Source organism: Lathyrus oleraceus, chromosome 1, assembly GCF_024323335.1.
Source record: "Lathyrus oleraceus cultivar Zhongwan6 chromosome 1, CAAS_Psat_ZW6_1.0, whole genome shotgun sequence".
Lineage (NCBI taxonomy): Eukaryota > Viridiplantae > Streptophyta > Magnoliopsida > Fabales > Fabaceae > Lathyrus > Lathyrus oleraceus.
This window is the reverse complement of record NC_066579.1, coordinates 254,055,684-254,127,772: the sequence shown is the minus strand read 5'-3', so window position 1 is coordinate 254,127,772 and position 72,089 is coordinate 254,055,684.

The following is a 72,089-nucleotide window of genomic DNA, read 5'->3' as shown; positions in this document are numbered from 1 at the left end:
AGATGACCGGTAGTCCTAAAGTTTTGCTTGAACGCTGAAAACATCCAAATGACTGCCCTATTTGGTATAGTATCCCGATATTATCCAGCAGGTAGATGAATCCCTGACAGCAGTGTTAACACTTGGACTGCATAATATCATTAACCTTTTGACAATCAATGACGAGTCAGAGTTCCCTCCATAATAAAGAACCATATCCCCCACAAACGACATACGCCTAACCCATCAAACAGGCACGCATCATGAAAATAAAGCATACATCATGCAACACGCATATCATACTCTACCATGACACCCCCACATAAATATCAAAAACCCGTGTCAATAGTGTGACCATCCATTCAAGCAAATTTTTGGATACGTTGATATTTAATCCTCTTCCACCTCGAATACCTGAAAAGCTACCGCAATTCCTGTATTCAGGTTCAAGAAGATTAAATAGTGACAGTTGTTGTACCCCAAAATTTTCCCTCCCTTTTTCATATCTCCATCTGTTGGTTCTAGGTGTTGGCAGCAATTTTGGTAAAACCAAGAGTGTTCACAAGATGTCACATGTGATGTCTTAACATAAGATATCTTGTACTTGCTGGAAGTTTAAAATATAATTATGCAGGATTTTTCCAGGATGTCAGACCCGATGTCATGACATCTGTATACAAAACATTCAGTCTGAATGTTATGTATTATGTGATTGCGTTTTTAAAGGCAATATGTGTATGATTGATGAGCTAATTGAACATGTTATTAATCAGTAATTACAACGTGATTAACTTATTTTCCAAAGAGATCTAATCAACTGTCATGAGAAGATATGAATGGAAAATAGTTTTAGGGTTTTATGATGTCCAAGCCCAGCCAAATGCTTCTATAAAAAGGACATGGAAAACCTGATTTGATACACAAGAAATAACAAACGAAATATTGAGAGAGAATAAGGGTTTTAGTCTTGTGTGGTCGTGTGACTTGTAAGCCATTCAATTCATCCATAGATGATTAAATTGGTCTGTTTTTTGAGTTATAATTTGTCACTCAAAGCTTTTAAGCATGAGTGTGTGTCTACTTGATTGAAGCTGCTAAGTAAGATCAAGTGTGTGTCTTTGAAGAGTGTCTTCTTTTCAGTGTAATTCTTGTTTAATATCACTGGTGTGATTGAGGGGGAGTGAGTGGGATCTCATATCTAAGAGTTCTTAGGTAGAAGTCACACGGGTAGAGATTAGGTGAAAAAGACTGTAACTTATGTTGTTTACTGAGAGTCTTTGAACTGATTCCATTTTAGTGGATTTCCTTCCTGGCTTGGTAGCCCTCAGACGTAGGTGAGTTTGCACCGAACTGGGTTAACAATTGCTTGTGTCTCTTGCATTACAGTTCTTTATCTCTTATCCTGTTTGTATTGTTCAGATATTAGTGTCGTGACATTACCTTCGACGTCTCATATCTGATACCAGAATTTCAATTGGTATCAGAGCAGGCATCCTATTATGGTTTTAGGTGAGATCTAGGGACGATACTTTCTGGTACTATAGAGAGAGATGGAGGATCTGTTCACAGGCCACCTATTTTGGATGGATCCAACTATGACTACTGGAAACCTCAAATGGTAGCCTTCCTAAAATCTTTGGGTAATAAGGCTTGGAAGATTGTGTTAACAGGCTGGGAACATGCAGTAGTCACTAAGGAAGGAGAAGCTACAACTGATAAGAAGCCTGAAGAACAATGAACCAAGGAGGAGGATGATCTAGCCCTTGGAAATTCTAAAGCATTGAATGCTATATTCAATGGAGTAGACAAGAATATCTTCAAATTAGTAAACAATTGTGAGGTGGCTAAAAATGCTTGGGACATTCTCAAAACCACTCATGAAGGCACCTCTAGAGTGAAGATGCCTAGACTGCAACCGCTCACTACCAAGTTTGAAAATTTAAGGATGAAAGAAGATGAAAATATTCATGAATTTCATATGAATATCCTTGAAATTGCTAATGCCTTAGGAGCCCTAGGAGAGAAGATGTCAGATGAAAGGTTAGTAAGGAAAACACTCAGGTCACTCTCTAAGAGATTTGCTATGAAGGTGACAACCATATAAGAGTCTCAAGACATATCCAACATGAGAGTTGATGAGCTAATTGGATCCCTCCAAACATTTGAGATGGGAATGTGTGATGGATCTGAAAAGAAAGCCAAAAGCATAGCCTTCATGTCAAACACTGAGGAGGAAGAGGAGGAAGGTGGTCAAGATATTGATGAAAATCTGGAAAATGATGTAGCAATGCTGGGAAGACAGTTCAACAAACTTCTGAAAAAGATGGATGTAAGATCTAAGGCTAATGTCAAGAACATCTCATCTGACATCAGCAAATCCAACAATGCTGGAAGAAGAACAAGGTCAGATGAAAGGCCCAAAGAGGGAAAAGGAGTTCAGTGCCATGAATGTGATGGGTATGGACACATTAGAAATGAGTGTGGAACCTACCTCAAGAAACAGAAGAGGAGTCTTGCTGCCACTTGGTCTGATGAAAGTGAAACAGAAGAGTCTGCAAATCTTGTGGCTGCCATGACTGGAAGATTGGGTTCTGATGAAGACTCAAGTGATGATGAAGTAACCTTTGAAGAGTTGGACACTACCTACAGAAAGTTGTATCACAGAAGTGCAAAAGTGTGTCAACAAGTTGAAAGCCAGAAGAAAGTGATAGCACAGCTAGAGAATGAGAAGGCAGAACATGTGGAAACCATCTCCAAGTTGAAGACTGAAGTTGTATTCTTGAATTCTAAACTGGATGAGATGACCAAGTATGTAAGGATGCTAAATAATGGATGTTACACTTTAGACAAAATTCTCCAGACTGGACAAATAACAGGAGACAAATCTGGCATTGGGTTCAATGAATCTAAGCCTGAGTGCAGTTACGCTGGTGGCAAACCCAAATCCAAACCTAAGTGCAGCCATATTGACAGCAAACCTGCGATGTCACGTCATATGGCACAACATCATAAAGGAAGACAGCAGAAAGGGAAACACCAAAAATAGAGATGTCATTATTGTGGAAAGTTTGGCCACATAAAACCTTTCTGCTATAAGCTGTATGGTTACCCTCGTCCTGCTCATTATCAACCTAAACCCAAACATAATAGACCTGTCAATAAAAAGCAATGGGTTCCTAGGACTAATGGTACAAGTTTGATAGCTCACACTTCCTTCAGAGTTTCAGCCAAAGAAGATTGGTATTTTGACAGTGGGTGCTCTAGACACATGACTGGAAACAAAAACCTGCTAACTGGCCTTCATCCTCATGCCACAAGCTATGTAACCTTTGGTGATGCAGCAAAGGGTGAAATCAAGGGGATTGGTAAGCTTGATTGCCCTGGAGTTCCTGACCTTGACAATGTCCTACTTGTTAAGGGATTGACTACAAATCTAATAAGCATCAGTCAACTGTGTGACCAAGGTCTAAATGTAAACTTCATTAGAACTGAATGTCTGATTACTAACAAAGAAAATGAAGTGATCATGAAAGGAGTTAGGTCTAAAGATAACTGCTACATGTGGAGTTCTCAAGAAACTGGTTATTCTTTAATGTGTACTTTGGCCAAAGAAGAAGAAGTGAAGATATGGCATCAAAGATTGGGCCATCTGCATCTTAAAGGTATGAAGAGGATTATATTTGTTGAAGCTGTTAGAGGAATTCCCAACTTGAAAATTGATGAAGGAAAAGTCTGTGGAGAATGTCAGATTGGAAAACAGACAAGGATGTCACACCAGAAGCTCAGACATGACACCACTTCCAAAGTTTTGGAACTCCTCCATATGGATTTGATGGGACCCATGTAGGTGGAAAGTCTTGGTGGGAAGAAGTATGCACATGTAGTGGTGGATGACTTCTCCAGATACACCTGGATCAATTTTATAAGAGAAAAATCTGATGTTTTTGAAGTCTTCAAGGATCTTTGTCTAAAACTTCAAAGAGAAAAGGAAAGTCCAATTATCAAAATTAGAAGTGATCATGGGAAGGAATTTGAGAACAACAAATTTGCTGAATTTTGTTCTTCAGAAGGAATTCATCATGAGTTCTCATCTCCCATTACTCCCCAGCAGAATGGTGTGGTGGAAAGAAAAAATAGAACCCTTCAAGAATCCGTCAGAGCTATGATTCATGCTAAGAATTTGCCCTACCATTTTTGGGCTGAAGCCATGAACACAGCCTACTATGTTCACAACAGAGTGACATTGAAGAAAGGGACTCCTACAACTTTATATGAAGTCTGGAAAGGAAGAAGACCTACAGTCAAATACTTCCATGTATTTGGTAGTAAATGCTATATCTTGACTGATCGTGAACAAAGAAGGTAGATGGATCCCAAAAGTGATAAGGGAATATTTCTGGGCTACTCAACAAACAACAGAGCATACAGAGTCTTTAATTCCAGAACTAAATTAATGATGGAATCTATCAATGTTGTGGTTGATAACCAACAGACTGATGTCACCGACGATGTTGAGACATCTCAAAATGATCCCCCAGCTGATTTCTCAGACAAAAATAAGGAGAGTGAACCTCCCAAAGCTGAACCTGAAGATGACAAAAGCAACAAGGGACCCACCATCAGAATTCAGAAGGATCATCCCAAAGATCTCATTATAGGAGATCCAAATAAAGGGGTCACAACTAGATCAAGGGAAGTGATCTCACATGGCTGCTTTATGTCCAAGATTGAGCCTAGGAATGTCAAGGAAGCCTTGACTGATGAGTTCTGGATCAATGCCATGCAGGAGGAGTTAGGTCAAATCAAGAGGAATGAAGTATGGGAACTGGTTCCTAGACCTGAAGGAATAAATGTCATAGGTACAAAGTGGGTGTATAAGAATAAATCTGATGAACAAGGGGTTGTTACTAAGAACAAAGCAAGATTAGTAGCACAAGGATATACTCAAGTTGAATGAGTGGATTTTGATGAGACATTTTCTCCTGTAGCTCGTCTTGAGTCCATTAGACTATTGGTTGGAGTGGCATGTATTCTAAAGTTCAAATTGTTCTAAATGGATGTAAAAAGTGCCTTTTTGAATGGCTATTTAAATGAGGAAGTATATGTTGAACAACCTAAAGGATTCACAGATCCAAATCTTTCAAAGCATGTGTACAGATTAAAGAAAGCCCTCTATGGGTTGAAGCAAGCTCCTAGGGCTTGGTATGAGAGACTCACAGTGTTCCTCACTAACAATGGATACAGGAAAGGAGGTATTGACAAGACCCTATTTGTGAAGAATGAAGGAGGAAAACTCATGGTGGCACAAATATATGTAGATGATATTGTGTTTGGTGGGATGTCAGAGCAGATGGTCGAACATCTTGTTAGTCAAATGCAGTCTGAGTTTGAGATGAGCCTTGTTGGAGAGCTGACCTACTTTCTTGGGCTACAAGTCAAGCAGATGGAAGATTCTATCTTTCTATCTCAAAGCAAATATGCCAAGAACATTGTTAAGAAGTTTGGCATGGAGAATGCAAGTCATAAAAGGAACCTGCTCCTACACATTTGAAAGTCTCCAAAGATGAAAGTGGTGTTAGTGTAGATCAAAGTCTATACAGAAGCATGATAGGAATTCTGCTATATCTCACAGCAAGCAGACCTGACATTGCATTTGTTGTAGGTGTTTGTGCTAGATATCAAGCTGAACCAAAAGTCAGTCACATAAACCAAGTGAAGAGGATACTGAAATATGTCAATGGCACCAGTGACTATGGAATGTTATATACTCATGGTTCTGGATCCATGCTGACTGGTTACTGTGATGCTGACTGGGCTGGAAGTACTGATGATAGGAAAAGCACATCAGGAGGATGTTTCTTCTCGGGGAACAATTTGATATCGTGGTTTAGAAAGAAACAAAATTGTGTATCCATATCCACTGCTGAAGCTGAATACATAGCAGCTGGGAGTAGTTGTTCTCAATTGGTTTGGATGAAACAAATATTGACTGAATACAATGTCACACAAGATGTCATGACATTATACTGTGACAACCTGAGTGCTATAAATATTTCCAAAAATCCTATTCAGCACAGCAGGACAAAGCACATTGATATTCGCCATCACTTTATTAGAGAACTTGTGGAAGAGAAAATCATAGCACTGAAGCATGTTACTACTGAAATGCAATTAGCTGACATATTTACAAAGGCTTTGGATGCTAATCAGTTTGAATATTTAAGAGGGAAATTGGGGATTTGTATTCATGAGAATTTATAGCAATTAAAGTGGAGTGGAAAAGGTAATAAAAATATTGTCTGCCCACTTAAAAGAAAGTTCCCCATTTGTGGTAAATCATTACCTAGTATTGGAACTACCATCTATACCGTTTTCACACGCTACCTTAACACAACCACTTCCATCTTCATCAAACTGTATCGTTCATCTCTGCTAGGGCAATAAATTTTTTCTCAAAAGTTCAACAAAATGTCACAACATCCCTCTTCTTCTGGTTCAAAACCCACTCACAAAGCAAGGACTCCCTCCATGGAGTTTCTGGATGAATACGTTTTGGAAGTCATTCCTCTTGCTATAATCCCAGGCGACGCCCCTGGTCCTTCTTCCAAGGCAGCAAACAATCAAGGTAACAACTATGAAAACCCTTCACCTAAGGATGACATGCACTATACAGATCATGTCATTAGGAACCTGGTAACTAGGATCCTAAATGAAGGACACTCAGTCAAGGGAGTTTCGACTCCTCTGTCTAGAAGGGACCCCTCACCTGAGGTGGAACCTCAAACTGAGAAAGATGATGATTCATCTAGGTCAGAGAAAGACGTTGCTGCTGAGGGACTATGTTCTCTAGGTAAAACCTTGCCTAATAAGAAACTTGTAAATGCTTCTCAATCTAAGAAGCATGAAACTGCTGAGAAGGTTATTGATTTGGAGGAAGAAAGCTCAGATGAGGAAGATGACACCTTGGTTCATCACTTGAAACCAAGTGTTGCAAATAAAATGAAGACCAAGAAAGGCAAGTCTGTGGCTGAGATGTTGACAGCCAGAACTAGTAAGAAGGCTGCTGTTGTAGGTCCTTCTAAATCATGGAGTAAAGTAGAGGTCAAGAAGAGAAAGGTCAGAGAAAGCTCTGATTCTGAAGATGATGTCGAAGACGATGTCCTAGACATCTCTCCTGCCAAAAGGAAAACTGTTAGAAAGTCTCCAGCTAAGGTTACAACTGTGCATTTTCTAAGACCCCAATTTTGACCCTAAGATCCCTCATGGCATCATAACATTGTATTTGCATCTTGCCTCAAGGATCATAGCATCTTGGCCCTTAACCTTTGGGTGGGAACTCTTGAGAATTGGTTTGAGATCACCAAGCATGCTTGAATTGTATATTATTGCTTTTCCCATTTTATTTACTAACCAAAAGCACAAAAATATGTCACTAACATCTCTTGTTTGTAGCTTGAGCAGTCACAAGATCCAAAGCTTCTAGGAGATCCTATGTGCATTGATATGGCCAAGAGAAGATGAAAGCAAGCATGGAAATGGTTCCCAAAGCTCTCATCCATCAAATATGCCTCCCAATTATCTCAATTCATCATTTTGATCAAAGCAAATCAAAGGGTTTGAGGTTTGTTTCCCAAGGAAACCCTAATTCATCTGTTCATCAACTGTGCCTTGCTCATGAAGCAACCTTAACCCATGATCAAATACAATCAAGGGAAGTTCTTTAATTAATCATTTCATGCATATTTGAACTTATTTTAGCATCCTCAATCATCAATTCATCAGGATATGAGGTTTGGACTTGAGAAGTTGATCAGTCAACTCATCTGACTATTTTGAAATACACTGAGACCTAACTTTTGATGTGTTTGTCAAATGAAGATGACCCAAAAAGAAAAAATGTTCTTAAGAACCATATGAACAACTTTCATGTTCATAAAAAATTGATTTTAATATTTGAAGGTCATCATCCATTTCAAAACATTATGGGTCATTTTGACTGAAACCCTAATAGTGGGTCAACTTCCCAAGGACATAACTCATTCATTTTTCATAATTTTGAGGTGGGATCAAATGAATTGGAAAGCTTAATATGCCTGATTCATATGTTATGTTGAGCAAAATTTCAAAATTCTAAAAGAAATACATGTGATAATGCAATGCATTATAGGTCACTTTGGACCAAAAACATTGAAATGTGAAAAAGTCCAACTTCAAGTGCCCATAACTTCTTCATCAAAACTCTAAATGATGCAAAAATTAATTCCAAATTGATTGTCTTGAAAAGATATACAACTTTGATGTTGAATATTTTGTCATTTGGAGCTTGCATCATTGAAACAGAAGAGCTTGAACTTTGGCCATTTTTGAAATCCTCACATGTACATGTTTTGCACCCTACACTTCATGACCACTTTTCATCAATTTCCAAGTTTCAAATGAAGTTTTGATCAACATAACAAATGATCTCATGCAAAAAGCTTTCCAACCATTACTCATAAGGTTGTGTTTCAAGTGTGGACATGGCATTTTCGAAGACATGAACATATTGGTACATTTCTGAAAATCATTTAAATTTGCATTGCATGAGATGATTATGCACAATCTGCACGACCAATTTGATTCCAATTAGCATCAACTGCCAAATCCAAGTGGAATTGGGCCCTCCATGCGCCTGTACAGGCCCATACATGGAGGCCATTTCCATTCATGCAATGAAATGTTCATGCATATCAGATGCTTTCTTCTATAAATACAATGCTCACGCCTCTCATTTCAGCAACCTAAAGACGCCCTAAATGCTGCACGACTAATCCCTCAACCACACTCAAAAGGAACTCACCATTTTCATTCATAATTTTCAGATCTAAAATTCAATTTCATCAATTGATTTTCAGATCTAAAGTTCCTTAGCCTTCTTCATTTTGATCCAAAGAACAAACTGCAAGCATCCACATCAAGAAATTGTGCTCTCAAACTCTGCAAATCAGAGGTTTACTTCAGTTTTTATTTTCTTCGAATCAACTCATATTTTGCTTGTTTCTTGCTGTTGTTGTGTGATCTGAAGTCCTCTCCATAGAGGCAGTTGATTTGAGCCTTTAATTTTCAAAATCCAATAAGTTCAGTTAAACACCACAGAAATTCAACCTCTGATTTCTCTTAATGTAGAAACCTAGAGTGGATTGGTTGGCACAGGGGTGATGTACATCACCCCAACTTTCGATTGGTACCTAGATCGTGGCATTTAGTGAACATTTATTTCTCTACAAATTTGAGCTTCGCCGGAAGCTGGCCGGAGAAGACGGTGGCGCAGGTCACCGTCCAATCTCCAGATTCAATCTGGACCGTGCGTGTGTGTTTCCAGATCAGATCCCATCCACTCATTGTAATGACTTTTCCATAGGCCATGTGTTATTCAGTTGACTAGTGTGTATGGTGAGCGCGCGCTTCCTGGCCACATGTTGATCCACGTCAACTAATGAGATCACATCAGACGTTTCACATTTTTTCAGCATTTTAATTTCTGATTTTAATTTTCTTTTATTTCTTTTAATTCCATTTCATTTTAAAAATTCATACCCCCTTCATTATTGGTCCAAAAAATGTGAGACCAATTTCATTTTTCTTCTTTTAATTTCTAGTTTCTAAAAATGATTTTTAATATTTTTTATTTTGTCATTTGATATTTTTTAGGAATTTTCTCTTTTATGGTTATTTTTAATTCATTTAAAATAGTTTTTGATATTCAAAAAAATACAAAAATATTTTTCCAACCTCTTCGAATGATGATAGATCTATGAAAAATATTCTCATCAATTTATTAATTGATTTGAGATTTATTTGATATTTTAATTCAATTAGGTTATTTTTATGCATTTTTAATTGATAAAAAATAGTTTCTGACTTCTAAAAATGCTAAAAAAAATTGTCAAACATTGTTTGACCTTGTTGAACTTAGGATAATTCACTTGGACTTTTCAAAGTTGATTTGAAGTGAGTTTGAAGTTTGACCTTTCTTTATTATTTTAATTCAAGTACTATTTTAATTTTAAAAAATACCAAAAATATTTTATTTGTTTCTTGACTTCTAATCTTCATTTTGCTTCTGTTTACCATTGTTTGACCTTGATCTTCTCTATCTTTGGTCAATGCTTGTTGATTATTTCATTCCATTTCCATTAATGTGCTTTAATATTCATCGTCGTCTTCTTCTTCTTCTTTTTCTTTTTCTTTTTCTTTTTTGATCAATAAGTTAAAGATTGGTGGTTAGCCTTGATACATAGGAGGTTTAACCTTCCTTGATTCAAATCTAATTCAGCTTGATCATGGATCAAGTGAATGGCTTTGCATTAAGGATAGGTTGCTTTATAATCAAGCAAAGAACCTAAATCAATACAAGATTATTTCTCATCTTCTTTTTGGCATGGCAAGTTGTAGGAGCTTGATTCACTAATCAAGATCTCTAACTTGTGTTGTTGCCTACATTATTATTGACCGGCCTCAGATAGTTGTGACTTCTACATAAGTCAAATTACGATTGCTTAACATAACGCTAAATTGCCTTATGGCACACTAACTCTAACACTAACCAGTAACCATTAACATTTAATTCTTGCACTTTACATTTATGCAATTTACTATTCTTGTACATATTATTCATTTGCTTTTGCCCTTTGCTCATTTGAGCACATGTTTATGTTAATGCAATTTGCCTTTTGCTCACTTGAGCACATAATTGTGTATATATTATTGTGCTTGTGTTTTGTTTTGATTGTTATGGACCAAATGCAAAAAATGGACAAATGGACTTAGATTCTAGGACATTCCCTATGCAAAAATGGAGTAAAAATGCCTCAATGTTGAAGATGGATTAGAAGGACCAAATCTCTAAACTCACTCTTGTCCATTCTTGATTTACTTCATGGAACTCTTTGATGTGTGTGTTTTTGTGCTAGGGAATCATATTTGAGCCAAATTGAAGAACCATGGCCATATGCTTCAAAAGTGAGAGATCCAAGAGCCATTGGAAGATTCCTAAGAGCTTTGTTTACTTGATTGATTGCTTGAGTATATACTTACGCTTGCTTATTCCAAAGGATGGGAGCTACTTGAATCATCAATATGATCTCAAGAGAGGAACTCCATTTGTGGTCTTGTTTCTTATCCTTCATCTCTTGTATGATTAGGACTTTAGCCATTCTTCTTCTTCCCTCCACTCTAACCCAAGCCAAAACTTTTGTGCAAACATTAACACTTGTTTTCGAACATTAGAAACCTAAGCATTATGCTTTTGATTTTCAAAATTTCTTTTCATAACACTTATTTTGAATTGGATCTTTAAGTCAACTTTGGGAAGATGGTGCAGCCAAGTGGAAATTTTTTATACAGAGGAGAGTTGTTGTTGAGAGGGAACTAGGGAAAGATGTTGTGGAAGTGAAGGAGGTTATGGAGTTGATCAAGTCTGAAGGTTTATTAAAGACAGTTAGTGCATTACCCCAATGCTTTGAAGGTCTGGTGAAGGAGTTTGTGGTTAATATCCCTGAGGATATTTCTGACAAGAATAATAAAGAATTTTACAAGGTATTTGTGAGAGGAAGGTGTGTAAGGTTCTCCCCAACTATAATCAATAAGTTCATAGGAAGAGGAACAAAATGAGTTGTTGAGTTAGAAGCCATAGACAATGAAGTCTGTAGGAAAATCACTGCTGGTCAAGTCAAGGAATGGCCAAGCAAAAAGCATCTCTCGACTGGCAAATTAACTGTAAAATATGCTATCTTGCATAAGATAGGATCATCCAACTGGGTGCCAACAAACCATATCTCAAAAATCTCTAATGTTCTTGGAAGGATAATCTATGCTATTGGAACCAGGCTCAACTTTGATTATGGAAGGTTCATGTTTGAACAAATTGTTAGACATGCTTCCACTAATGCAGTAAAGCTGCCAATTGCCTTTCCCTCAATCATTTGTGGAATAATCTTAAGCCAGCAACCTGGTATTCTAAACACAAGTGATATCCCCAGTAGAAGGAAGTCTCCATTGTCTATTCACTACAAGTTATTTGAAGGCAGTCATGTCAATGACATTGTCATGACATCTACAATGAAGAAGCCAACCTCTCAAGATGGCCTGATTGATCAATTGAAAGAAACCTGTAAGGAGTTGGAAACTGGGATTAGGGTGGCTAAGGCTAGGAAAGAAGCTTTAGAGGTTTTCATTAGTAGCTTGGAGCAAGAAGAGATGGATAAGGTTGGTCAAGCCAAGGAGACAGACGCCTATACCACAAGTGAGAGGTCTAATTCTCAAGATCAATCTAGTGGCAGTTATGGATCTGAAGGTGAAGAAGATGCTACCTCCTCAGACTAAGTTGTGGTGATGGCCCCCCTGTTAATGATGTTTTTCTGGATGCTATTTTGGATGCTTGGATGATCTGTTGTTTTTCTGTTTGATGTTTGTAATTTTTGGCAGTCTTTCTGATGCCATGATGTAATATTTGGGCTCTTTATGAGTTCCCTAGATTTCTGATTATCTCAGCTAATGCAACTGTGTATAATTATGGTTTTGTATCTCCTGACATTGTGTTTTAACATTTTATATGTTATAACATCCTTTGTGACATTCTCTGCTGGACTGATTGACATTTATTTTGTCTAATTGGTCACTTTGGTCTATTTTGACTAAAAAGGGGGAGAAGTTATTATGTGGAGAGTTGTAGTTAATGTGTGGAGATGTGGAGAGCTGCAGTTATTATGTGCTGATGTAGCTAGCTAGGCTAAACAGATGACAGCTGGTGATGTTCTGTGATGTTGAAGGAGATGTCTGAACAAAATAAGGTTCTGTGTTGCACAGGTGATGTTGAAGGAGATGTCAGAGGGTGACTCTTTTGTTGAAGGAGATGTCTGTATTGAACAAACTTAGGGGGAGAAGAAGTACCCATGTGTTTTACTGTGTGTATTACTAGTTGCTATTATAGCTAGTAATTGTGTTTGCTTTTGCTGCTGCTTAACTGCTGTTATGCTGTTTAACTGCTGATGTGTTTTTTCTTGTGAACAAATGAACTGATATATGTTTTAGCCAAAATTTTCCAAAGGGGGAGTTTGTTGGTTCTAGGTGTTGGCAGCAATTTTTGTAAAACCAAGAGTGTTCACAAGATGTCACATATGATGTCTTAACATAAGATATCTTGTACCTGCTGGAGGTTTAAAATATAATTATGCAGGATTTTTCCAGGATGTCAGACCCGATGTCATGACATCTGTATACAGAACATTCAGTCTGAATGTTATGTATTAAGTGATTGCGTTTTTAATGGCAATCTATGTATGATTGATGAGTTAATTGAACACGCTATCAATCAGTAATTACAACATGATTAACTTATTTTCCAAAGAGATCTAATCAACTTTCATGAGAAGATATGAATGGAAAATAGTTTTAGGGTTTTATGATGTCCAAGCCCAGCCAAATGCTTCTATAAAAAGGACATGGAAAACCTGATTTGATACACAAGAAATAACAAACGAAATATTGAGAGAGAATAAGGGTTTTAGTCTTGTGTGGTCATGTGACTTGTAAGCCATTCAATTCATCCATAGATGATTGAATTGGTCTGATTTTTGAGTTGTAATTTGTCACTCAAAGCTTTTAAGCATGAGTGTGTGTCTACTTGATTGAAGCTGCTAAGTAAGATCAAGTGTGTATCTTTGAAGAGTGTCTTTTTTTCAGTGTAATTCTTGTTTAATATCACTGGTGTGATTGAGGGGGAGTGAGTGGGATCTCATATCTAAGAGTTCTTAGGTAGAAGTCACATGGGTAGAGATTAGGTGAAAAAGACTGTAACTTGTGTTGTTTACTGAGAGTCTTTGAACTGATTCTATTTTAGTGGATTTCCTTTCTGGCTTGGTAGCCCCCAAACATAGGTGAGTTTGCACCGAACTGGGTTAACAATTGTTTGTGTCTCTTGCATTACAGTTCTTTATCTCTTATCCTATTTGTATTGTTCAGATATTAGTGTCGTGACATTATCTTCGACATCTCATATCTAATACCAGAATTTCACCATCCAACCACTTGACTTGGGTTCAGTTGCATACATTAAGAACTCATGCATAAGCATCATTCTTTCCTTTAAAAGATCACCATATATTCCAAATTCTTGGCTTGTGGAGCTAGGGTTTGCTTGGGTATTAACTTGAAAGGTGTGTCTTGGACTTTCATCAAAGCCCAGGGGCCTTCAAAATCCTAATTGTCTGATCTTGGGGGTATAGATTCAACATGGTTTCATCAAGGCGCCCCTTAGAGCTTTCAAACACTAATTCTTGATTATACGATTATGGAGCCTTGTGGAGCTTCTCTGGGCCTTATCTTGGCTATTAAAACCCTAATTGGAGAGGTTCATCCATTAAAGGCTTTATTGTGAAGCATCATGTTTGATTCAAAGACCTTGGTTGAAGGGAATGCTTCATGTAACCCTAATCAAAGAGGACTTGGTCCTAAGGCTTGACTTTTCATCCACTTCTTCATCCTTTGTGAGTTTGGTTCCCTTGCTTGATCATTGTCCCCCAAAACCTATTGTCCTAGCTCAAGTCTATGGTTTTATAACTTTCATTCTTTGCTCCATCCATGGCATTTCATCTGGATCACCCTCATGCCTAGAGCCTAGCCCATGGATTAATCATGCCTTGCTTGAATCCATTTCATCTGATCATCTCAAGTACATAGTTCACTCTTGGTTTGTTTTCATCTGGTCGTTGGTCATGAATCCACTTCATCCTATTTTCAATGCCTTAGTGTTTGTCCATGGATTGTTGGTGTATTCATGGCATTGTTTATTCAAGTTACTAAAACCTAGTGTGATTCAATTCAAGTGGTGGTCATGTCCAGTGGTGGTCATGTCCATTGATTCATGTTTAGGGCTTACATCCAAAAAGTACAAAAAATTACATGTTGACCAAATGTTAACTTTGGTCAACTGTTGACTTTTTGGTCAACTTTGACCAAAGTCAACCCAAGCCCTTTTCATCCTAAAACCCTAAGTCATAGTTCTAATTCTAATCCTAAGGTCAAATTTTGATCCTTGACCTTTGAATCATTGCAATTTGTCATGAATGCTTCAAACTCCAATCTTGGTCATCATATTGTAAGCCCTTGTTCAACCATCCTCTAGGTGCATGATCAATGCTATGAACCTAGTTGCAATGCCTTTACCAAGTTAGGATTGTATAGCATAAGCGCTAAGTTTGGACCATGCTACATGAAGCTAATTATGGCCATGCTGCAATAAACCCAAAACCAGAAATGGAAATGAACATGTTGCAAACCAATTGAACCATCTCGCACATGAATATACCATTACCTTGATGTTATGATATCAATCAAAATTCCATGGTGGACCTACAAATGGCCCTGCAGTAGACAAACTGAACCACAAAACATGAGTCGTAATATAACAAAACCAATTAAGGAGGTGAAATAATTCTTGGCAAAGCATAAAAAAAAATAGAACCTGTAACAAACAACCAAGCTAGCAACATGCACACTTCAATTCAAGACCAACTGCATGGAAGTGCATTGATATTCCCATTCATTAACCTTCATTTCCAACTTTCATAGTGTTAGCAGTAGTTTTCTCACCATTAGCCTCAAGCCATTAGTGCACAACTATATGTCAATTTCCTGATGCAGGCCTTTCCATCACATAACCATGATAGCAACATGCCACTGATCTATCAACATACCTCCAGGTGAATTCCTGAAATTTGCATCAAAACCAACATCTGAGGCACACACAGTCCAATGGTCTACAACATTCTTCAAGCAGAATCATTACCCTAGGAAACCAACATAGTTATGTTGTATAAACCATGATCAAAACTTGGACTTACTTCACTTCATACACCAAGCCTGCATTTCAACAGCCAGTAATCAACCACCATGTGCAACCATAATACAAGACCTGCAACCATATGCACCACATCTGCATCATCACCAACATAAACCAACCTCTTGCATTAGCATCATGTACAACAAGCTGGCAGAACAAGGAAGTTGGTTAAAGATTGCAGCATAACACACATCAAACCAATATTGCATCAAACAATCATCAATGATAGTGTAGCAGAATCATGAGCAGAAGTTGTAGCATATCCAAAACATGAGTCACTACCAAAACAACGTCAGCACCCTATTCAATAATCCACAACAATCCAGTGTAGTCCATGATGAAACAGGCTTGTGCAGACAGTGGAAAACATGGACATGTAATGACTTACATAAAAACGCTGCAATGTATAACTGATGAACATAACCAATTCACAACCAATTCAACAATGACTATCCAAAATGAGTCATCAAGGGCAGTACAAACAATTGGTTCAGAGCTCGACCAGTTAGCTTGCGTATCATGAAATAGCTTGATGGAAATCCAAGGAATGGCCATTTGAAAAGCCTGTTGCAACTCTGGTATATCACCAAGGCAACAAAATATGGGCTCATCATTATCTGAACTTGGCTTGGGCCAAGAAAATTATGGCATCATGCAAGGTTGCAACCTGTAGTGGTAAATTCATGACTATTAAGCTATGGATAAACTTAACGTCAATAAAACCAGAGTCGCCATCGCGCTTTTATTGTTTCTAAGGGAAAAGGTAAAAGTACGAACAAAACCCAAAGTGTCCAGAGATTATAGGTAAGGGGGTTGGTTATACAGAGGGAAGGTGTTAGCACCCAAAGTGTCCTAGGTACTCCTAGGGAGCCCTTTTTTGTGTGCATATGTGTTTTTGTATAAAATGATGTTTGCAATAAATAGAGTGGGGGGATGAGAAAAGAATTCATTAATTATATTCTTGTGTTTGACAAGACCTTCGGACTTGTGCTTACGTACCAACATAAAATGATGGATCAAAACCTTGTAGTGCGTGGTATCAATTTCAAAGTGAATGTGTTGCTTTTAACAAAACTTTAAGTTTGAAAGAGGCACAAAGGGGACTAAAAGGTTTGAATGAGTGTTGGTTCTTTTTGTCTTTTGAAATTTTAAGTCAATATAGTTAGATTCATTTACAAGTTTGATTAAGAAAAGAGTTTAAAAATGCAATGACATAAGGCCAAAGTTTCTAATTTGCAATAAAGTCTAAGTTTAGAAAACACAAGTAAAGAAGATTTTAAAAGGAGGGAGAGATTTGAAATTAAAGAAGTGGGAGGAGATGAAGAGACTAATCCTAAGCAAAAAATTTAAAAGTTAAGAGTTGAAAAGATCTGACCAATGGGATGCAATCCAATAGACAATAATGTCATATAGAAACCCAATTTTCCCTTGGACTTTAGAATCAAGCAATATCAATACACAAATAACAAGATGAAGAACAAGGCATCAAATAAAGATAGCCACATCCAAGCATAACAACTCCATGATCTTCTTCATAATCTCCCATATATATCAGATGAATTCAGAAATAGGCATTAAACACAGGTTCAAAGTAACAACTTCATTAAAATCGTGTTGCAGATGAACTCAAATGGATCTTTAATATTTGCATCAGATGGAAGTTCACTTCACAAGCACTTGGTTTCATGAAAGTTGGCAGTGGCCAAGTCCTTTTTGCATAGGGAGTGTTGCCTAATTCTAAGTCCAATGTGTCAGATCAAATCCAACAGTCCACACAAATGTCTTTTAGGGTTTTTGTTGTTATCATGTACATTAAGATCAAAGGACCACAAACACAAACAAGTGTATACAATCACAATATAATCACAACAAGCACTTGGTTTCATGAAAGTTGGCAGTAGCCAAGTCCTTTTTGCATAGGGAGTGTTGCCTAATTCTAAGTCCAATGTGTCAGATCAAATCCAACAGTCCACACAAATGTCTTTTAGGGTTTTTGTTGTTATCATGTACATTAAGATCAAAGGACCACAAACACAAACAAGTATATACAATCACAATATAATCACAACAAGCACTTGGTTTCATGAAAGTTGGCAGTGGCCAAGTCCTTTTTGCATAGGGAGTGTTGCCTAATTCTAAGTCCAATGTGTCAGATCAAATCCAACAGTCCACACAAATGTCTTTTAGGGTTTTTGTTGTTATCATGTACATTAAGATCAAAGGACCACAAACACAAACAAGTATATACAATCACAATATAATCACAACAAGCACTTGGTTTCATGAAAGTTGGCAGTGGCCAAGTCCTTTTTGCATAGGGAGTGTTGCCTAATTCTAAGTCCAATGTGTCAGATCAAATCCAACAGTCCACACAAATGTCTTTTAGGGTTTTTGTTGTTATCATGTACATTAAGATCAAAGGACCACAAACACAAACAAGTATATACAATCACAATATAATCACAAAGTATGGCTCACTTGAGCAAAGTGAAAATGACATTAAAATAAACAAGTTAAATGGTATGAATAATGGAAAATGAATAAATAATTGAATTTAAAGTGCATAAAAGTAAATGGCTTGAAATTAAATGTTAGTTGTTAGTTGGTTAGAAGTTAGTATTGCTTTTGCTTTTCAATTGTTTAAGCCATTCTTTGGAGAACACTCAACCCTCTATTCACAAGCATGGATCCTTGAACCAAGACATCTTCCAAAGGAAGGAAAAAAGGCCAAGTTTCCACATAATACCATGAAGGGGGGGGGGGGGGGGGAGACTTACAATCTCACTTACTAGAATGCTATGCCTTTTGTGTCAAAATTTAGCGCTATGTTAAGCAATCGTAATTGAACTTATGTAGAAGTCATAACTATTTAAGGTCGGGCAATAGAAATTTTAGTGTTAATGCATGTTAGAGGTATGATATTATGAACCATACTCCTAAAATATACCACACTTAAAAGAAAATACAAAAGGGGTTGACCTAATCTCATCCATACTTATGTTGATTTTTCAATCAACTAGCCTTAGGATATAGAGATATCAAGGTCCATGAAATGAATGAGAAGGGAATGGGATTGAGATGAAGAGGGAGGGGAAATGGAATCAACACAAATTGGTCAAAGGAGGACTTTTATCAAATTAAAATCATTCATTCATTTTGGGAGATGAAATGTACATTTCATCAATCCCCTAAATCCAATGATTTTAACTCAAAAAGTCAAATCAACCTTGACCAAGACCCAACAACAAAAGTCAAACTCAACAAGTCAATACAAATAGCTCCACACAATTTATTTGCAATTAAACAATTAAAATAAATTAAAAATGCATTAAATTAAATTATGGTTGGTCAAAATCCTAAAACCTCATCAAAACACCAAATAAATGGCCATGAGATTTATCATAGGACAAACAAGGTCAAAGGACCTTGGAGAAAAAGTTTCATTATTTTTGGAAACTTAAAAGTATTTTTAAACAATTAAAAATATGCACAAAAACAATTAAATCATGAAAAATATTAATAATGGTCGAAAAAATAATTTTAATTCGAAAATGAAAGAGGAATTTATTTAAATTTTTTTGGTGAAAGTCTTATATTTTTTGGATCAATATTAAAATTAATATGAATTAATGAAAATAAATCAAATAAAATAAAAATCAGAAAATGCTAAAAACGTGGATCACTTGATCTCCCTCATTAATTGAGGTGGAAGATCAAGTGGATCTCAGCGCGCGTTCCATGATCGACTCAAGTCAATGCGCTGCAGGGATGGTAATTAAAACCAACGTGTGAGGTTAAAACAAAATGAGAGGATCCTATGGTCTGAGACACGCCAACGCACCGCCGGAGCTACAACTCCGGTCTTCTTCTCCAGTGGACCTCACCGGACTGGTCCACCTTCAACCATCACCAAATAAAAAAGGAGGACATGAATTTAAAGTAAAAATGCTCAGGAGTTCGAATCTGGCCTCAATTTTATCTAACTCCAAGTATATTGAAAGATACAAGGAGTTGAAATTTGAGGATCATGATCTGAGTTACTTCGATTTGACCTCAAAGCAACTCAATCTTGTTGCCTACATTGGTAGGACTTCAGACAACCAAAAATCAAAAAGAATTATGGAGAATTGAGTGAGAATCAAAGAAATGAAAAAAATAAGAGAAAATCACCTCCACTGCAGGTTCAAATGGCCACGATCTTGCTTCCAACTTCACTTAGCCTTGCTCTGGATGTTTGATAAAGTATAATTGAATCTAAAAGGAAGCAAGACTCTTGGAGATTTGAATCTCAAAACACTGGAGATTCAAGCTCAATTTCCAATGGAAATCCTCAAGGTTATCCTTTGAATGTGAGGGTTTAGGGCTGGGGATTCAAAGCTGATGTGCAAGTGTCCTTAGTTCTGATCATAGAGGGTTCTATTTATATCCAAAGCATTTGATATTTGCACACTTGTTTCAAAACTCCAAAAATTGAAATTACCTTTGCATGGATGCATGGGCGTGTGATAGGCTCATGTAATCATTCAATCAGGTCCAAAATCGTGTACAACATTGCTGAAGTCATGTTAGCAAGCTATGCATTTGTGTATGGAAGATGGAAGTTCAATCATGCCAAATGGTCATCCAACTTTAAACCATGCGCAAGTCATTCCTACTTTGTCCAAATGGGATGAAATTGGACTTTTTGGAAAGGTTAGATCAAGAGGAACAAATTTCATATTAAACACTTTTTCATTTGAAGCTTGGATCATGATGAATTTTGAGGTGGAAGTTTGGAAAATCAAACATATCAAAAACATTTCTAAGTGTCAAGCCATATGTTCACTTCTTTCACCTTGAGTAATTTTTTCTATGGGCTTCATATGAGAAACATTTCTTCATCAAAGTTGTAGCTCTCTCAAATTACTTAAAATTGGTCACAAATTTGACCTTATATGGATTTAGCATGATGGAGTTATACATTTTAGAAGTTGAGGAAAATCACTTGTTCAATGGCATGGGTCCAAAATGATCTATAATGTCTCCTCATATCACATGCATTTAAAAGTTGAATTTGCTCTTATTCCAAACATAAAAGTTGAAGTAGATATCTTGAATTTGATCATGAAACTTGAATGGCTTTCATATCATAAAAAATTAGCAAGTTATGGTCTTGGGAAATTGACTTTCAAATTAGGGTTTAGACAAAATGACCTATAATCTTTCCCCATAAACAAATGACTTTCCAAGCAAAACGAGCTCTAGACCTCAAAATTAAAGTTGTTTGGAATGACATTTAGAGTAACTTTGCTCTTGGAATCATTTTAATATGATGTAAATTGTAGGAGATAGGGTCTAGGGAACCCCAGTTTTGATCAGTTGAATTCCTCTGGTCAACAACCATGGACCAACTTTCTAGCTTGCTATTCTCTTGACTTTTGGGGATCATTGAGGATAATATATGCATAAGATGATGAAATATGAAGCATCCCTTTAAATATTTGATCAATTGTTGAAGAAGCTTGTTGAAGAAGTTATACAAGATACCCAGATGAATTAGGGTTTCCAAGGCAAACAAACTCCAAACTCTTGATGATTTCTTGATCAAAATAACATGTGAAGATCATGGGGATCCATATATGATACTTAGATCCATAGTAAACCGATTTTTGATTGAACTCCTTGCAATGAGGGTCTTAAACCCTAGATGTGAACTTGATAGGGTATAGATGAGCATGTACACTACCTACAAAAGCAACAAACTATACAATGACATATTTTTGGTATTTTGGTTAGTAAATAAAGAAAAATGAAGTAGGGTACAATCAAAAGTGCTTGGTGACCTCTCCCAATACAAACCCTAATGAATGAGGGGCAGGGAGGATGCCAAGGTGTGATCCCAATGCTAATGCATATGATGAGATATCATGAGGGATCTTAGGGTCAAAATTGGGGTCTTACAGCTGCCCCTATTTAAGGACGTTCTAACTGAGGAGATGAATGTTAAAATCTTCGCATCGACTCAATAGAATGGACTTAAATAACAATATATAGAAGCAAATTTTGGTCCCTAAGAGACCTCATGATGCATATGATATGAATGTTAAAAGTAATCTATATGGGGAATATATTGTCACAAAGGAAAAGAATTCAATGAGACTGAAAGTCTTCAGGAGTATAATGTATTTCGTAGGGAAAACTCACTAGGGAGACAGAGACTCTGGGGGGATAAAAGGGGTTATGCGTAGGCTAGGTTACAACTTTTAAAACTGCTGGGGGATTTAAGGAATTCCATGAAAATAAATCAATGGAAAAACTCAGCCGGGGAATAAAAGGAACATCTGTAGGGGAAACGGGTAGATCAGAACAAAGCTGAAATACTCGAACCAAGCAGAGAAACACGGTCTCATTCAAGAAATACACACACAAGCTCAACTGGGGAAGAAACAATCTTCAACACAAGAGTAATAGAAATATATTATCCATTATCGGTTACTAGGAAAAGGGATAACAAATTCTGATAGGGAAGACATCAGTTATCGGTTAGGGTAAACATATAAAGGGCAACCAGGAGATGTATTCATTACCGGTTACTGGGCAAGAGTAACCTGCTGGGGAAAAGCAAAAATAGGATTTACAACTACCGGTTACTGGGAAGAAGACCAAAGAGAGAATATCCGTCACTGGTTAAAGTGAACATATCAAGGATAAACTCAGAGGAAAGAAATTCCGTCATCGGTTAGGATGAACATATCAAGGATAGACTTGCTTGGGGAAATTAGGAAGGATATCTGTCACTGGTTAAGATGAACATATCAAGGATAAACTACCTGAAAAAGTAGGAATTACATCTATCGAATACGGGATAGAATACCAACAAGAGAATATCCATCATCGGTTAAGATGAACATATCAAGGATATACTCAGAGGGGAAAAGTAGGAATTATATCTATCAGTTACTGGATAGAATACCACCAAGAGAATATCCGCCATCGGTTAGGATGAACATATCAAGGATAGAATCTGTAAAAGGGGAAAAAGCAGGATTTACAACTACCGGTTACTGGGCAGAAGACTGTAAAGAGAAGGAAAACTGTCACCGGTTAGGATGAACATATCAAGGATTAACTCTCTGGGGAAGAAATAGGGATTACATCTACCTTTTTACTGGGTAGAATACCACCAAGAGAATATCCACCATCGGTTAGGATGAACATATCAAGGATAAACTCAAAGCAAGGGAAGAAAATATCCATCATCGGTTAGGATGAACATATCAAGGATAATCTTCCAGGGAGACGTGAAAACGAATCCGTTGGGGAAACAAGGTTGCTCTTGCCGGGTATTGGGAAAAAGTGACATACTTGCAAACTGAGAAGAATATTACCAGTTACTGGGTAATAGACTCTCAGGGGACCAAAGGTGTCTATCAAGGTAAGATCTAGAAAGAAACGGTCAATCAAAGAATCATCCCAATAAGGATATAACTCAAGGGGAATGGTTCCATCCAGATAATCAACTGGGGAGGAAATTGAAATAATGATCATCCACGAGGAAATAACTCAGTGGGGAAAGAGAAAGGTTAAAGTCTTTCTGCCTAATGGGCTGACACTCTACAATTGAAAGAGGATAGACAAACCAAATCTGCATGGGGGGAAAGTATACCACCATAGCAGAGGATCAAAATAAACAATGAATCACAAAGTGTAATAATGCAATAATGAAGTTATATGAGTGTATCGTTGGTGTAATCCCTATAGGCCAATACTTTTGGTACTTGTATCGAATTATTTATTAATAATAAAAGGCTTTTTCTTTATTATGTTTGTTTAATAAAGTCTCTAGAATAGCTAGTCCGTTTAATGTGTCAAGTGTTACTTAATCATGAGATCACATTAAACATAAGGACACTATTCTTAAAGTATCTGTAGTCGAGCTTTATTGTGAAGTGGGATAACATTAAAGCATTAAGACTATTACGTATATAGACTAATGATCACATCTCATGGATCATGGATAAGGAGTTATCAAGTCTTAAACATAGGTATGAATATTAAGAGTAATATTTATACTGGATTGACTTGCTATGAGAATACTATATAGAATGTTATGCAAAGTGTCATAAGTTATTCTCATGGTGATAATGGTGTATACCACCCTTCGACCTGAAACCACTAAGGACCCTAGATGTAGAGTTGAGTGCCTTATTGCTGATCAAATGTTACCCGTAACTAGATGACCATAAAGATAATTGATGGGTACTCCACGAAGCATGCTAAGGAACATGAGTGACCTAGATGTAATTTTCCCATCACGCGTAACAGGATAAATGTCTATGGGACCAATATTGAACTGGACAAGGATGACACGGTCTATGCCTTGTGTTCAATATAGACATAAGGGCAAAAGGATAATTGTACACATAAGTATTATCACAAAAGGATTTGTCAGATCACGTGACATTTTCGTGTCTTGGGTAGCAGTGATATGTTTCTAGATGCCACTCACTATTTATTATGTTAAATATGTGATTTAATATAATTGCCAATGCCGCGAAAACCTACAGGGTCACACACAAAAGGACGGATTGATGAGAGATAGAGTAACTAAGGAATACCGTAATGTACGGTGCACTTAAGTGAATTGTAGAACATCGTAAGGTACACTGTACTTAAGTAGAATACGAAATATGGTAAGGTACCACGCACTTAAGTGATTTTGGCATATTATAAGATATGGGCCACGTACACTTGAGTGGGCTTTTTAGCTTATAGCCCACACATGTGGTTCTATAAATAGAACCCTTGTGTAGAAGCATTTGTGGAGTTGCAATTTAGTTTCTCTCTCTCTCTCTCTCTCTCACTCACTCACTCAAAGCCTTCATTCGTAGCAGCTAGCATTGAGATTGAAGGAATTCGTTCGTGTGGACTGAGTAGAGGCGTTGTCATCATTCAACGTTCGTGATCGCTCCGTAGATCTGCATCAAAGGTTACAATCGCCACAAGAGGTAACGATTTTATCACTGATCATGCTCATTCGTAAGGATCACTAAAGGAGAAATTTTAAATTCCGCTGCATTTTGGATTGCTCTTCTCCTTCATGTATATGTATATGTATATGTATATGTATATATGATGATTATGCTGACAAAGCGATCGCAAAGGATACAAATGTCATGGGTTTGAATCATTGATACAACTCCTAGCCAATCCTCACAGAAGGGAAACAACTGTTGGAGAGAGATCAAATGTCTCGAAGGCTCAATCCAGGTTAGGGAAAGCTCAAGGAGAAGATCTGCTATCAACTTTGCGGGGAATTTTAGGTCAACACTATATCAAATGGGAGACAACCCTGCAGGGGATAACCACAATAATTGCTCTGAATCAGGGTTAACAAAGATTAAGGATGAATCTGATGACGATTTGCGGGGAAGAAAAGTTCTGCCAAAACCATGCAAACTGCCGGAATAATATGCCTACAACTCAAGGGAGGCCAGCAAACTCGGCTGGGGAAACCAACAAAACTCGGCTGCTGAAAAGTTGCAGGGGATGAAATAGGGATCATGCCCACTGCTGGGGGAAAACCAACAATGCTCCACATTTAGGGCTCACCGTTTTTCAAACCACTGTTGATATTCCTTTAAATGATATCGATTGCTTAAAGTAACTGCTTTTATATATTTAAGAAAACATGATTTTGATCTAAAATTTAATTTCAAACATGATCATAATAAAATTTAAATCTATTTGGCTGAATAATAAATAAGAGTAGAAACAATTGGATAAAATCTCAACTTTATTTAATAGGATGGTAGTCTGTAAATGACAAGACTCCATAGATCTTTACAAAAGTTGAAAAATGGTAATTTACATGGAAAATGGTTACATTGAATACAATGATCACTAATCCTTCTACCAACTTTTGATATCCGCTGTGCTTATGGCGTCTCCATGGGGATGATGAAACAGAATTGACCGACTTGCTCAAGAATGTCTTCAAAACTGAAGATCAGCAGGATGCAGTTACTTGCCATAATCCCTTATTTTTGCATAAATTTCCCCAAGGTAGGGTACTCAATTTATCGGGATAATTTTTCTGTTTTATGTCTCTAACTTTTGCCTGGATTTCCCTTTCGGGTTTTCAATCCACCGAGACGCTCATTTTTGCCTAATCCTCCCTTTCGGGTTTTCAACTTAGTGAGTTGTTCTTTTCTTTTTAGGCGAAGTATTTCTTGATTGCATCTGTGTTCACAGGACGAGTGAACTCTTCACCATCCATAGTTGTAAGAATCAAAGCACCGCCTGAAAAGGCTCTCTTAACAACATATGGGCCTTCATAATTAGGAGTCCATTTGCCCCTATAATCTGGTTTGAAAGATAGAATCTTCTTTAGCATAAGGTCACCCTCTCTGAACACACGAGGTCTGACCTTCTTATCAAATGCTTTCTTCATCCTTTGTTGATATAACTGACCATGGCATATGGCAGTCAACCTCTTCTCTTCAATAAAATTCAATTGATCAAACCTGGTCTGACACCATTCAGCCTCAGTCAACTTGGCTTCCATCAAGACACACAATGATGGGATCTCAACCTCTACTAGGAGCAAAGCTTCCATGCCATAAACAAGTGAGAAAGGGGTTGCCCCTATTGAAGTATGGATGGATGTACGATACCCGTGCAAAGCAAATGGGAGCATCTCATGCCAATCTTTGGACATCATAACCATCTTCTAGATGATCTTCTTGATGTTCTTGTTTACAGCTTCAACAACCCCATTCATCTTAGATCTGTAGGGAGAAGAATTACGATGTGCAATCTTGAAGTCTTTACAAAGAGCTTCCACCAATTGTTATTCAAGTTCGATCCATTATCAATAATGATCTTACTTGGCAGACCATATCGACATATAATCTGATTCTTGATAAACCTCACAATAACTTGCTTGGTCACCTTTGCATATGATGCCGCTTTAACCCACTTTGTGAAGTAGTCAATAGCCACTATAATGAAACTATGACTGTTTGAAGCTTTGGGCTCAATCATGCCAATCATATTAGGAAATGGAGTTTAACAGTGTCAGAGGAACATGAATCTTATCTGCATAGATTTGACACTTGTGGCATTTCTTCACAAACTTGCAACAGTCAGATTCCTTGTCAGCCAATAGTAACCTGCTCGCAACATTTTCTTAGCCATAGCATGTCCATTAGAATGAGTACCAAAGGAACCTTCATGGACTTCAGTCATCAACAAGTCTACTTCGTGTGTATCCACGCATCTGAGCAGAACCATATCGAAATTTCTCTTGTAAAGCACATCACCATTCAGGTAGAAATTGTCAGTTAATCTCCTTAAAGTCTTCTAGTCTTTCAAAGATGCCCCAGGCGGGTAAATTTGACTTTGGAGGAAACACTTAATATCAAAATACCACGGCTTCTCGTCCTTGAATTCTTCAACAACAAACACATGAGCTGGCCTATCAAGACGCATCACAGTCAAATTGGGGACTTCATTCCAATACTTCACCATAATCATTGAAGCCAATGTTGCAAGAGCACCTGCCATCCGGTTTTCATCTCGAGGGATATGATGAAACTCAACCTTCGTAAATAAAGTCGAAATCCTCCTCGCATAGTCTCTATGTGGTATCAAACTGGGTTGATTCGTCTCCCATTCACCTTTGATCTGATTCACAACCAAAGTTGAGTCTCCATAGACGTCCAAACATTTGATTCTAAGATAAATGGCCTCTTCAAGCCACATAATGCAAGCTTGATACTCAGCCATATTATTTGTACACTTGAAAGTCAATCTAGATGTAAATGGAAAATGCGTGCCTTGAGGAGTAATAATCACTGCCCCAATGCTATTACCATACTGATTAATAACTCCATCAAATACCATGCCCCAATGGGAACCAGGTTTTGACCCTTCTTCAAGCAATGGTTCATTACAATCTTTCAGTTTCAAGTACAAGATATCTTCATCAGGGAAGTCATACTGCACTGACTGATAATATTCAATTGGTTGGTGAGCCAAATGGTCAGCCAAGACGTTACCTTTAATTGCTTTCTGAGATTGGTATTCAATATCATATTCTGATAATAACATCTGCCAATGGGCAATCATCCTAGTTAAAGCAGGCTTCTCAAAAATATACTTGATTGGATCCATTTAGGATATAAACCAAGTGGTATGATTCAACATATACTGATGCAGGCGCTTAGCAGCCCAAGCCAATGTGCAACAAGTCTTCTCAAGCATAGAATACCGAGTCTCACAATCGGTGAATTTCTTACTGAGGTAGTAAATAGCATATTCTTCCTTTCCAGTTTCATCTTGCTGACCAAGAACATAACCCATACTCTCTTCAAGCACAATCAAATACATGATCAACGGTATTCCTTCAATAGGCGAAGACAGAATCGAAGGCTCAAGCAAATATTCTTTGATACTGTCAAAAGCTTTCTGGCAATCTTCGGTCCAATCACAAGACTGATCTTTCCGAAGAAGCTTGAATATAGGCGCACATGTGGCAGTCATGTGTGAAATGAATCTTGAGATATAATTCAAGCGACCGAAAAAACCTCTGACTTGCTTCTCAGTTTTGGGTGCAGGCATCTCTTGTATTGCTTTGAGCTTAGCAGGATCAACTTCGATACCTTTCTTGCTGACAATAAAGCCCAACAACTTACCAGAACGAACACCAAATGTACCCTTATTGGGATTCAAGTGGAGTTTGTACTTCCTCAAATGCTGGAATAACTTCAACAAATGCTCAACATGTTCCTCTTTATCAATGGATTTAGCAATCATATCATCAACATATACTTCAATCTCTTTATGCATCATATCATGAAAAAGAGTAGTCATTGCTCTTTGGTAAGTTGAACCAGCATTCTTTAAACCGAAAGGCATCATTCTATAACAGAATATTCCCCAGTGTGTAATGAATGTGGTCTTCTCCATATCCTCGGGTGCCATCTTGATCTAATTATAATCGGAAAATCCGTCCATAAATGAAAAGAATTTGAATTTAGTTGTATTGTCTACCAACATATCAATGTGTGACAGAGGGAAATCATCTTTCGGATTGGCTTTATTCAAATCTCTATAATCAACACACATGCAGACTTTTCCATCCTTCTTTGGAATAGGCACAATATTGGCCACCCAATGTGGATATTCAGCAGTAACAAGGAAACCGACATCAATCTGCTTCTGCACTTCTTCTTTGATCTTCACTGCCATATCAGGACGAGTCCTTCTCAATTTCTGCTTGACTGGCGGGCATTCTGGCTTCAATGGCAATCTATGCTCCACAATTCAGAATCCAAACCAGGACGGTCTTGATAGGGCCAAGCAAACACATCTGAATACTCTCTGAGAAGATAAAGCAACCCCTTCTTAACCTCTAGACACAATCGAGACCCAATCTTGACTTCTTTCACATCATCCTCGAAACCCAAGTTGACTAGCTCAATCTGCTCTTCGAACAACTGAGTGGCTTTTTCCTCGTGCTCAAGTAGATGAGATAATTCATCAAATATTTCTTCATTACTTTCTTCCTCGGTCTCAAACACAAGGAATTCAAAGTTTGGTGAAGGAGTAAGATCATTATATTCAATGGGTTTAGGAACCAACCTACATAATGATTTGATATTTTGATTTTAGAGAAGTGAATTGTGACCAAATATTGTGCAGATGGATAAATTATTATTTACTCATTTATGTTTTTTGTGATTACCATTTTCAGAAAAGCAAAAAGTAAAAATAAAACATCATAGATGTGAATGAATAGAATTGCATTTTATCAATGATCAAATTTGAAAATTCCAAACAATGTTCACTTCTCCCTTAGTTATAGGAGAAGGATTTTCAAAAACAATAAAAGTAATTACTTAGAATGATGCATAATAACAGGAACATCGACAACAATCCAATTGTTGCAAGCCTTTCTATGCGTCACAAAATTGGTACAGGCTTCATCTTCATCACCCTCGATCACTGCAACTAAGTGTTGTTCATTACCATGAATGAACCCTCCGCTACAGAAACTGGGTTTCACATCTTTGGCTCTAATCACAGATGAACTTTGTTGGAATCCCAAACCGGCTCTGCTCTAGTTCTTGGCGACCTCTACCATCTGACCCCACTGTTCAAAGTTACCGCCTTCAACAATCTTCTGCGCGTCTTTAAAAGAGTACATAGGTGCTCCAACTTTATTTTCTTCTGCAATAGATAGAGCTTGGAACGGAGTTCCAACCTCATCCTCATCTTCTACGTAAGAGAAAGACGACAGGTGACTTACCAACAAAGCCTTCTCTCCTCCGACGATAACAAGCTTACCATTCTTTACCAACTTCAACTTTTGGTGTAGAATGGATGTCACAGCTCCAGACTCATGTATCCATGGCCTTCCTAACCATACGCTTGCTCCAATACCTTAGGCAATGCTTCTCTATGCACTTCAGAGTTCATTAGCAGAGACAACACTGATATTTTAGAGGGATTTTGGAGCAGTTGTTCCACCATATTAAATTCGCTCTTCTTGATTAATCGGAGTACCTCATCATCATCATTAGGTTTGAAACTGCTGGATTCACTAGATTGACATCTTGGAGCACTAACCGGATCTACTACAGGCACATCCACCTTCTTACCGATAGATATATCTTCTACATTCCTCGGGAACACCGGCCCAAAAACTCGACCACTATTGGTCACTTTCATAACATCAGCAATGCTTACAACGGAACTGGTCGTAGGCAATGGAACCTCTTGACCATTCTCTAACATAGTCATATTATACTGGTATGGGACAACTCTATCGGATGCATACGGGATGGGACCCGCTAACCATATTACTAACGGTGATACCAATCTATTGCTGATACTATTACTGCTGCTACTGTTGAACTAGATTACTACTCTCTCTGGAGTCTTGAATACAAGAACTATGACATTGACATCGTCACCTAAGTGACGGGATTGAAAAATCTGGATCATACCTTCATCCATCAACCTTTGGGTATGCCTCTTCACAACTACACAACCTGGGGGGTAACACTGCAAATTGCACAACCATCATGGCCATGCTCACAATCACTCACCATACAGATATCATTGTGCATCGCCACCAAAGACCTTCTAATGAAACAAACATCATATACCTTGAACACCCCAAGACAGCCATCCAGCATATTGACAAAAGAGTTACCATGAGCGGGTAACGGGTTAGCTTTGACATTCGGCGCACGGTCTTCAAAGGACACCATCCCACTCTTGACCAACTTCTAAACTTCATACTTCAGGGGGTAACAATTCTCGATATCGTGCCCAGGATCCCCTTGGTGAAAGGCACAGTGAAGCTCTAGTTTATACCACCATGGAAGTGGTTCAGGAATCTGTGGAGGATTTCTTGGTTGCAGGAGGTTCTTGAGAACCAATGATGGATATAATTTAGCATAAGCCATATGAATTGGGTCAAAAGAGACCTTCTTCCTCTCAAAGTTTTGTTGTTGTTGACTATTGTTGGTATTTTTGTTGTTGTTGTTGTTGTTGTTGTTTGTTCTTTGTTGTGGAAGTTGTTGTTGAACTGGTGTTGATTGATTGTTTGAAAATACTGGAATAACATATGACACTTGATGATGATGTTGACGGGGTTGTGGACTTCTTCTGACATGAGGCCTCCTCTGCCTCCCCACAGATACTGCATTGGTCTCGCCTTCTTTCTTTCTGGCAAATCCACCGCCGTACTTCTTGCTAGACGAAACCTCCTCTTTAGACAACCGTCCCTCACAGACACCTTCTTCTAACCTCATCCCCATGTTTACCATTTCGGTAAAATCATTGGGGGAACTAGCAATCATATGCTCATAGTAAAACGAGCTCAGGGTCTTGAGAAAAATCTTGGTCATCTCCTTTTCTTCCACAGGAGGGGTAATCTGAGTAGCAAGCTCTCTCCATCGCTGGGCGTACTCTTCAAAAGTCTCCTTGTCCTTCTGAGACAATGACCTCAACTGGTCTCTATCCGGCGCCATATCCATATTATATTTGTATTTCTTTACAAATGCTTCACCCAAATCATTGAACGTGCGAACACTCGCACTATCCAAACCCATGTACCACCTCAAAGCGGCACAATCAAACTATCTTGGAAATAATGAATCAATAACTGATCATTATCAGTTTGCATCGACATCTTTCTAGCATACATGACAAGATGACTGAGTGGACATGTGTTCCCCTGATACTTTTAAAGTCAGGGACTTTGAACTTCATCGGGATTTTAACATTAGGAACTAAACAAAGTTCCGCAACACTCTTACCAAACAAATCTTTTCCCCTCAAGGTCTTCAACTCCTTTCACAGCTCAAGGATTTGGTCTTTCATTTCATCCATCTTCTCATAAACATCCGGACCCTCAGACGGCTCAGAATGATAGATGGTGTCCTCAACACGAGGCAAAGTATGAACAACTGGTGGTGGCACAGACATGACCGGGCTAGATGCCGACATGGAAGCAAAGGTAGGCGCAAAACCCTCGGGCACAAAGTTGGGAGGCATTCCCCATGGGAATCTTGAAGGTATAGCGGGAGCGAACTGAGTGGCAGGCATGGTTGAAGTAACAACCTCTGAAATGACAATCCTCTGAGGAGAAGGAGTGTAGGCATTGGAGAAGATTGACTCTGAGCAGCTAAAACAGACTTCATCATGACAGTCAGGTATGCAATCTCGTTCTTCAAGTCTCTATTCTCTTGCTCTAAGTGTTCCATGATCCTTGGATGATTGGCGCGGGTATTATATCAATGAGTCAGCTTGGCTGAAGCACAGAAGAATAACCAATAAGACATCTGGCGAAAGAGAAACTTGCTATGCAAATGATGCATGAAATGCAATGCTTTTTTTTTCAAGGAACATGTTATTTTATTTGCAAATGTATAATAACAATTGTAACAATTTGATTGACCATAAAAATCTCTTTTATTTATATAATTTGGAAGGATTACACTCAGTACAATTTCAGAAACCAAAATACAAATACAAGAGGAAAGGAGACTAATCATCCTAAGGATCCCTATTAGGAGTGGCAGATGATCAGGCCGCATGCGCGTACTTCATTCGGATGTGTCGAATCTCGGACTCAAAAGAAGTCTTCATCTGAGTCTTCTCGAGGACAAGCTGATCAACAATATTCTTCCAAGCAACGGAAGGCTGAGGTATACTAGAGGAAGATGAGACCTCTGGCTCTCTCTGCCTCTTCACTGCTCGGTCTTCAAGAAGCTCAATAAGTGCATCTTTGTCTTTAGAATCAAGCTACAACTCCTCATGCTTTTTGCTCAAAGCATGAAATCGCTCTTCCCACATATCCTTCTCTTGCTTCATCTTGGCGAGTGCATCTTCCAACTCCTATACATCTTGGCTAGGGAGAGTTAATGGCTCAACCACAACCATAGACATAGGTCTCTCACAAGCGTACGACATCTTCAACTCCAAAGCTCTCTTCTTCACCCAAGTAGTGTAAGCTTCCAAAGCCACACAGTTGCACGGACCAAGCTCAGATCTTCCTTTCCTATGCACATTATGCCAAGCATGCACAATCTTTTGCTTCAAATGTTTGGGATCTTTACCCTCTTGATAGAAAAGACTTTCTAACAAAGTTTTATTAGGTTTGTCTCTTAAGGGGAACCCAAGTTGACGAGGAGCCAAAGCAGGGTTGTAGTTGATTCCTCCTTGTGTACCAATGAGAGGAACATTAGAGAATTCACAACAACTATCAGTAATATCCAAGCTACCCAATGAAGAATCATACCAATCTATATCATCATTAGTGAGAGACGTAAGTCTCTGAGACCACCGTAGACATTGTTTGTTCTCCACAAAAGTAGGTGTCTGAGGCAAGTGCGAAATAAACCACTTGTACAGAAGAGGAACAAAACACACAATCGTTCCACCACCTTTAGAATTCCTTAGATGCAAATAGAAGTACATATATCCTAACAGAGTAGGCACGAGATTCCCAATAAAGAAGATTCTAATGGTGTTAAAATCAACAAAACCATCAATGTTAGGAAATAGAGTCAAACCATAGATGAGCAACACAAAGATAGCTTCAAAAGCATCCATACTACTGGATTGAGCAAAGGCAGTAGCTTCCTTGATAAGGAACTCAGAAGTCAACCCAAACATTCCTCCTTTCTTCACCCAATGAGCATCTATCTCAGACTTCTTCAAGTGAAGAGGTTCAGCTATAATATGAGATCTAGGAATCTCTTCTAATCCACTAAAGGGCACTTTGTTAGAAATAGGTATTCTCAAGAGATAGGCATAATCCTCTAACATAGGCACAAGCTAATAATCCGAAAAAGTGAAACACTGGTAGAGAGGATCATAGAACTAAACCAAAACACTCAAGAGTCCTTCAACCACATCAGCAGACAACATAGATAGAAGCTTCCCATGATGTTGCTTGTAGTCCAAGGGATCTAATACAAAAGATGATAGCTTCCTTAACTCTTTCAAATCAGGACATCTGAAACTGTACTTCTTAGTGTTCCTTCGTCCATAATCCATGGTCTAAAAATATTTGCAAATAAAACCTCAGTTCTTTGAAGTCATTTTTTGTGTGATGAATGTTATGATGCGCATGAATGCATGAATGTAACAATCACAGACAAGGGATCACACACAAGGCAAGCAAACAAAGGTCAAGGATGAATCAAGTCATTGTCAAGATCAATCATCCATTTTGGTGGATTATGGTTTTCACCTTATCAACACCCAAGTTCCATTGATATTGAAAAGACTTGATTGGATCAACCTAAAATCAAGGGTTTATTGTGAGTCACGAGCATGGAGTCTGGTTAAGAACCATTCCAAAGGAGTGTACTAAGGATAAAACCTGTATATCATGTTCTAAAAAGTTCTCAGAGTCTTAATTCCATCTATCAGATATTACAGGTTAGGATGACTGACTCATCAACCCATAATATTCTCAAGAGAAACTCGTCTGAGTGCAGTATCGCGTAACAACTGTTATCAAGTCTACACTTGAACAGTCTCCGCACTACGTCCTAAATAGGCCAAGAGGGGTTAAATGTTCAACTGTCCTTAGCTCCTCGGACCCCAAATCATAGAAAGTAATGCCTAACCACAAATAACTTGTGTGACATCAATAGCTCTAAAAGGGTATCCACTGAGTAGATAGGTCTCAAGCCAACTTGTTAAAGACTACTCCATACAAGTAGAACATGACTATACCATCCTCCTATCTTAATTGCACTCAAGTTAGGGTTAGAACTTATCTCACCACTCAGAGATCACCAAGCACAACAAGCAAATTATATCATACAAACAAATATACAAACATCAGATATACAAATACGTACACACAAAAAAGTAGGTTAAATTCATGACTATTAAGCTATGGATAAACTTAACGTCAATAAAACCCGAGTTGCCACCATGCTTTTATTATTTCCAAGGGAAAAGTACGAACAAAACCCAAAGATAAGAAGTTTTCAAATCAAAACTAATAAAATTCCAGAGATTACAAGTAAGAGGGTTGGTTATACAGAGGAAAGGTGTTAGCACCCAAAGTGTCCTAGGTACTCCTAGGGAGCCCTTTTTTGTGTGCATATGTGTTTTTGTATAAAATGATGTTTGCAATAAATAGAGTGGGGGGATGAGAAACAAATTCATTAATTATATTCTTGTGTTTGAAAAGACCTTCGGACTTGTGCCTACGTACCAACATAAAATGAGGGATCAAAACCTCGTAGTTCGTGGTATCAATTTCAAAGTGAATGAGTTGCTTTTAACAAAATTTTAAGTTTGAAAGAGGCACAAAGGGGCCTAAAAGGTTTGAATGAGTGTTGGTTCTTTTTGTCTTTTGAAATTTTAAGTAAATATAATTAGATTCATTTACAAGTTTGATTAAGAAAAGAGTTTAAAAATGCAATGGCATAAGGCCAAAGTTTCTAATTTGCAATAAAGTCTAAGTTTAGAAAACACAAGCAAAGAAGATTTTAAAAGGAGGGAGAGATTTGAAATTAAAAAAGTGGGAGGAGATGAAGAGACTAATCCTAAGCAAAAAATTTAAAAGTTAAGAGTTGAAAAGATATGACCAATGGGATGCAATCCAATAAACAAGAATGTCATATAGAAACCCAAGTTTCCCTTGGACTTTAGAATCAAGCAATATCAATACACAAATAGCAAGATGAAGAACAAGGCATCAAATAAAGATAGCCACATCCAAGCTTAGCAACTCCATGATCTTCTTCATAATCTCCCATATATATCAGATGAATTCAGGAATAAGCATTAAACACAGGTTCAAAGTAACAACTTCATTAAAATCATATTGCAGATGAACTCAAATTGATCTTCAATATTTGCATCAGATGAAAGTTCACTTCACAAGCACTTGGTTTCATGAAAGTTGGCATTGGACAAGTCATTTATGCATAGGGAGTGTTGACTAATTCTAAGTACAATGTCTCGGATCAAATCCAACAGTCGACACAAATGTCTTTTAGGGTTTTTGTTGTTATTATGTACATTAAGGTCAAAGGACCACAAACACAAACAAGTATATACAATCACAATATAATCACAAAGTATGGCTCAAGTGAGCAAAGTGAAAATGGCATTAAAATAAAAAAGTTAAATGGTATGAATAATGGCAAATGGATAAAGAATTGAATTTAAAGTGCATGAAAGTAAATGACTTGAAATTAAATGTTAGTTGTTAGTTGATTAGAAGTTAGTATTGCTTTTGTTTTTCAATTGTTTAAGCCATTCTTTGGAGAACACTCAACCCTCTATTCACAAGCATGGATCCTTGAACCAAGACATCTTCCAAAGGAAGGAAAAAAGGCCAAGTTTCCATACAATACCATGAAAGGGGGGAGACTTACAATCTCACTTACTAGAATGTTGTGCCTTTTGTGTCAAAATTTAGCGCTATATTAAGCAATCGTAATTGGACTTATGTAGAAGTCACAACTATTTGAGGCCGGACAATAGAAATTTTAGTGTTAATGCATGTTAGAGATATGGTATTATGAACCATACTCCTAAAACATACCACACTTAAAATAAAATACAAAAGAGGTGGACCTAATCTCATCCATACTTATGTTAATTTTGCAATCAACTAGCCTTAAGATATAGTGATATCATAGGTCCATGAAATGAATGAGAAGAGAATGGGATTGAGATGAAAATGGAGGGGAAATGGAATCAACACAAATTGGTCAAAGAAAGACTTTTATCAAATTAAAATCATTAATTAATTTTGGGAGATGAAATGTACATTTCATCAATCCCCTAAATCCAATGATTTTAACTCAACAAAGTCAAATCAACCTTGACCAAGCCCAACAACAAAAGTCAAACTCAACAAGTCAATACAAATAGCTCCACACAATTTATTTGCAATTAAACAATTAAAATCAATTAAAAAATGCGTTAAATCAAATTATGGTTGGTCAAAATCCTAAAACCTCATCAAAACACCAAATAAATGGCCATGAGATTTATCATAGGTCAAACAAGGTCAAAGGACCTTGGAGAAAAAATTTCATTAGTTTTGGAAACTTAAAAGTATTTTTAAATAATTAAAAATATGCACAAAAACAATTAAATCATGAAAAATATTAATAATGATCCAAAAAATAATTTTAATTCAGAAAATGAAAGAGGAATTTATTTAAATTTTTTTGGTGAAAGTCTCATATTTTTTGGATCAATATCAAAATTAATATGAATTAATGAAAATAAATCAAATAAAATAAAAATCAGAAAATGCTAATAACGTGAACCACTTGATCTCCTTCATTAACTGAGGTGGCAGATCAAGTGGATCTCAATGCGCGTTCCATGATGGACTCAAGTTAATGTGCTGCAGAGATGGTAATTAAAACCAACGCGTGAGATTAAAACAAAATGAGAGGATCATATGGTCTGAGACATGCCAACGCACCCGCCGGAGCTATAACTCCGGTCTTCTTCTCCGGTGGACCTCACCGGACTGGTCCACCTTCAACCATCACCAAAATAAAAAAGGAGGACATGAATTTAAAGTAAAAATGCTCAGGAGTTCGAATCTTGCCTCAATTTTATCTAACTCCAAGTATATTGAAAGATACAAGGAGTTGAAATTTGAGGATCATGATCTGAGTTGCTTCGATTTGACCTCAAAGCAACTCAATCTTGTTTCTTACATTGGTAGGACTTCAGACAACCAAAAATCAAGAAGAATTATGGAGAATTGAGTGAGAATCGAAGAAATGAAAAAATGAGAAAATCACCTCCACTGCAGGTTCAGATGGCTACGATCTTGCTTCCAACTTCACTTAGCCTTGCTTTGGAGGCTTGATAGAGTAGAATTGAATCAAAAAGGAAGCATGACTCTTGGAGATTTGAATCTCAAAATAGTGGAGATTCAAACTCGATTTCCAATGGAAATCCTTAAGGTTATCCTTTGAATGAGAGGGTTTAGGGTTGGGTGTAATACCCCAAAATTTATCCTTTCACTTTTTCTAGAAGCATGGGATTATGTTTCACACTGCATTAGCATCATACTAGGTCATACTCATTGCATATTGCATCAGTGACTTGGGAAATCAGGGTTTGATTGATCACTCCTTAACAGAAGGAGCCCACACAAGGCAAGATTGAGAATTGGACTTCATTCCCCAAGTATACAAGTCTCAAGGGTCTCAAGGTGGTCCAGGAATCTCATTATGGTCTACAATTCATCAGTGGAAGATTCAGAGATCTCAGAGTGTGCATTTGGATTTAATCAGGAAACTAGGGTTTCATGGCTAGCTGCAACAGGAAATGTTTGGTTGGAAGTGAAGGAGCTTATCCATGTCATGATTGGAGAGGCATCTTGGTCTAGGAAGACTCACATTTATCTCAGAAAGATCCATTGGCAATCAGTGCAATCAGTTCTTGACCATTTTGCCCTAAAACTAGGGTTTGGAATAAAATCAATCTATTTCTGATTCCTTGGGTGAAACTCTTTTCTATGGCCCTCCATATGTCCACAAGGGTCTACATACAAAAAATCAGCTCTTTATTTGAGCCAGAGGTGCTTCAATTGATCAATGGAATCAGGAATCAAACAGTTTGGGAAAAGTCAACTATAGGGCCAGAAAAGTCAACTCATGACATTTCGATAGTAGAATCTCAAAATTCATGCCCAAGGGAGCCTACATGTGAAATTTGATCAAGGTTGGATCATGGATTCATTATTTAATCAGGAGTTGGAAAAGTTACTAAATTTGGAAATAGTTGACTTTCCATTTAGGGAAAGTTTTTATGATTGTTGCACCCAATTTAAGCCCATCTTCCATCAAGATGCAAGCTCCATTTGAAAATTTCTCCAACATAAAAGTTGTTCCTCTTGTTCCAAGATTTCTAGAGATATAAAGTTTGCTCCATTTGGATCAATATTGAGAAAGTTATGCTTGGTCAAAGTGAGACATTATTTTAGAACACTTAGAAAATTTTCTAAGTCCAAAATCTGCAAAATTTGTCAAGACTTCTTGGCCAAATTTCTTGCACTTCAAGGCATATTTTGAAAATACTTTCTTCATGACAATTGTACCTTGCCATGTCCTCTTTCACATCCTTTTGGAATCATCTCATTTGGATCATTGGTTTGAGAGATGCACTCATCTAAAGTTGGCATCATGAACTGAATTTTTAGGCAGCATTTAGGCCAAACTGGCCCAGCCATTTTGCAGATGATGAGACACGATTTCATGGCCATTTTTCACCTCTTTCCACTTATCATTTCAATTTGTGTTCAACATGAAAGATGTTAATCTCCATGCACTGTTCCTACTGTTTGCATTGCCTTGCCATTTGGTCATGTATTCATCAAGATACAAAGTCTCAAAGTCACCCTGTTGGATTGTTTCTTTGCCAGACCAAGACAACCAATAAAGCTGCAAAATCGACCAACCCTTTTTCTTTACCCCATTTGGCCATGTACTTTTGTTTCACTCACTTAACCTTTGCCAAAACAAGAGATCTTCTAATACACCTCATTTTTTTGCATTGCATTTTGCTCATGAACCAAACCAAACATGTGCAAGCCCATTAGCCACTTTAAACCCAACATTCATAAGCTTCTAAACCCTAATCTGAAGTAGTGGTGGCTGCAAAACTTTAGAGCAAAGCAAGCAAAGGCAGGTTGGCAAGGTTGGTTTTCATTTTCCATTTCTCAAGCTAAAGCACAAGCACCAAGAGCATCCATTTCCTTCCATTCCTCCACTATCAAGAGGCAGTGGACTGTCATCCACTAGGTAAGCTTTTCACTCTCTTCCATGGCAATATTTCAGGCTTATCATCATGCTTATTCATTTCTATTTTTGATGCTTACCATGCTTACTTCATGTTTTGTTTTTCCATTATGCCATGCTTGCATCATGTTGTGTTCCATGTAAACATTATGCTATGTTCGTCTATGAAGCCCTCGCCATGAGGCATTGTTATTGAGCTTGAGGTTATGCTGTTGTTTTCTGGTGGTATCTGTGTTCATATGCTCGCCTTGTTATCCATATTTCTCTATGTTCAAGTCACTATTTTTAATGAAATAAGACACCATGGTGTTCTACTCATTTCGCACTTGAACTTTGCTTTTTTACTTCGTGCCATTTGGAGCATCATAGCATTTGCAATCTTGGTTGGAAGAATGGGAAGGTTTGCTGCGTTTTTCGCGTTTTTTCTGTATTTGCATGGGACTAGGGTTTGCTTTTCATGAAGATGAGACGTGTCGTCTTCGTGACCATCAGATCGTGCGTTCGTCTTCTTATCCTGTCCATCCGTGCCAGTTTTATCATCTTGTGACTTAAATGAGCTTTGACCGATCGATGCACATGTCACATGAATTTTAAATATTAAAACGTACACTTTACATTATGTCACACGCTGAATAACACTTGGATTGTGGGCTTCCAGCGCTTACTTTCAGCACCTCCACGCTTGGCCCACCAGCATCATCCATCTAATTTCATTTTTCTTTTTTTAATTCATTTTATTTTTCTGTTTTGTTTTTAAATAATAAAAATATTTTATTTATTCATAAAAATACCAAAAAATACTTTTCACATTTCTTAATGTTTTATTTAATTTTATTTAATTTTTATTTTCATATTTATATAATGTTAATATTTTATTTCAATTATTTATTTCAAGTGGATCATTTTAACACACATATTTTTATTAATTTTAATTTCATGACTTAGAATTATTTTTAGGTTCTGCTTTTTGGGATGAGGGTTGACCAATATGTCATGGTCAACCTGGCCTTTTCTTGGAATTTTATTTCTCATTTTCAATTTATTTTGGATTTATTTTTGACCTAGTTTGCTTGGTTGACTTTTCATTTGACTTCTGTTTTAGTTCAATTAATTTATACACTAATTCTCAATATTTTTAAAATCTTTTTGGGGGATGATGATGTCCTAACCCCACCTTAGTTATTTTAATTTTTCATAATTTTCTTGATTAATTTACTATTGATTCCATATTTTTTAAGTTGACTTGACTTTTCAGTTGACTTTTCTATGATTGATGTTTGACTTAGGGATTGCTTATGTCAATTGAAGAGATCTTTTGATCCTCCCTTGTTCATCTAATAGGCCATGTATTAAAGGCCTCTCATCTTGATTTTATTTGATCCTTGCATCATTTCCCGATTAAATTATTCAGTGATCATTTGTGTGCATAGTTTCATCTGCCTGATTCATCTGATATTTTTTATACTTGTTTCTTTCATCCATGCTTCTATTGTTTGACTGCTTAACATGTTTATACTTCTCATGCATTGTTTAATGCTCCATTCATTTCATTCTTTGATTATTTGATTTGATTATATACCTGTTTATTTATCTGACTTGATTGTTAACTGTGGCCTACTTGTATGATGTATGAGGCATATAATATTATTGTTTGATTGCCATGAGCAACCCCCATTCGTAACCAATGTACCCCTCTCCCATGAAGTGTATAATGTTTATTCTTTCATTATTTATTCATCTCTTAATATAAGAATTAAAATGAACATCCGATAACCATTTCAAAACAAGATCAAAAGCTCGATCCAACGTCGAGTAATCATTTTCAAACTTAACAGAACCAGCACGTGTTCATCCATCCTTTTGTAAGTCGATTGCTTCATGCATCGCCATTTCTCTTGTAAGTCGATTGCTTCATGCATCACCATCTACCTGTAAGTCGATTGCCTCAGGCATCGCCATCTACCCTTATCCCACTCCTCTCCTTGCTCTATCCGTCGACTCTTGTTCCGTTTAGGTAACACCTATTAGGTAGAACCCTTTGTATGATAACATAGGTAGCATTCCCTTATTCTTTGTATGATAACATAGGTAGAATTCCCTTATTCTTTGCATGCTAACATTAGGTAGATATTCCCATTTGTAAATCCTAACATTTAGGTCCATATTGCATGACAACTCTAGGGTAGAGCTTCCCCATTTTTAGACCTTCTGTGCGTCTCCGATCCTGTGGCATGTCAGCCCGTCCTATTGCAAAGAGGTAACTGCCTAAGAATCGATTCAGCGAACTGTGACACGTGCTGCTAGGACGTGAACACATTGCCCACTCTCGTTTGAAACAACTGGTGTCCTCCTTTGTAAGTCCATGTTCAGATGGCAACCCTTAACTCCTAGTTAGTCGAACTACGACAACTCTGATTCTCATGTTCAGATGAGATACGTAGGCAGGAGATGTGATGTCTTGCCGAGTTTTGACTGACAACTAACAACTAATCCTCGCTTGCTTTCGCCCTTGTTGCGATTCTTTTCTCTCGCCCTCGTTGCGATCGAGACCTTCCCTTTCTCTTGCCCTAGTAGTAATCGAGACCTTTTTCAGGTAGTTAGTTGAACTACGTTTTGCTCTGATTCTCATTCCAGATGAGATACGTAGGCATAAGACGCGATGTCTTAGCGAGCACACATCTCTTTAACCCATAAGTGGCCGAGCTACGAAGACTCTGATTCTCATGCTCAGATGAGATACGTATGCAGTGGATGCGACATCCGTGCGAGTCATTTTCTTTTGACCCCTCTTTTAGTAAATAGTACATTAGATACACACACACCCTTTAGACAAGAACAACAAGGGTGGATCCCGTAGAGTACTACGGATGCGTAGGGGTGCTAATACCTTCCCTTTGCATAATCGACTCCCGAACCCAAGATTTGGTTGCGAGACCTTGTCTTTTCCTTTCGTTTCTTCAGGTTTTCTTTGAGCGTTTCTTTTCCCTCCTTTGGGATAAATAAAGCACGGTGCCGACTCTTCTGTCATTCTTTTTCGCCGGTTGTTTTTTCGCATCTCCGCTTTTCGCAGGTTGCGACAGCTGGCGACTCTGCTGGGGACCTCAGTTTCCCTAAGCGAGTCCCTCCTAGCTTTTGTAGGTTTCTTGTTTGTTGGGTGTTTAATCTTTTGTACAATTATTTATTTACCTGCTTTATCTTATTGCATTCATGTACATATGTTTGCTGTATCTGTGGGTTCTATGGGTTGGTTGTTTGTTGGGGTGGGATGTTTTATGAGAGGTAAGTCCACTACCCAGGCTTGAGCGTACACACAGGTTTTAGAGTGGATAGTCATGAGGCTTGCGTGGCATGTTGCTACGTTAAGTCGTTCATGAGACCCACATCCAGACGAGGTTTCTTTTGGATATATTATGTCCTATGGGTGTTCCATAACGACAGATGTTCCTTTAGAAATCGTCGACTCTGGTGACCATTTCCCGAGAACTCAGTTGAGGCCTCTCCTCCAAGACACGATTATGTTAGCTCTTGTGGACATTGTTCACAGTTGTGGGAACTTCCCGAATGTACCGTTGGTCGGAAGAAGAGGAGGTATCAACTATAATCCTTCTCTAGCAGTCAGACAGTTTGGATATGCCTTAAGAACTCCGCCTTTGGAAAAGGATGTGGAAGAATCTCTGTTTTTCCATTCTTCATCTAATTTGACTGTATCCCATAAGGCAGCTGAGGCTTGGCTCAAAGTGATCAAGAGAGGGAGGACTGTGCTTGGAAAAGGAGATTGCAGGACTTACCCTCAGTATGAAGATTGGCTTCAGGGAAGAGTTGAAGAGTTTGGTTTGTCGTTTCCTATTGAAGAACCTTTGTATCCACCAACTCCTGAGCGGTCAACGACGGTGAGCCGAGAGGAGTATGACAAATTGAAGAATGCCATGAAGGAACTTCAAACTGAAAACTCAGAGTTGAGTGTGAAATTGCAAGACTGTATGCACTTGTATCATGGGGCAGAATATCAGAAGAGGGAAGCTATCAGATTGCAAGAGGAAGCAGAGAAGAAATTAGCTGTGGAGATGGACTTCTTCAGGAAGACTGACAAAGCTTTGGGGTCATCCAGTTCTGAGTTGAGGCGAGTCAAGCAGCAGTTAACGGATGCCCATGGTAAGTTAGCGGGGTGGCAAGAGCAATGGGATGCGTTTTCAGCTTCTAGGAAGGCAAAAGAGGAGGAGATGGTGACTCAATTGACTGATCAGATGGAGAAATTGAAGACTTTGCTGAAGGAGAAGAACAATGAGCTTCTGTGCGCCCGTTCAACCATTGGTTACATCACAGATCAACTCGACAAGGCTCAAGAACAGATTGAAGAACTCAAGATGCTGGCGGGTTTGAAGAAGTCTAAACTTGAAGAGGTATTCGGAGAGGATGATGGGAATTACTACATAGAGCACATCAACGAATTGAATGGGGTTATTCACAAGAGGAATTTGCTTATCCGACGTTTGACAGAATCTCCAGATCATCCTGACACGGCGGCATTACTGGCTGAAGTGAGGAGCAGTCCTTATGGGTTGTATACAGGAGGCTGATTCCAGGTTTTTGTTCCTCTTTTTACTTGTCATGTTCTTTGTCTCTTTGTAGTGATGACCCACAAGCTTGTTGTGGGAATCCTCTTTTGATGTACTGTTGGCCAAGGCCCTTCCCTTTGAACTCATTTGTATGATGGTTTTCCTTATTGCATCTTGGTCACAGAAGCTTATCCACGGTTCAATCTTCTTATTGTTCATCTGACGTGAGACTGGAATCAAGGGGTAGAATACCCTTTGGAATGGATAAACATGCCATTGCATTTACATATTCATTTGCATGTCTTGCATAACAGGTACCGCCGCAGTGGTTCTCGTATTGTTTGGTGTTCCACTAGCAGGATAGTTGATTCAGGTATTCACCGGTACGGTACTGGAAGAAACCAACAGAGAGCAATGGAAGGCCTACAAGCAGAGCTCTCCGAGATGAGAATTCGCATGAACCAATTCATGGATGTGGTCCAAGGGGTGGCTCAAGGACAGCAAGAGCTCAGACAGATGATGCAGAGGAATCCCGCCACTACTCAACCAGAGACGGTAACTGATCCTCCAGTTGGAGAAGTTAACGGACCCAGTGGACCGGGGCCTATCCCGATCCCACGTGCCAACCCTGATCAACAACCCATTCATGATGATCAGGAGGATCAACTCACCTTGATGCAGAAGGACTTTGGCATGGGCCATGGCATGGACCCCATGTTTAGCAGATTGGAGGAGAGGCTGAAGGTAGTGGAAGGACAGAATGCTATGGGGGTAGATGTTGCTGACTTGGGGCTGGTCCCAGGCGTGAGAGTGCCACCAAAATTCAGAGTCCCAGTGTTTGACAAATACAATGGCAACTCTTGCCCAAAGACTCATGTGCAAGCCTACTTCCGCAAGATGGTTGCATACTCCGATGACGAAAAGCTGCTCATGTATTTCTTCCAGGATAGTCTAGCTGGGGCATCCCTGGAATGGTATATGAGGCTGGACAGAGCCCACATCCGGTGCTGGAGAGACTTGGCTGAGGCCTTCGTGAAGCAATATCAGTAAAACATAGACATGGCGCCTGACAGAACCCAACTTCAGAATCTGTCTCTCAAGAGCAATGAATGCTTCAGAGAATACGCTCAACGCTGGAGAGAGACAGCTTCCCGTGTTCAGCCTCCGATGCTAGAGAAGGAGATGGCCAACATGTTCATGAACACTATGCCCGGACCTTACTTGGAGCGTTTGGTGGGTTGTAACGCCTCCAACTTTGCTGATGTAGTCTCTACCGGTGAGAGGGTGGAGAACTATTTGAAGACATGCAAGATCCAGAATGGAGTTGGATCATCATCAGGGGTGAAGAAGCCGTTCATTGGAGGACAGAAGCGGAGAGAGGGGGATGCGAATTCTTTGTCTTCATATCAGAGCAGCGGTATCCGGAGGAACAGCTTCCAGAACTACCATCAGCAACCTTATGTTACAGCTATGACCATTCCGGCTGCAGCACCAGTACAACAACAACAACCACAACGTCAACAAACTCAGTACCAGCAACAACCGGGTAACAGACCCGCCTACCAACAGAGGCAAAAGGCGATGGATAGGCGTTTCGAAACTCTTTCAATGTCGTATGCTCAGTTGCTTCCTAGCCTTCAACAACTACAACTTGTGGAGTTACGCACTCTGGCTCCTCCCATTGGCAGGCTTCCGGTGGGTTATGACGCCAATGCTAGGTGTAATTTCCACTCTGGGGCACCTGACCATAATATTGAGAACTACAAAGCTTTTAAGCACGTAGTTCAGGACCTCATAGATTTAAAGGCCATTAACTTTGCGCCGGCTCCTAATGTTGTCAACAATCCCATGCCACAGCATGGTGGTGCAAATGTTAATATGGTGGGAGAAGAAGCCAAATCAGTCAAGGATGTGTTGAAGTTAAAGACTCCACTGTTGGAGGTTAAAGAACACTTGATGAAGGCCGATGTTTTCCCCGATTGTGGGAAGGGTTGTTTGGATTGTGCTACACACAGCAAAGGTTGTTTGAAGCTGCGGCAGGGTATCCAGGCCTTGCTTGACAATGGTATCCTCCAAGTTGAAGACTTGCTTGTCCAAGAGTTTGTTGAAGGGGTTGCTGAAGAGGTGTTTGAAGATGTCGTCGAAGAATTCACAGATGTTGCTGTAGCACCTCAAATTTGCCCTCCTCATTCATGCATTCATTTTAGGTCATTTAACATTTCATATTGCATTTCATCATGTCAATCAGAATTAGCTCCAAGAGTTTGTCTTCCAAGAAGCTTGGATGTCATCCAAATCACTTTGTGGGTTCTATCTGAATGATCAGTCAACACAAGGGAAATTGTGCATCAACTAGGGTTTTCTCAACACTTAAGGAAGTTTGTATTCATCTGGGTATCAAGGGTGCATCACCATCCTCATGATCTTTCTTTCCTCAAATTTTCATTTCTTATCAGCAAAGTTCATCTGAATTAGGGTTTGACCTCTGGTCAACTTTGGTCTACTGAAGCAGTCAAAGTAGGGTTCCTTAAGGATTGAGATGCATTCTTGGTTTGAAGGTCTTATGGATGCTGTGTGGAGCTCTTGGGAGCTAGGGTTTCATTTTCAGAGGTTTTCTTTAAAGGATCAAGCTTAATGGGCTCAGTACAGTTCAAAATTCAATTGTGAAGTCAAAAGTCAACTGTTGGTCAACTGAGGGTCAAATGGCTAGGGAATGACTTGAGATACTTCCAACATGTTCAAATGGGGTCTATTCATCATTTAAAACATTAATCTTGAAGGAACAAAGGTCCAGTGCACAGGTTACCAAATTTGGAAAGATGACCTGTATTGTGAAGTTTCCAAATTTGGAAGGATTTTGACCTAGTTTCAACTTGATTTTTCATCACAAGGGAAGCTCCAAATGAATTTTTTCTTAGACACGAAAGTTGTAGATCTTTGTCTCCCCTTTCCAAAAAAGTAGCCCCTGCTACTTATAGGACTGGTTCCTGAGCTGTCATGCTCGCTAGGTGAGCAGAATGGTTCGCCTAGCGAGCCCCAAAATAAGCCATCAGAGGCACCTGCGCCCAGAAGAAACTTCCCAGAAAAGTTGCATATGTTCGCTAGGCGAACAATCCTTCGCTAGGAGAATCCCACGCTTCCTCCTTCACTCCAGCGATCCTTGATGATGTTGCTACTGGAATTGCTCGCTACCTGCTCGCTGGATGCTCGCCTAGCGAGTAATTGCTAGCTATGCTTTTATCCAAGTCTGGGAGTGTTCGCTGGAATCTCGTTGAGTGCTCGCCTAGTGAGCCCTTCTCTACCTCACTCGCCTAGTTGTAGATCTTTGTCTCCCCTTTCCAAAAAGTCCTATTTCAAGGCCATATGATGAATGGTTGAAGAGTTATGGTTCTTGAATGACGAAGGGTGCATGAGGGCTTTAAAAAGGCATAACTTGAGGTTGACAAGTCCAATTGGTGTGGCTCTTTTTGCTATGGTTTTGTTTTGAGAAGTAATTCAAAATGGCATGCAAAATGACCTATAATTTTGCATGATTCATCAATGGTGCAAGTCATTTTTCAAGCTTTCTTTCATGAAAAGTCAAAAGGACACAAGATGACATCATGGAATATTCTCAGATGCCAATCATTGGGAATTTATTCAGCATTGTTTTTTGGGCCAAATCCACCTTGGAATTTGAGCCCATGCATTCCCACATATGTGGAAAAGCCATACATGCACAAAAGTTACACTTTGGTAAAATTGTCATTAAGCATCATTTTGTGTTATTTCTTTCATATAATCATGATTAATCAAGTCTCAAGAGAGGATTAATGCATTAAACAAGGTTGTTCATGTGCAAATAAGGGGGGGCGGGGCATTTCCAAAAATAGCCAAAACGATCATGGACTTGAAACTCCTTCATTTGAGCCCACCAAGCCACAAAAATCAGAGTATAAACTCTATAAATATCATTGAGCAAAACCCTAATTCGTGCAACCTCCACACACACTGAAAATCTAACTTTCCAAAAATAATCTCATACTTTATTCTCATCAAATCTCTCCATACATCCATGGAAAATGAAAACCAATAGCATATTCTTGATCTACACACTCTAAGGATCACAAACCATCCTTCATTTGAGCCATTCCAAGCAGTTTCTAAACAGAGCTTTAATGGAGGTTGCTTCTTGAATCTCAAGATCTGGACCGTTTCAAGCACAACCAAAGGTAGCAAACATTCATAGAAGTTCAAGGGAGGTATTCTGGAGCTTATCTCATCACCATACTGAAGTTTCAGAAGGTGCCATTTTTGGTAACTCAAATTTCGACCCTCTTATTTTGCTCATTTTTTATGCCTAAATGAAACTACATGCTATGGTGATGATGCAGATGTGTTTACTTTTTAGAATGATGCAATATTGAGTGAGAAATCTTGATTTAAAGTTTTGATATTCAAACTTGTTGTTTGTGATTTGAGAGATTGGTGAAGATTCATGAAAAACTTATATGATTTTTGAGTTCCTAGCATGTGGTTTAGGGGGGTAGCCCCATTTTCGTGAAGTTCTGGGCCGCGCGTGGAGGAGGCCGCCGCCGTGGGTGGCCGGAACCCCACCGGCGTCACTATTCACGGCCGGATTGTCTTGAGGAAGAAGACGATCCCATGGCCGTTAGATTGCTTTGACTTTTCTTTTGATCCAAAGGCCCACATTTTTTCTGATTTTCGTTTTTATTTATTTTTTATTAGTCACTTAAGTGACTTGTGTGACCAATTGATATTGTTACATATGTGTCACATGTCATGTACATATTTCACCCCATTTTATTTTATTTTTTAAAAATAGCCAAAATACTAAAAATAATATGAATTTTTTTGTGAGTGATCCCTGATGAGTCCTTGATTTTTTGGTACCATTGCCCAATTATTTCATGACACGTGGAATTTAATATGAATTTCGGATTCATTTATGTGCATTTTTGACCATTTGCATTCAAACCTTCATGAAATCTCATATTTTAATCATTCTGACCCAAGCCTTTGCACACACCATCCTCATATATGATACTAAGATGTGATAACTGGTTTGGTTATTTTCTATGTCATTTTGCTAGGGTTTGACACATGAATTTAAATGTTGCATTTTAGAACATGTTTTTGCATTCTCAATTTCTCAATTTTTGTTTTCATATTAAATTAATCTGGATGCTCCTGATTTTTTGCATGACGTTTATATATGTTTAGTAGAACCTTGTGTTAAATTCCCATGAATTTAGGATGCATTTTCAATTTGATTTGGATTTGTGAAGTTGATGTTTGCATTTTGGTCCCTATTTTGATGCTTGCTTAGCATGAGGCACTTGTGCCACTTCCTTTGAGTGTTGAAACCAATCCTTTTGCACATGTTTTAGTATGTATGTCATGTCTTGATGCATGGATCCTTGCCCCCTGACTTTGAGTTTTGATACCCTTTTGATGCATTTGTTTGACAAGAGGTTTAGGCCTCCTATCCTTGGTTATTTTTGTGAACTTTTGTGAACTTTAATAGCATGATTCATGTGGTTACACTTTGATTCTGGTTTGGTGCCTTTGCACATGTGTTCTCCCCTGTTCTATGATGCTTCCATCAAGTCTTTGTGCATTTATTCATAATGAGCTCCTTTTTGCATTCATTTGAGCATGAAAGACGCATTAGGGCTTCATGATACACTTTGTTTGATTTTGATCCAAAAGTGATTCTATGCTTATGATATGAACTTGGAGGTTTGCATATTGACTACATAGCTCATTTAACATGCTTATGATGTGCATACCTTGCTGCCATGTTCATTTCATCTTGACACATAATTGCATGAACTTGTCTATAATGCTTTTGTCGCATTTTGAGGTGCTTTGGACATGATTGACTTCCACTTTGCTAGGTTGGATTTAAATGACTTTTGATTGATATTTTAGGAGTCATTTGGTTCTGTTTGTATGCTTGATTGTCTAATCCTTGACCCTTGCCTCATGCCTTTACTTTTTATGACTCATTGTTGAAGTTGAAACACTTTGAACTTGTATGTTGACTTGTTTGACTTTGATGCATCTTTGGATGTTTAGTGCTTTTGCTTTGATCTTGTTGAGTTGAGTTCTTGAGACACTTATTGAATTGATGTCACTTCTGACTTGGTGCTATTGTGTCCTCCTTTCATCATTCATGCTTTGTTGTGACATGCTTTCTATTGCATCCGTGCACTGTTTACCTGACACTGTTGTTGCTATGCTTCTTCTGTTTGGTGCAACTCTTGATTGCACCCCATCTTGTTATTCTAACTTGTTTGTTGAGTTTTTGTGAGGGCTCACATGACTCTTGAAGAGATAGCTTGCTTGGTATTCCACTTTATTTGTGGGATACCATTTGGAGATTTATTTTGATTGCTTTGCTGACTTGCTTTCTTTGATGGTGCTAGCTTGAGAGATCTCTAGGTTTCTGGTTTCTTTAGTTGTTGTTACTTTGGATCTTTATCCGTGTGGTAGATCTCTTGATCCCTTTTACATCTTTTCAGCATTTTACCGCTTTCTTAGCTGGAAGACCTCGATAGGAGGCAATGTTTTTGTGTGTTACTTTTGTGCCCAAAGACCTCTAATAGGAGGCACCAGTGCTAAAGACCTCCATGAAGAGGCAATTGACGGATAAAAGGGATTAGTAGTCAATCCCCCGCTATTCAGTGTGTCGTTCTTTATGCTCGCACTACATGTCGATGCTTCAGAACAAAAGCCCAAGATCTTTTCTCCGGTCAGTCAGTGGAGAGGGTTTCATCTTTCTGAACCCCCACGCTTTGTCATGAGCTCACCCTGTCCAGGGTTAAGAGCTATGAGGTCTTATCCTCATTACCCTTTTGATCTGCTCACCCTGACGTTCAATGTCAATGGTTAAGAGCCCATTTGATTACCTTTCCATGGCTTGTTTGTCGAGGTTGATATGACCCATCTTGACTAAAGCCCTACCCATGTATGTTTGAGCCCCCTTGTTGGTGCGTTTACTTTGTGCTATATGTTTTTGTATGGTGTGATCGTCTCCCCATAGGACTGCTAGGGTTTGTATAGTCTCTCGTTTGCATGTCAATTAAGGTAGCACGGTTCCTTCATCTAGGACTTCCTTTTTTGCATGAGCATTCCTAAAACACAAACAAACTCTTTGATTTTCTTTTCTTAAGAACACGTTAACTCCTTCTACTACAGGTGAGTAAGTCTCCAAAGGTCGAGCATCCGGTAGATTGCGTAGTAACGTCGTTCATCTAAAAAACACAAAACAAACAAAAATAGGTTAGCCGAGCTACGGTGCTCTGATTCTCAATCGTTCTTGAGATACGTATGCAGCAGAGTAGGGCCTGTGTGAGCAATAACTCTTTCCTTTCCCTACTTTGATTTTCTCTCTTTCACATCGCATATAGGACTTATTATACACACACTTTACACATAAATAAAAAGCGTGGATCCTGTGGAGTACCACAGACGTGAAGGGGTGCGATAACCTTCCCTTCACGTAACCAACCCCCTTACTCGGTTTTCTTTGGTTCGAGACTTTGTTTTATCCGTTCCCTCTTGGTTATGCAGTACTACATTTCCCTCCTCTTGGGATAAAAGTACATAGCTGGCGACTCTACTCTTTTTCCTCGCCACTCTTTTCGCGCTTGTACTTGGATTCGGGAAATCCGGAGAGCGACAGCTGGCGACTCTGCTGGGGATTTATTTTCCCTAGTGGGCCTTTCCTAGCGTTTGTTTGTTTATTGTCTATTATGTATTATTTATTTATTGCTTTGCATACTTATCTGCTTGCATTGCATCCTATGTGTGCTTTACTGTTTCATGCATATTGTGCTGGCTGTGTATCTGTTTCGCTGTTGGGTGGGAGTCACAAGAGGTAAAAGGCCCAATACACAGGCTATGAGTGAACTTTAGGACACCTAGGAATAAAGTGATTCATGGGAAGCGGGTGGTATGGCGCCACTTAGCGGAACATGGTATCACGAGCAGTTCAGATTCTGATGGGGTATTATCGTTGCATACACCTGGTGTGCATATGATGATATTCTTGAAAGGATTGTTTATCCTGCGTTTCTCTTGACCTTACCCTGGCCTAGATTACACCCGTGAGTGGGGCGGGAATGAATCATTTACAGGTATTGATGGTGACTTGTTCTGTTGGTGACCGTGTCCTGTGGTGACTTTTGTTTGGTTCTTGTTGGTGACCGTTGGTTCTGAAGTATGGGTTCTAAGTTGATGACTGTGTTCTATGGTTCCCGGTTCCGAATTCATGCTGAAGTTCTGATCCTGTGCCTTGTGATACACAGCCAACCAGCCATTGTTTCATCATTTTTCATCATAGCATGTTTATTTTCAAAAAAAATAATAATGCATAAAAAAAAAAGAAAAAAAGTTAACCCGCATATGCATATCATTTTTTAGGTTTATTCAGGAGTCTGTTCACACTGAGAGATGGCTGCCATTCCAGAGTTGAAGAGGAAGACTTGCACCTACAGCTTTTACCGTGAGTTGTTGACATCTTTGGAAGAATTGGGTAATCTCGTGACCGACCGTAATCAGAAAGTTTTTGATGATCAGTATGAGGATATCTTGGCATTGTTGAATATGGTGGTTGATCCGGTACCTCTGCAGACTCTCTTACAGTTCTATGATCCGGAGAGGAAGTTGTTGAACTCAGGGTGCAACTGAAAGAGAAACTCACCCCTCTACCTGAGTGTTCAGAGTGTGACCGATTGATGGATCAGTGCCAGTATTTGAAGACTCTCATTCCTGAAGGACGACTTCCCTAGTTTGTCTTGTTGTTTATTTTGAGAATCACCTCCAGGATTGTTGGATGGGATTCCTTGTTCTACACTGATGAACTGAATCTTTGCTTGAACTATGTTTGTATGAACCTTATTTCTTATGTCTATGGATGAGATTATTGATGTTTCACTTTTGCTTGTCGTCTAGTGTATGTTGCTTCTTTGTTGTTTATGTTCCGCTTACGGGTGCAGGTTGCCATTTTTCAAAGGTGGACGAGACTCTTGAATACCTGAGAAATGATAAAACATAGCATACACATCATACACATATCATTCTTGCATCATTACAGGTGTTCTTGAAGAGGAATTCTCATTCTTGTTCCCGTTTTAGGCAGGATTGTTGAGTATCGTCCGCACCGTTACGCAACAAGGCAAAATCAACAGAAGATCATGGATCAAGTTCAAGCAGATCTAGCAGAGATGAGGATCAACATGGCCCAGTTCATGAGTATGATGCAAGGGGTAGTGCAAGGGCAAGAGGAACTCTGAGCCTTGGCCCAGAGACAAGAAACTGTGATTCCCCCTGTCGGTCAGAATCCGCCAGAAGGAACCCCTGTCAATGACACCGCTGCTGCTACCAGCCCTGTCAACAACTATGCTACTGGTGACGAATTACGTGGTATTAGAATCAATGGACAACCCATCATTACAGAGGTTGCTAATGCTCGAGCGACACGTGCTCCAGTTCACCATCCTTCTCATTTGGTTGACAAGCAAGAAGATATGTTCACTATTCTCAGTGATGATGATGAATTTGGAAAGGCGGAAGAGAGAGACAGAAAGGTTGACGCCCTTGCTGAAAAGATTCGCGCCATGGAGTGCTAGAACTCTTTGGGCTTTGATGTTACTAACATGGGTTTAGTTGATGGGTTGAGGATCCCGTACAAGTTCAAAGCGCCATCTTTCGACATGTACAATGGCACTTCTTGTCCCTGAACTCATGTGCAAGCTTACTACCGGAAGATATCCGCTTATACTGATGATGAAAAAATGTGGATGTACTTTTTCCAAGACAGCTTGTCTGGAGCCTCTTTGGATTGGTACATGGACTTGAAAAAAGAATCTGTCAGAAGCTGGAGAGAGTTAGGTGAAGCTTTTCTGAGGCAGTACAAGCATAACATGGACATGGCTCCGAGCAGAACCCAGTTGCAGAGTTTGTTTCAAAAGACCGGTGAGAGTTTCAAGGAATACGCCCAGAGGTGGTGTGAACTAGCTGCGAGAGTACAACCTCCGATGTTGGAGAGAGAATTGACTTATATGTTCACTGGAACCCTGCAAGGTGTATTCATGGATCGTATGGGAAGTTGCCCATTTGGTAGTTTTTCGGATGTTGTGATTTGCGGAGAAAGAGCTGAAAGTCTTATCAAAGCGGGAAAAATCCAAGACCCTGGTTCTTCAAGTTCTTCAAGTGCTAAGGAACCATTTTCAGGGGCACCCAGAAGGAGAGAGGGTGAGACAAATGCTATATATAATCAGAGAAATGGAAACAGAGGATAACAATACCGTCAAGTTGCTGCTGTGACTATTCCAGCAACCCAACCTCAACAACAACAAAGAGGACAACCATAACAACAACAGCAACGCCAATTCCAACCAAGACAAAGAATGCCAGATCGTCATTTTGATCCGTTGCCAATGACTTATGCTGAATTACTCCCTGAACTGCTCAGGTTAAAGTTTGTTGAACTTCGCACTATGGCTCCATTAACAAGGATTCCCGCTGGTTATGATGCTAATGTCCGTTGTGATTTTCATTCTGGTGCACCAGGGCACCACATCGAGAATTGTCGGGCTTTTCACCATAAAGTTCAAGATTTGATTGATGCCAAGACGATTAACTTTGCTCCTACTCCGAATGTGGTGAATAATCCTATGCCTCAGCATGGAGTGCCCAGAGTAAATGGTGTGGAAGATGGGGAAAATTTGAACTTGGTAGTCAATATTAATGATGTTCAGACTTCATTGTTTGTAGTGAAGGAACGTCTGCTTAGAGGGGGAGTATTCCCGGGATGTGACAAGAATTGTTCAGATTGTGGTAATCATGAAAATGGCTGTGTGAAATTGAAAGAAGGTATCCGGGAATTGATGAATGAAGGTTGTTTACAGTTTGTTCGAGTAATGAAAGACCGTGAAGAGGTATTGACTGTTACCATTTACTTTACACCATCAGAAGGTCATGTACGTGCTCCAAGAATTATTAGTACGCCTGTGACTATTGGTACTCATGTGACCGTAGCTGCGCCCGTGACCATATCTGCTCTGGTGACTGTTGATGTTCCCGTGATTATTAATGCTCCAGTAACTGTCAGTACTCCTACCACCATTGTTGCTTCTAGTGGAAGACTTTTTGAGAATAGTAGAGCAATTCAGTGGCAATATGACAATGCTTTTTGCAGAAATAGAAGACCAGAGAATCAGACCAGATCAGTAAATCAGACTCCAGTGACGATTGGTTCATCAAATAAGACTCCAGTAACAGTTGGTTCGGCTGCGGGTAATGTGGGAGGACCCGGAGGATTTACGAGAAGTGGTCGTTTGTTTGCACCACAGGTTCCGAAGGATAACAATGCTGAGGCTCTTGCTAGAACAAAAGGAAAACAAGTTGTAGTTGAAGAAGAACCAGTGCGAAAGGAAGTGCCCGAGAGTTCTTTTGAGGAGGACGTGGAGGAATTTATGAGAACTATCAAGAAGAGTGATTCCAATATCGTGGATCAGTTGAACCAGACACTGTCAAAAATCTCTATTATCTCTTTGTTGATGTGTTCCGAGGAACATCGTAATGCCCTGTTGAAAATGTTGAATATGGCTTATGTGCCTCAAGAGATTTCTGTTAACCAGCTTGAAGGTGTTATTGCAAATGTTAACATGAGACATGGTTTGGGATTCACGGATCTAGACTTGACACCTGAGGGTCGCAATCACAATAGAGCTCTGCATATCACGATGGAATGCAAAGGCGCGGTTTTGTCGCATGTTTTGGTTGATACTGGTTCTTCTTTGAATGTGTTGCCCAAAAAGGCTTTGAGTAAGCTTGATGTCGAAGGGGTTGTTCTCACACCAAGTGATCTTGTTGTTCGTGCTTTTGATGGATCCAAGCGATCAGTTTTTGGTGAAATCACGTTGCCTGTGAAGATCGGCCCGGAAGTGTTTAATATTGTCTTCTATGTGATGGATATTCAACATGCGTATAGTTGTCTGTTGGGGCGTCCCTGGATACATGGAGCCGGAGCAGTTTCTTCGACCCTCCACCAAAAGCTAAAATATGTGTGGGATGGTCAGGTTGTGACCGTGTGTGGCGAAGAGGACATCTTTGTGAGCCATTTATCCTCCTTCAAATATGTGGAGATGGATGGCGAAATTCATGAAACTCTATGTCAAGCTTTTGAGACTGTCAGTATTGAGAAGGTGGCTTTTGTTGAACAGAATACACCAGGTACCTCGATTGCGTCCTATAAACAAGCTCTGGAGGTCGTTCATTCAGGTAACGCGGAAGGCTGGGGCAAGGTGATTGATGTGCCCGTAAAAGAAGACATGTTTGGCATTGGTTATCAGCCTTTTCAATCACCAGAGCAGGGTGTCCAGAATCAGAAAGGGTCGTGTACTTTCACTAGTGCTGGATTGATGAATCACGAGGATGTCTTTACAACACACAATGAAGATGGTGACAGTGATTGTGATATGGATAATTGGGTGCGCCCGTGTGATCCAGGGGAGAAGATCAACAACTGGACTGTTGAAGAAATAGTCCAAGTTACTCTTCATACAGAGTAATTTTCTTCTGTTTTTTTCATTTTGCATGAAAGCCCTACGCTCTGCCCAAGGCGTAGTGGTTCATTGTAGGGCCACATCATGTTTTAAATTTTCAATGATTATCATCAATAAAGGACGTTTTGCAATCAAATTTGCGTTCACTGTCTTTCTGCTTTTATTACTTTCATTTTCAAAACAATAAAAATGGCAATGTTTTTTTTGTGACTTTCTTAAACTCTTTTCTAAAATAAAGCATGAAACATCGTTCGTGCAGAATTGATCTTGCGGATTCCATTGAAAACAGTTCTGTTATGGCTCAGTATGACTTCGATAATCCCATTTACCAAGCCGAAGAGGAGAGTGAAGAAGATTGTGAACTCCCCAAAGAATTGGCCAAACTATTGAAATAGGAGGAAAGGGTCGTTCAACCTCATTAGGAAGAGTTGGAAGTCATTAACCTTGGTATTGAGGATGCAAAGAAAGAGATCAAGATAGGGGCTGCTTTAGAGGAAAAGGTCAAGAGAGGGCTGATTGAAATGCTGCAAGAATATGTGGACGTATTCGCATGGTCGTATCAAGATATGCCTGGTTTGGATATAGATATTGTGGTGCACAGACTACCTCTCAGAGAAGATTGTCCTTCGGTAAAGCAGAAGCTTCGCAGAACTAGTCCTGATATGGCTTTCAAGATCAAAGAGGAGGTTCAGAAACAGTTGGATGCAGGTTTTCTAGCAATTACCAATTATCCCCCTTGGGTGGCCAACATCATACCCGTGCCAAAGAAGGATGGTAAAGTCAGGATGTGTGTCGATTACCGAGATTTAAACAGAGCCAGTCCGAAAGATGACTTCCCATTACCTCACATTGATGTATTGGTCGATAACACTGCTCAGTCCTCGGTTTTCTCTTTCATGGATGGATTTTTTGGCTATAATCAGATCAAGATGGCGCCAGAAGACACGGAGAAGACGACATTCATTACACCTTGGGGCACGTTCTGTTATAAGGTAATGCCATTTGGGTTGAAGAACGCCGATGCTACCTACCAAAGAGCTATGACGACTCTCTTTCATGACATGATGCACAAAGAAATTGAAGTGTACGTGGATGACATGATTGCGAAGTCTCAGACAGAAGAGGAGCACTTGGTAAACTTGCAAAAGTTGTTTGAAAGATTGAGACAGTTCAAACTGAGGCTGAATCCAAACAAGTGTACGTTTGGAGTGAGATCTGGAAAGCTGTTAGGTTTCATTGTCAGTGAGAAAGGGATTGAGGTTGATCCGGCTAAAGTAAAAGTTATTCAAGAAATGCCTGAACCAAGAACGGAAAAGCAGGTTCGTGGGTTTTTAGGGAGGCTTGAAATTCTGGTATCAGATATAAGATGTCGAAGGTAATGTCACGACACTGATATCTGGTTATAAACAATGGATAAACAGAAACAGAATGGTAAAGCAAATAACACAAGCAATTGTTAACCCAGTTCAGTGCAACTCACCTACGTCTGGGGGCTACCAAGCCAGGAAGGAAATTCACTATAATAGAATTAGTTCAAAGACTATCCGTACACTTCACCAAGTTACAGTCTTTCTCACCTAATCTCTACCCGTGCAATTTCTACCTAAGCACTCTTAGATATGAGAACCCACTCACTTCCCTTATAATCACAAACCCGTGATCTTAAACAACAATCCCTTGTGAAAAGAAAATACTTTTCAATTACAATATTCTTGATTTTACTTCACAGTTTCAATCAAGAAGACACACTCTTGATCTTGCTTTAAAGCTTTGATCAAGAAGACAAATCAGTCCAATTCAATCATCAATGGATGACTTGAATGACCTACAGACACAAACCCTAGCTCTCTCTCTCTCTAAATTTCGCTCAGTATTGGTTGTGTGTACAAACAGGTTTTTTGAGTCCCTTTTTATAGAAACATTGGACAGCTTGAAAACCCTAAATATATTTTCCAATCAAATCTTTTCATATCAGCTGTAAAGATCTCCTTGGAAAATAAACAAATCTGGTTGATATCCCTGATAGAATGCGCCAGCTAGCCATATCTCCAATCAACCAATGATTGCCACCAATTGTGTAATCACAAAACACCAGACATTCACACTGAATGTTCTGTGTACAGGATGTCATGACATCGGGTCTGACATCTGGAAAAATCCTGCATAATCCAATTTCCTTTTATAGAAGGTACAACCATATCAGTTACCATGACAATGAGTATGTCAACTGAAACAATCCTGCAGCATATGTCTTCCAATTTAGCTCCAGCAGGTACATCCAATATCAGAAGCCTTAGCATTGTAAGTGGCATTCTGAAACAATCCTGCTTGCATATGTTCTTCAACTCCAGGAGGTACATAGGATATCTCATGTTAAGACATCACATATGACATCTTGTGAACACTCTTTTTTTTTACCAAAATTGCTGCCAACACTTAGAATCAACAAACTCCCCCTTTGGCAAATTTTGGCTAAAACATATATTTGTCCTTTTTGTTCACAAGGCAAACTATCAGCAGTTAAACCACAAAAGAATAGTTTAATCAGCAGCAGAAGCAAAAACAATTACTAGCTATAGCTACTAGTAATACATACATGCACAAGGGTACTTCTCCTCCCCCTAAATCTGTGCAACAATCAGAATTACTAGTTATGGATGCAACTAGTAAGACACACAAATGCACAATACACAATACACCAGGGTACTTCTTCTCCCCCTAAATCTGTGCATTCATCAAATAACAGCTACTGTAACTCCAGCACCTGTACCAGCCAGAATGTCATACTGACATCTGCTATAACATCAGCACCTGTGCACCATCTGCTACAACATCAGCACCTGTCCACCATATCAATAATAGTTGTCCTTCTGATCAGCCACATCCAACTTCCATATCAAGCACTTCTCCCCCTTTTTAGTCAAATTTGACCAAAGGTGACCAATCAGACAAAATAAATGTCTATTAGTCTAGCAGAGAAAGTTTAAAACAGATGTTATAACATTAAGCATGTTAAAACAAAAATCCAGGAAGTACACAACATCATTATACACAGCAGAAAGCTGAGATAATGAACAAATCCAAGGAACTCATTAAGAGCCCTAAATATTACATAACAGGCATCAAGAGGACTGCCACAAAATACAAAAAACAAACAAGACAGCAGCCTTCCAAACAGCAGCAACTTCCTTCCAACACCCCTCCAAGCCTCCAATACAGGAAGGAACCATTAATCAGAAGAAGAAGTATCTCCTTCACCTTCATCTTCATCTTCAGCTACACCTTTAGAGTCTTCCAAGCTTTCAGAACTGGACTGAGATTTAGGTCTTGCATTTGAATCCTTATCAGCTTTTTCTGTGTCTTCCCTTTCCAGGCTGCAGATGAGAACTTCTAAAGCTTCTTTTCTAGCCTTGGCCACCCTTATACCATTGTCCAATTCCTTGCAGGTTTATTTCAGTTGGTCAATCAAGCTTCCTTTAGTTGTAGACTCCCTTCTGGAAGATGTCATGACATCATTGACATGACTTTCCTCAAACAACTTATAATGAATGGACAGAGGAGTTTTTCTCCGGCTTGGAATATCACTTGTACTCAGGATTCCTGGATGTTGACTCAGGATGATGCCACAGATGATAGATGGGAATGCAATGGGCAACTTTACATCATTGGTGGAGGCATGTTTGATGGTTTGATCAAACACAAACTTTCCAAAATTGTAGTTGATCTTAGTTCCAATGGCATGAATGATCCTCCCAAGAGCAATGGAAATGGTAGATATGTGATTAGTAGGTACCCAATTTGCTGAACCAATCTTATGCAGAATGGCATATTTCACAGTGAGCTTACTAGCTGATAGGTGTTTCCTACTAGGCCATTCCTTAACTTGGTCAGCTGTAATAATTCTACAGACCTCATTGTCTGTGGTCTCTAGATCCACTCCTTCATCAGTTCCTCTCCCTAGGAACTTGTTGATAATAGTAGGTGAAAGTTTCACACACTTACCCCTAACAAAAACTTTGCAGCCCTCTCTGCTGCTACTTTCAGATAGCTCCTCAGGAATGTTCACAATGAATTCTTTGACCAACCCCTCGTAGCACTGAGGCAGAGCAGTCACAGGTTTCATAAGACCAGCTATCTTAATTAACTCCATGACTTCGTTTACTTCACTTGCTTCTTTTCCCCAATTCTCTTTCAACTGCTACCCTTCTTTGAGTCACAAACTTCCATTTGGCAGCACCACCTTCCATGTGAAACGAGATATTGTCAAGATGAACAACAGCCACTTTGTTTGAAGACTTCTTTACAGGCTTCCTTTTAACAGGGGAAATTTCTGAGACATCATATTCGACATCCTCATCAGATTCAGAACTCTCACTCTCCTTCATCTTCCTGACCTCTACTTTACTCCAAGTCTTGGAGGGACCTATACCAGCAACCCTTTTCTCCTTCCTACCTGTCCTTATCTCAGCCATACTCTTCCTTTTTCTCAATCTATCAGCTACATTTGTTTTCACCAGATTGACCAACATGTCATCTTCTTCCTCAGACCCTTCTTCCTCAATGTCTTGAGCAGTGTCAGGGGACATACTAGGTAAGTTTCTTCCAAGAGAACATAGTCCCTCAGCAGCTACTTCCTTTTCTGTTTTAGATGAGTCACCATCTTTCTTAGCTCGGGTTTCCACCTCAGGTGAGGGGTTCCTTCTGGACAAAGGGGTAAAAGTGTCTTTAACTCCATGCTCTTCATTCAGTATCCTAGTAACTAGGTTTCTTATGATGCGATCAGTAGAGTGCATGTCCTCTTTATCAGGAGGTTCTTCAGGAGTGTTGCCTTGCTTAGCTCTAGCCATGGACGGGGAGCATGGAAAGTCACCTGGTATCATACGCAGAGGGGTTGCGTCTATCAACTCCTCTTCTAAAAATTCCATGGAGGAAGTTCTAGATGTTGAAGAATGTTGAGACATGTTGTTGAACTTTTGAGAAAACTTTCTTTGCCCTTGATGATTCTTCTTGCAACTGTACTCATCTTAGATGGGTTATCCATTTGAGAGCTCCATATGTAGCAGTTGTTGATGGTCCTGATTCCTTTCATAATTACTTCACTGTCTTTATTCACAATCAGACATTCAGTTTTAGTGAAGATGATATTCAGACCTTGATCCCCTAGCTGACTGATGCTTATTAGATTTGAAGTCAAGCCCTTGACCAGTAGAATATTGTCAAGTTTAGGGGCTCCAGGACACTCAAGCTTGCCTATCCCCTTTATTTCACCTTTAGCTCCATCACCAAAGGTTACATAGCTTAAATCATGACGGTGAAGGTCAGTTATCAAGTCTGAGTTCCCAGTCATGTGTCTAGAGGATCCACTATCAAAATACCACTCTTCTTTGTGAGCTATTAGACTTGTAACATTAGTCTTAGGAACCCATTGCTTCTTGTTGATAGGCCTGTGATGTTTGGGTCTGGGTAGATAGTGGATCTATTGATGACCATGGCTAGGATAACCATACAGCTTATAACAGGAAGACTTAGAGTGTCCAGCTTTCCCATAGTAATGACATCTCCATCTTTGGTGTTTGCCATACTGGTGTTTTCTCTTCTGCTGTTGCTGATGAAGGTGGGTAGGGTAACCATACAGCTTATAGCAGAAGGCCCTTGAGTGTCCAAATTTCCCATAGTAATGACATCTCCATCTTAGGTGTTTGTATTTTTGCTGTTCTTTCTTCTGATGGTGTGACATATGATGTGACATCTTGGAACTACTCTTACTATTGCTGCATTTAGGTTTAGCTTGAGGTTTGCAGCCAGTGTAGCTACTTTCAGCCTTGGTTTTAGGGAACCCTAATCCAGATTTGACTCCTGTACTTTGTCCAGTTTGAAGAATCTTGTCTAAGGAGTCAGATCCATTGTTCAGCATCCTTACATACTTGGTTGTCTCTTCTAGTTTTGAGTTTAAGAGCACAACTTCGGTCTTTAGCTTGAGGATAGTTTCCACATGTTCTGCTTTTTCTTTCTCTAGTTGGACTATCTTCTGGCTCTCAACTTGTTGATCTTCATCTAGCTTGACCTTTAGAGCCACAACTTCTGTTTTCAATTTGGAGATGGTTTCCAAGAATTCTACCTTCTCATTCTCAAGTTGAGTTATGTCTTTTTCTTGATTTAAAGACTGCTTGTTCAATTCAACAATTTTCTGACACAGCTCTCTGTAGGTAGAGGCCAATTCCTCAAAGGTTACTTCACCATCACTTGACTCTTCATCAGATTCCCATCTTCCTGTCAAAGCAGTCACAAGATTTGCAGCCTCTTCAATATCACTCTCATCAGACCATGTGGCAGCAAGACTCATCTTCTGTTTCTTAAGGTAGGTCCCACATTCAGACCTGATGTGTCCATACCCATCACATTCATAGCACTGAACCTCTTTTCCTTCTTTGGGCTTCTCACCTGCTCTAGCTTTTCTTCCAGCATTGTTGGATTTACTGATGTCAGACGTGATGTTCTTGACATTTGCCTTGGATCTGACATCCATTTTCCTTAACAATCTGTTAAACTGTATCCCTAGCATATCAACTTCATTTTCCCATTCTTTATCCACATCTTGACTGTTTTCCTCTTCTGTGTTGGAAACAAAGGCAATGCTCTTGGTTTTCTTTTCAGTTCCCTCAATCAATCCCATCTCAAAGGTTTGGAGGGAGCCAATTAACTCATCTACCCTCATGTTGGAGATGTCTTGAGACTCTTCTATGGCAGTCACCTTCATTGCAAATCTCTTAGGGAGTGACCTAAGTATTTTTCTCACTAACTTTTCATCTGTCATCTTCTCTCCCAGGGCTCTTGAGGCATTAGCTATCTCAAGGATACTCATGTGGAATTCATGAATGTTTTCATCTTCTTTCATCCTTAAGTTTTCAAACTTGGAGGTGAGCAGCTGAAGTCTAGACATCTTTACCCTAGAAGTGCCTTCATGAGTGGTCTTGAGAATGTCCCAAGCATCTTTGGCCACTTCACAGTTATTTACCAACCTGAAAATATTCTTGTCTACACCATTGAATATTGCATTCAAGGCTTTAGAGTTTCCAAGAGCAAGATCATCCTCCTCCTTGGACCATTGTTCTTCAGGCTTCTTTTCAGTAGTGGCTTCTCCTTCTTTAGTGACTACAGGGTGCACCCATCCTGTCAAGACAGCTTTCCAAGCCTTGTTATCAAGGGATTTTAAAAACGTTACCATTCTAGGTTTCCAATAGTCATAGTTAGAACCATCCAGGATTGGTGGCCTATGAACAGATCCTCCATCTCTTTCCATTGTACCAGAAAGTATTGCCCCTAGATCTCACCCAGAACCAGAGCAGGATGCCTGCTCTGATACCAATTGAAATTCTGGTATCAGATATAAGATATCGAAGGTAATGTCACGACACTGATATCTGGTTATAAACAATGGATAAACAGAAACAGAATGGTAAAGCAAATAACACAAGCAATTGTTAACCCAGTTCAGTGCAACTCACCTACGTCTGGGGGCTACCAAGCCAGGAAGGAAATTCACTATAATAGAATTAGTTCAAAGACTATCCGTACACTTCACCAAGTTATAGTCTTTCTCACCTAATCTCTACCCGTGCAATTTCTACCTAAGCACTCTTAGATATGAGAACCCACTCACTTCCCTTACAATCACAAACCCGTGATCTTAAACAACAATCCCTTGTGAAAAGAAAATACTTTTCAATTACAATATTCTTGATTTTACTTCACAGTTTCAATCAAGAAGACACACTCTTGATCTTGCTTCAAAGCTTTGATCAAGAAGACAAATCAGTCCAATTCAATCATCAATGGATGACTTGAATGACCTACAGACACAAACCCTAGCTCTCTCTCTCTCTAAATTTCGCTCAGTATTGGTTGTGTGTACAAACAGGTTTTCTGAGTCCCTTTTTATAGAAACATTGGACAGCTTGAAAACCCTAAATATATTTTCCAATCAAATCTTTTCATATCAGCTGTAAAGATCTCCTTGGAAAATAAATAAATCTGGTTGATATCCCTGATAGAATGCGCCGGCTAGCCATATCTCCAATCAACCAATGATTGCCACCAATTGTGCAATCACAAAACACCAGACATTCACACTGAATGTTTTGTGTACAGGATGTCATGACATCGGGTCTGACATCTTGAAAAATCCTGCATAATCCAGTTTCCTTTTATAGCAGGTACAACCATATCAGTTACCATGACAATTAGTATGTCAACTGAAATAATCCTGCATCATATGTCTTCCAATTTAGCTCCAGCAGGTACGTCCAATATCAGAAGCCTTAGCATTGTAAGTGGCATTCTGAAACAATCCTGCTTGCATATGTTCTTCAACTCCAGTAGGTACATAGGATATCTCATGTTAAGACATCACACATGACATCTTGTGAACACTCTTTGTTTTACCAAAATTGCTGCCAACACTTAGAATCAACAAGGCTGAACTACATTGCACGGTTCATATCTCACCTAACAGCTACGTGCGAACCGATATTTAAATTGCTAAGAAAAGATCAACCAATCAAGTGGAACAATGATTGTCAAAAAGCTTTTGATAAGATAAAAGAATATTTGCAGAAACCTCCAATTCTTATACCTCCAGTTCCTAGGAGGCCTCTGATAATGTACCTTTCAGTAATAGAGAATTCGATGGGGTGTGTATTGGGACAGCATGACGAGTTTGGTCGAAAAGAGCATGCAATATACTACCTTAGCAAAAAGTTTACCAACTATGAAACAAGATATTCGCTGCTCGAGAAAACTTGTTGCGCTTTGGCATGGGCTGCTCGCCGACTAAGACGGTATATGTTGAACCATACTACCTTGTTGATTTCTAAGATGGACCCAGTAAAGTATATCTTTGAAAAGCCGGCTCTTACCAAACGAGTGGCTCGTTGGCAGATGATTTTGACAGAGTATGATATACAGTACACGTCGCAAAAGGCCATCAAGGGTAGTATTCTGTCTAATTACCTTGCTGAGCAACCAATTGATGACTATCAGCCGATGATGTTTGAATTCCCCGATGAAGATATCGTGTACTTAAAGATGAAAGACTGTGAAGAAGCCATCGATCCTAAAGGTGCACACATACTTTTTTCCGCCAGATTGACTGTTGAAGTAACCAACAACGAAGCTGAGTACGAGGCCTGTATCATTGGGAGTGAGGAAGCCATCGATCTAAGGATCAAAACTATGGACATTTATGGAGATTCTGCTCTAGTGATTAACCAAGTCAATGGAGACTGGAATACTCATCAGCCGCATTTGATTCCTTATAGAGATTACACCAGAAGGATCCTGACTTTCTTCAAGACAGTAAAGTTGTATCATGTACCCCGAGATGAAAATCAAATGGCTGATGCCTTAGCCACATTGTCTTCCATGATTAAAGTTCATTGGCAGAATCATGTGCCACACGTTGCTGTGAATCAACTCGAGAGGCTTGCGTATGTGTTTGCAGCCGAGTCTGTTATTGATGAGAAGCTGTGGTTTTATGATATTAAGAATTTCCTCAAAAGCCAAGAGTATCCTGAAGGAGCGTCAAAGAATGACAAGAAGCCACTGAGAAGGCTAGCTGGAAGCTTTTACTTGAACAAGGATGATGTGTTGTACAAGAGGAACTTTGCCATGGTTCTACTCAGATGCGTGGTTAGACACGAAGAAGACATGTTAATGCAGGAAGTACACGAGGGATCTTTCGGTACCCATGTTGGTGGTCATACAATGGCCAAGAAGTTGTTAAGAGCCGGTTATTACTGGATAACCATGGAATCTGATTGTTTCAAATACACTCGGAAGTGCCACAAATGTCAGATCTATGCAGATAAAGTGCATGCACCACCAAACCCTCTGAATATTATGAATTCTCCTTGGCCATTCGCAATGTGGGGCATCGATATGATTGGAAAGATTGAACCTACTGCTTCTAATGGACATCGCTTCATCCTAGTCGCGATTGATTACTTTACCAAGTGGGTGGAAGCAGCTTCTTATGCCAATATTACCAGACAAGTGGTTGCTCGATTCATTAAGAAGGAAATTATCTGTCGTTATGGGGTTCCTGAGAAAATCATCACTGATAATGGTTCGAATCTCATTAGCAAGATGATGAAAGAGCTTTGCAAAGACTTTAAGATCGAACACCATAATTCTTCTCCTTACAGACCAAAGATGAATGGTGTTGTAGAGGCGGCAAACAAGAACATTAAGAGGATTGTGCAAAAGATGGTTGTGACGTACAAGGATTGGCATGAGATGTTGCCTTTCGCTTTGCATGGGTATCGTACCTCAGTGCGTACGTCAACCGGGGCAACTCCGTTTTCACTTGTGTGTGGCATGGAGGCAGTCTTGCTAGTAGAAGTTGAAATCCCTTCTTTGAGGGTGATGATGGATGTAAAACTTGACGAGGCTGAGTGGGTTCAAGCCAGGTTTGATGAGTTAAATTTAATTGAGGAAAAGCGATTAGCAGCTGTGTGCCATGGACAACTATATCAGAGAAGGATGAAGAAGGCCTTTGATCAGAAAGTGTGTCCTCGAAGCTATCAGATAGGTGACTTAGTTTTGAAGAGGATCCTTCCTCCCAGTACAGATAACAAGGGCAAGTGGACTCCGAATTATGAAGGTCCATATGTTGTTAAAAAGGTCTTTTCTGGTGGAGCCTTGATGCTTACAACTATGGATGGTGAGGATTTTCCGTCTCCTGTGAATTCAGATGTAGTCAAAAAATACTTCGCATAAACTGACCCGCTGGACAAAGAAAGAAAGTCCAGGCAAAAAAAGGGCATCCCGACGAACCAAGAGAAAAAGAAAAGAAAAAGGTTCGGGCAAAAGTTAGGGATAAAGAATAAAAATAATATGTACACCCGGTAAGTCGAAAACCTGCAAAGGCGGCTTAGGCAAAAATGGGTATCCCGGTGCATTGAAAACCCGAAAAGGCGGTCCAGGCAAAAGAGGGATTAAAACGAAGACTACAGCCTGAGTTATCCGTACTTCATCGCGTTTCAGTGTCTACCATCTTGAAGGATATGATCGGTCTAATCACTCTTCTCAGAAAGCAAAGAATTTGGGGGAAATTGAAGATCTATGAGTCATAACAGAATTGGAAAATAGTGGAATGCCGTGTTCACATTGCCAATAGGATAGTTTATTTTCTCTTTTGGCGCAATTACCTCTTCCTAGGAATTGCTTCCTGATGTATTTGCCTTTATAGGCCATTTTCAATCAATAAAAGTCGTTATTCAGTCAAATTGCTCTCTTGTTTTCTATTTCTACTGTTTTGTTTGCAAAAAAACGTCCGAATTTTTGATAAACATTGCATCTAAAAACATGAAGGCTAGACAATGACGTGCGGAAAGATAAAACATCTGAAAATCATTTTGAATGTTGAGAACACTTAAGTATATTTTGTCCATACGATCTCCTGGGGCATGTATGTCTTGCCGTTTTGCAAGTTATTATCTTTGATTGATGGCTAAAGCAGATGAGCCAAAGTTTGTTTGAAGGAAGACCCTGTTGTTTCAACACTGTCCGGTCGTGTAAGAAGTTGGGTCGTCTAAGTCGAGTTCAGAATTTGTTTCCCCAGCATGGTCGAGAGGTTGGTGTTTTCCCAACAAGTGACTCCCCAGTTGAGTTGGTTTCTCTACCGTTCCGAGAATGTCAGATCAGTATGTATCCTCAGCAGAATTGTTGTATGTCCCCACAGAGTTGGAATATCGAATCAGAAATTGTATGCTCAGTAAAGTGATCATTTGCTTTCCCAGCAGGAGTTTTCCTCCCTTTGCATCTTGCATGTAGTAATTATCATTTGCATTCGCATTCTCAAATCGCGTAGCATTTCCATTCAGTATGGAGCATTACGCCATGGAAAACTCAAACATATGCATACATGTATTAAACCAGATTGGATCATATCTCCGGAAGAGACGGATCATTTTTCAACATCAGTGTAGCACATTTGCAGTAGTTGCTCTTGGCAACATTCAGAATCGATAATCCTAGTGAGATTTATTTTCTCACCAGTCCGTGAAAGGAAAGCTTGATTCTCTTCCAATTTAGTCACCAGTAAGTGTATGCCTTATTTTGACATATGTAAATATCATCCTTGCGATACCGGTAAGTGTCGTGTTGATCCCCGTAAATGTCTGTGCTTTTCTTTGATGTCGGCGAACATCAACTTTCGATGTCGATAAACGTCGAATTCCAATCGTTGGCCATCAATAAATTGCATGTCTCTCGTGGTGTCTACAAAAGAATCGTTCTGTCAACACCCGTGTGTGTCCTTTCCTTTTTTGGTGTCGGTAAACATCATTGTTCGATGTCGGTAAACATCGAGTTCCTTCCCAGTCATCGGTAAATGTCTGGTCTTGTTTCACTTATAAACATCATTGTTCGATGTCGGTAAACATCGAGTTCCTTCCCAGTCATCGGTAAATGTCTGGTCTTGTTTCACTTATAAACATCATTGTTCGATGTCGGTAAACATCGAGTTCCTTCCCAATCATCGGTAAATGTCTGGTCTTGTTTCACTTATAAACATCACTGTTCGATGTCAGTAAACATCGAGTTCCTTCCCAGTCATCGGTAAATGTCTGGTCTTGTTTCACTTATAAACATCATTGTTCGATGTCGGTAAACATCGAGTTCCTTCCCAGTCATCGGTAAATGTCTGGTCTTGTTTCACTTATAAACATCATTGTTCGATGTCGGTAAACATCGAGTTCCTTCCCAGTCATCGGTAAATGTCTGGTCTTGTTTCACTTATAAACATCATTGTTCGATGTCGGTAAACATCGAGTTCCTTCCCAGTCATCGGTAAATGTCTGGTCTTGTTTCACTTATAAACATCACTGTTCGATGTCGGTAAACATCGAGTTCCTTCCCAGTCATCAGTAAATGTCTGGTCTTATAGCGTTTTCCTTGATATCGGTAAATATCAAATATGTTTTGACACCGCCATCGGTAAATGGCCGCGCTTTCCTTGATATCGGTAAATATCAAATCTGTTTTGACGCCGCCATCGGTAAATGGCCTCGCTTTCCTTGATATCGGTAAATATCAAATTTGTTTTGACTCCGCCATCGGTAAATGGCCTCGCTTTCCTTGATATCGGTAAATATCAAATTTGTTTTGAAGCCGCCATCGGTAAATGGCCTCGCTTTCTTTGATATCGGTAAATATCAAATTTTGTTTTGAAACCGCCATCGGTGAATGGCCTCGCTTTCCTTGATTCGTCACCTACAGAGTGAAAATTCTCCGGTTCTTTTGGTATTCAATCCATATTTACCTTGAAAGTTTGATAGTCGTTGCTTTCATTCATTCAGGTTCACAGTTGATTGAATAGGGGCAACTGTAGCACCTCAAATTTTCCCTCCTCATTCATGCATTCATTTTAGGTCATTTAACATTTCATATTGCATTTCATCATGTCAATCAGAATTAGCTCCAAGAGTTTGTCTTCCAAGAAGCTTGGATGTCATCCAAATCACTTTGTGGGTTCTATCTGAATGATCAATCAACACAAGGGAAATTGTGCATCAACTAGGGTTTTTCTCAACACTCAAGGAAGTTTGTATTCATCTGGGTATCAAGGGTGCATCACCATCCTCATGATCTTTCTTTCCTCAAATTTTCATTTCTTATCAGCAAAGTTCATCTGAATTAGGGTTTGACCTCTGGTCAACTTTGGTCTACTGAAGCAGTCAAAGTAGGGTTCCTCAAGGATTGAGATGCATTCTTGGTTTGAAGGTCTTATGGATGCTGTGTGGAGCTCTTGGGAGCTAGGGTTTCATTTTCAGAGGTTTTCTTTAAAGGATCAAGCTTAATGGGCTCAGTACAGTTCAAAATTCAACTGTGAAGTCAAAAGTCAGTTGTTGGTCAACTGAGGGTCAAATGGCTAGGGAATGACTTGAGATACTTCCAACATGTTCAAATGGGGTCTATTCATCATTCAAAACATTAATCTTGAAGGAACAAAGGTCCAGTGCATAGGTTACCAAATTTGGAAAGATGACCTGTATTGTGAAGTTTCCAAATTTGGAAGGATTTTGACCTAGTTTCAACTTGATTTTTCATCACCAAGGAAGCTCCAAATGAATTTTTTCTCAGACATGAAAGTTGTAGATCTTTGTCTCCCCTTTCCAAAAAAGTAGCCCCTGCTACTTATAGGACTGGTTCCTGAGCTGTCATGCTCGCTAGGCGAGCAGAATGGTTCGCCTAGCGAGCCCCAAAATAAGCCATCAGAGGCACCTGCGCCCAGAAGAAACTTCCCAGAAAAGTTGCATATGTTCGCTAGGCGAACAATCCTTCGCTAGGCGAAGCCCACACTTCCTCCTTCACTCCAGCGAGCCTTGATGATGTTGCTACTTGAATTGCTCGCTACCTGCTCGCTGGATGCTCGTCTAGCGAGTAATTGCTAGCTATTCTTTTATCCAAGTCTGGGAGTGTTCGCTGGAATCTCGCTGAGTGCTCGCCTAGTGAGCCATTCGCTACCTCACTCGCCTAGCGAGCTTGCTGATGTACCAAGCAAATCATCAAAAGCAAGGGCGGTTTTGAACTTTTTCTCAGACATGAAAGTTGTAGATCTTTGTCTCCCCTTTCCAAAAATTCTTATTTCAATGCCATATGATGAATGGTTGAAGAGTTATGGTTCTTGAATGACGAAGGGTGCATGAGGGCTTTAAAAAGGCATAACTTGAGGTTGACAAGTCCAATTGGTGTGGCTCTTTTTGCTATGGTTTTGTTTTGAGAAGTACTT